The sequence below is a fragment of the Oncorhynchus masou genome, chromosome 10 (assembly GCF_036934945.1).
Source record: "Oncorhynchus masou masou isolate Uvic2021 chromosome 10, UVic_Omas_1.1, whole genome shotgun sequence".
NCBI lineage: Eukaryota > Metazoa > Chordata > Actinopteri > Salmoniformes > Salmonidae > Oncorhynchus > Oncorhynchus masou.
Window position 1 is genome coordinate 36,261,819 of NC_088221.1, and position 72,089 is coordinate 36,333,907.

The window sequence follows — 72,089 nt, forward strand, 5'->3', positions numbered from 1 at the left end:
GCAACTCAGTACCCCGTAACCTACTGTCAAATTACAGGTAATTTTTAACAGTGTGTGCCATAAGTATTCTATAAGTGTAACTGTAGAACCTGTAGAGGTTTCTTCATAAGAGGGTTCTAAATTTAACTTTGAAGGGTTCCCCTACATACACAAATCAAAAGGTTCTACATGGCACCCAAAAGGGTTCCATCATAGGGACAAATGACAGAATATCGATTGGTTCAAGTCTTTTAACAATATTTATCACAGCAACAGATCAGGTGGCGTAGCAGGAATTTCAAGTTGCTGGCAACAGAGGTTGTGAGTTCAAATTCCAAGTAGGACCATATTACCGCCACATCGGAGGTTGTGAGTCATGATGGCGGTTAAGGCTTCTCCATGTTTCTGATGGTAATTAGTAGCCCACAAAATATGCTAACTGCCTGGTACTCAGCACTCTGACATCAATGCAAATGTAATCAAAAATCCAATCAAACACTTCATGAGAGCCCATACAGTAGATGACACATATTTTTCCCCTGCCCCTATTCCGACAAGTGCATGATAATTGTCCATTCCAAATCCAAACAAATTTTCACACATATATTATTAAGTACTATATGTTTTGATAAGGTTTTTATCATAACTAAAGTGCCAAATATTTTCTTAAAATTAAGCACATTAATCAGCTTTATAATGGGTTAAGAGTCGAACTGGCATACAAATCGTATAAAAACTCATTTTATTGCTTACAAACACATGGTTAGTAGATGTTATTGCTCGTGTAGCGAAATGCTCGTGCTTCTAGTTCTGAAAGTGCAGCAACACCTAACAAGTAATCAAGCAATTACACAACAACAAGTAAAGGGATCTAAGAGTATGTACATTTAAATATATGGTCATCGCATTGACTGAGCGGCATAGGCAGGGTAGCCTAGTGGTTAGAGCGTTGGACTAGTAACCGAAAGGTTGCAAGTTCAAATCCCCGAACTGACAAGATACAAATCTGTCCTTCTGCCCCTGAACAGGCAGTTAACCCACTGTTCATAGGCCGTCATTGAAAATAAAAAAAAATTCTAAACTGACTTGCCTAGTAAAATAAAGGTAAAATATAATAAATAAATAAATGCAATAGACGGTATATATGGCAAGATATGTAAACGTCATTATTAAAGTGGCATTAATAAAGTGACTGGTGGTCCTTTTGTTAGAGTGGCCAATAATTTCATGTCTGTATGATGGCAGCAGCCGCTCTGTGTTAGTGATGGCTGTTAAACAGTCTGATGACCTTGATGTATAAGCTATTCTTCAGTCTCTCGGTCCCTGCTTTGATGCACCTGTACTGACCTCGCCTTCTGGATGGTAGCGGGCTGGCTCAGGAGGTTGTTGTCCTTGATGATCTTTTTGGCCTTCCTGTGACATCGGGTGCTGTAGGTGTCCTGGAGGGCAGGTAGTTTGTCCCCAGTGATACATTGTGCAGACCGCACCACCCTCTCGCACGTGAGTTTCAAGTTTGGGATAGATCATGTTCACCATTGTAGCCTGTGAGAAAGACCCGAACATGTGACGGAGAGACATTTGACTAAAGGTGCTTTGGGAGTATGGAATTATAATACTTATATTCAGCCCAAGGGAACAACGGACACAGTCTTTTTTTAGAGGGCATGACGGCCACACAAAGGGGATGCTGCCGGGAAATTTGAGGCATTATTAAGTGCTTCTTGTGAATGAGAGACTGATGAAGTGTGTACAGCCTGTGCAAGAAACAAAGCAGAACGCATGCCTTTCATACGACTTTTATCAAATCATTAGAGTGGCTTCATGCAGACATAGAATGTAATAAAATCAAAACATATAGCCCAACGTTTTGTATCACAACTAAAGTTACATAAATAACTCTAAATTAAGCATATAGGAGTGCCTGTTCTATGTTAACTGCTCAACATAGATTAGCCGCATATGCGCACTCCATTAAATCGTTTGTATAAAATGTCCTTTCTATTTAATTCAGCTACAGTATGTTCAAATGTATTCTTCATTCTATGAAATAATATAATGCCATGGAATTCTAAAAGCAAATTGTGTCTGCTAAATGAACTAGTGTAGACCATAGCCACATAGGGGCTTAACATAAGGACAACTCAGAGTAGGCTATTATGTTCTTCTAAAATAGAATATATTTTCTTCATATCTTATTTCTTTAGACCTGTCTAAAATAAATTATTGTTATGGTGTAGCCTATATTACTTATAGACTTTTTAAAATTCAAAAGGTCTGCATCAGTGGCTTTTAGGCTATGCGTGGAGATGCTAAATATGTGTATGTTAATTAACGGTCAATTTCTGTGAGACCGGCAGTTATTTGCTTGACAATCACCGGGATGGCATAATTTTATGACCGCCGCCACCCTAATCCCACGTGAAGCTAAATAACAATTCATTAGGATTTTGCTGCTGGTCTGCAACACCATGCCCATCATGATCATATTTCCCTGAATGCAGTATCACAATTAGATTTCTTTGAATTGTTTGTTTCAATGTCTGTTTTTGCATGTACACTGATTAATTAATCAATCGATTCATTTATCTTATGCTACACAAAAGGTAAATTACATACATTTTTCTAAACTAATCCAATCTGTTAATTGGATTTATTGCATCCGTTACTGAAATGGTTGTTCCAGTTTAGTTGGCTTAGTTATTCTCATTTATGCAAAGAAATAATGCCAGTAATTCTGAAGGCAGATAAGGAGATTCCACTCCAATTGATTTCCAATAAGAATGAAACATCACTTTGTTGACAAGTGTAATGTGACTTGATGATGGTTCGAGCCCAGTGTCAAAAACACAGTGAAGACTGAGCACTAGCGAAAACTAGTGTTGGGGAACCAAGGTATTTGAAGTCTTTGACCAAATTGTGCTGATTGACAGTTAATTACTTACTCATTAACTGTTCACAATGGAAATTAGTGACATTTGCTTTTTTATTTTTTTTATTTCACCTTTATTTAACCAGGTAGGCAAGTTGAGAACAAGTTCTCATTTACAATTGCGACCTGGCCAAGATAAAGCAAAGCAGTTCGACACATACAACGACACAGTTACACATGAAGTAAAACAAACATACAGTCAATAATACGGTATAAACAAGTCTATATACGATGTGAGCAAATGAGGTGAGATAAGGGAGGTAAAGGCAAAAAAAGGCCATGGTGGCAAAGTAAATACAATATAGCAAGTAAAACACTGGAATGGTAGATTTGCAGTGGAAGAATGTGCAAAGTAGTAATAAAAATAATGGGGTGCAAAAGAGCAAAATAAATAAATTAATTAATTAAATACAGTAGGGAAAGAGGTAGTTCTTTGGGCTAAATTATAGGTGGGCTATGTACAGGTGCAGTAATCTGTGAGCTGCTGTGACAGTTGGTGCTTAAAGCTAGTGAGGCAGATAAGTGTTTCCAGTTTCAGAGATTTTTGTAGTTCATTCCAGTCATTGGCAGCAGAGAACTGGAAGGAGAGGCGGCCAAAGAAAGAATTGGTTTTGGGGGTGACTAGAGAGATATACCTGCTGGAGCGTGTGCTACAGGTGGGAGATGCTATGGTGACCAGCGAGCTGAGATAAGGGGGGACTTTACTTGCTTTGCTGGTCAGCAAAATATTGCAGCATGTGATTATCAGATGCACCTTTCTTTCTCCACTGTTCTCATCAAAACTGTGGTGCAGCGGTAGGTCGCTGGCTATAGTAGGCTATGATAATTTGTAATACCAGGTAAACATAATGCTTCCCTTTTTTGCCTTCAAGTTTACTATTTTTCAAGAACTGAATCTATGGCATTATTTAGGATGCTTAAGACAGAAGCTTGTAATATACTAAATAAAACAAATTATTTGAACAACATTGTAGAAAGTGTGGTTTCACATAAAATATAAATAAACAGGGTTCGACCTCATACCCTCACATCCTTCAATGTTCCATAGTTCCCTGCTCTACCTGCAACACCATTTCACTCAAGTGAAGGTTTTTATACAAAATCCTAACTATATTTCTAAGTATGGTGTCCAGTAGAGGTCTGTGTTTGAAAGCAGCTTGTAATCTCAGAAAGCACCAAAACCATGGCGAAATCAGTGGGATCTCGCATTTTGCAAAACACGGATTGCAAAAACACATGATCAAATGAAGCTTTAGATGTCATTGATAACGTACTTCTGATAAAGTGATACAAGCACCTCCCCACTGCATCAAAGTTAGCTGCCTAGTGATTTCTTTCCGGTTCCGGGTTGGAGCGAGTGGTCGCATCTACACTTCGGTCCGCAGGTAGTATAACTTTTCATTACATTTTCATTACATTTCATTATAGTACAACGGTTTGATTTGTCTAATCTTAGCAATTTCTTCTTAGCTAGCTACATAGCCGTCTTTGTATCAAAGATAATTGCGTAATTATCGTATTTCGTCGTCCTAACGTAGTCTACACTGCTATCTGCCCAGCAGCTAGCTAACGTCTACTAGCACTGTAGAAACTATTACACTCAACTGAACGACTCGATTAGTGTAGTGTTAGCTAGCTACATAGCTGTCTTTGCTGTCTTCGTATCCAAGATAATTGTGTAGTTTAGAGTGTGTAGACTTAGAGTGATTATCTTAATTTACCGAGGTTAGCTAGCCAGCTATTTGTCGTCCTTAACGTAGGAGATACTGCTAGCTAGCTAGCCAACAGCTAGCCAACGTCTACTGAATAGAACTTCAACAACCCGGTCAACATTCCGCTTCGCTCCACAGGTAGTATCACATTTTCATTTCACTTCATTACAGTACAACGGTTTGATTTGTTTGATCGTAGCTAGCTAGCTACATAGCCGTCTTTGTATCTAAGACAATTGTGTAGTCTAGAGCGATTTTCTAGGTTAGCTAGCCAGCTATTGTCGTTCTTTTAACGTAACGTAACGTAATCAACACTGCTAGCTAGCCAGCTAGCCAGCTAGCCCCCGAATAGCAGCACTGTAGAAACTATTACACTCGACGGAACGACTTGATTAGTGTAGTGTCAACAACGCAGCCACTGCCAGCTAGCCTACAAAGTCAACAACGCAGCCACTGCCAGCTAGCCTACTCCAGCAGTACTGTATCATTTCAATCATTTTAGTCAATAAGATTCTTGCTACGTAAGCTTAACTTTCTGAACATTCGAGACGTGTAGTCCACTTGTCATTCCAATCTCCTTTGCATTAGCGTAGCCTCTTCTGTAGCCTGTCAACTATGTGTCTATCTATCCCTGTTCTCTAGTCTCTGCACAGACCATACAAACGCTCCACACCGCGTGGCCGCGGCCACCCTAATCTGGTGGTCCCAGCGCGCACGACCCACGTGGAGTTCCAGGTCTCCGGTAGCCTCTGGAACTGCCGATCTGCGGCCAACAAGGCAGACTTCATCTCAGCCTATGCCTCCCTCCAGTCCCTCGACTTCTTGGCACTGACGGAAACATGGATCACCACAGATAACACTGCTACTCCTACTGCTCTCTCTTCGTCCGCCCACGTGTTCTCGCACACCCCGAGAGCTTCTGGTCAGCGGGGTGGTGGCACCGGGATCCTCATCTCTCCCAAGTGGTCATTCTCTCTTTCTCCCCTTACCCATCTGTCTATCGGCTCCTTTGAATTCCATGCTGTCACAGTTACCAGCCCTTTCAAGCTTAACATCCTTATCATTTATCGCCCTCCAGGTTCCCTCGGAGAGTTCATCAATGAGCTTGATGCCTTGATAAGCTCCTTTCCTGAGGACGGCTCACCTCTCACAGTCCTGGGTGACTTTAACCTCCCCACGTCTACCTTTGACTCATTCCTCTCTGCCTCCTTCTTTCCACTCCTCTCCTCTTTTGACCTCACCCTCTCACCTTCCCCCTACTCACAAGGCAGGCAATACGCTCGACCTCATCTTTACTAGATGCTGTTCTTCCACTAACCTCATTGCAACTCCCCTCCAAGTCTCCGTCCACTACCTTGTATCCTTTTCCCTCTCGCTCTCATCCAACACTTCCCACACTGCCCCTACTCGGATGGTATCGCGCCGTCCCAACCTTCGCTCTCTCTCCCCGCTACTCTCTCCTCTTCCATCCTATCATCTCTTCCCTCTGCTCATACCTTCTCCAACCTATCTCCTGATTCTGCCTCCTCAACCCTCCTCTCTTCCCTTTCTGCATCCTTTGACTCTCTATGTCCCCTATCCTCCAGGCCGGCTCGGTCCTCCCCTCCCGCTCCGTGGCTCGACGACTCATTGCGAGCTCACAGAACAGTGCTCCGGGCAGCCGAGCGGAAATGGAGGAAAACTCGCCTCCCTGCGGACCTGGCATCCTTTCACTCCCTCCTCTCTACATTTTCCTCCTCTGTCTCTGCTGCTAAAGCCACTTTCTACCACTCTAAATTCCAAGCATCTGCCTCTAACCCTAGGAAGCTCTTTGCCACCTTCTCCTCCCTCCTGAATCCTCCTCCTCCCCCCTCCTCCCTCTCTGCAGATGACTTCGTCAACCATTTTGAAAAGAAGGTCGACGACATCCGATCCTCGTTTGCTAAGTCAAACGACACCGCTGGTTCTGCTCACACTGCCCTACCCTGTGCTCTGACCTCTTTCTCCCCTCTCTCTCCAGATGAAATCTCGCTTCTTGTGATGGCCGGCCGCCCAACAACCTGCCCGCTTGACCCTATCCCCTCCTCTCTTCTCCAGACCATTTCCGGAGACCTTCTCCCTTACCTCACCTCGCTCATCAACTCATCCCTGACCGCTGGCTACGTCCCTTCCGTCTTCAAGAGAGCGAGAGTTGCACCCCTTCTGAAAAAACCTACACTCGATCCCTCCGATGTCAACAACTACAGACCAGTATCCCTTCTTTCTTTTCTCTCCAAAACTCTTGAACGTGCCGTCCTTGGCCAGCTCTCCCGCTATCTCTCTCAGAATGACCTTCTTGATCCAAATCAGTCAGGTTTCAAGACTAGTCATTCAACTGAGACTGCTCTTCTCTGTATCACGGAGGCGCTCCACACTGCTAAAGCTAACTCTCTCTCCTCTGCTCTCATCCTTCTAGACCTATCGGCTGCCTTCGATACTGTGAACCATCAGATCCTCCTCTCCACCCTCTCCGAGTTGGGCATCTCCGGCGCGGCCCACGCTTGGATTGCGTCCTACCTGACAGGTCGCTCCTACCAGGTGGCGTGGCGAGAATCTGTCTCCTCGCCACGCGCTCTCACCACTGGGGTCCCCCAGGGCTCTGTTCTAGGCCCTCTCCTATTCTCGCTATACACCAAGTCACTTGGCTCTGTCATAACCTCACATGGTCTCTCCTATCATTGCTATGCAGACGACACACAATTAACCTTCTCCTTTCCCCCTTCTGATGACCAGGTGGCGAATCGCATCTCTGCATGTCTGGCAGACATATCAGTGTGGATGACGGATCACCACCTCAAGCTGAACCTCGACAAGACGGAGCTGCTCCTCCTCCCGGGGAAGGACTGCCCGTTCCATGATCTCGCCATCACGGTTGACAACTCCATTGTGTCCTCCTCCCAGAGCGCTAAAAACCTTGGCGTGATCCTGGACAACACCCTGTCGTTCTCAACTAACATCAAGGCGGTGGCCCGTTCCTGTAGGTTCATGCTCTACAACATCCGCAGAGTACGACCCTGCCTCACACAAGAAGAGGCGCAGGTCCTAATCCAGGCACTTGTCATCTCCCGTCTGGATTACTGCAACTCGCTGTTGGCTGGGCTCCCTGCCTGTGCCATTAAACCCCTACAACTCATCCAGAACGCCGCAGCCCGTCTGGTGTTCAACCTTCCCAAGTTCTCTCACGTCACCCCGCTCCTCCGCTCTCTCCACTCTCTCCACTGGCTTCCAGTTGAAGCTCGCATCCGCTACAAGACCATGGTGCATGCCTACGGAGCTGTGAGGGGAACGGCACCCCAGTACCTCCAGGCTCTGATCAGGCCCTACACCCAAACAAGGGCACTGCGTTCATCCACCTCTGGCCTGCTCGCCTCCCTACCACTGAGGAAGTACAGTTCCCGCTCAGCCCAGTCAAAACTGTTCGCTGCTCTGGCCCCCCAATGGTGGAACAAACTCCCTCACGATGCCAGGACAGCGGAGTCAATCACCACCTTCCGGGGACACCTGAAACCCCACCTCTTCAAGGAATACCTAGGATAGGATAAAGCAATCCTTCTCACCCCCCCTTAAATGATTTAGATGCACTATTGTAAAGTGGCTGTTCCACTGGATGTCAGAAGGTGAATTCACCAATTTGTAAGTCGCTCTGGATAAGAGCTTCTGCTAAATGACTTAAATGTAAATGTATTTCGATGCAGGCCTCGGAGCTCCGTTATCAAACTTGCAAAAACTTGTGATGGGGAAACACAGCTTCTTGAAGTATTGAGGCTTTCCAGAAAATTGTGTCAAAAATAGGTTCATTCCTCGAGGCTTTGATCAACACAGTATATACTAGTGCCTCCTGCTGGTCAAAATAATTTAGAGCAACCAAATTATTGTATACTGTATGAAGTACCACATGCCCTAGCAAGTGCCTTTATGTCTTCGACCATGTCTTCTACCTGCTTAGCCATTTTGATGCATGGCTCAGAGCACCGGTATAAAATTGAACATCACTAGCGAAAACACAACGAAGGCTGGTCACCAGTAACAACACAACAAAGGCTGGCCTGCCAGCAGAACCATCTAGACCATAGACCATGCTGGTCTGCTGGCAATACCAGCTAGACCATGCTGGTTAGTAAGCAGAACCATCTAGACCATGCTGGGTAGACCAGTTCGACCATCATCTTACCAGCATTGACCAGCATAGATGAGAATGGACCAGCTTGAAATGTATTCTGGTCTATACTGTTTTTTTCAGTAGAGTAATCAAATACTTCAGAGATCAGGAGGGCTAGATTGTTGTCTTCATGAACCATCGGCATGTATCCATTTGGTAGTTCTGTACAGCAAATTGGCCAGTATTACCTAGTGTTGATTCAGTTGTTACATTCACTCTAATTGTTAAATTAACACTCACTTGATTAAAATATCCCCAGTGTTAGTGTTAATAACCAGTGTTAAACCAAAACCACGCCAATCATTATCATATTTCCTAGCATGCTGTATCGCAGGTTCGTGTTTAGAATTGTTTGTTTAGAATAGTAAATAATCTTATGCATCTCAATGATAAATGACATACATTTTTCTAAACTATTCCAATCTGTTACTTATATTCTCATATTCTCACATCTTATTCTTTCCAACCTGGCAGTCATTCTGAATGCAGGTTGCAGGTTAATAAAAATTCAAAATGTTGGATGTCCCCACTCTGGCCAGATTTCAATAGGAATTACACATCACTTTGCAAGCCAGCATAAAATAAACCATGAGTTTCAGGCCACTGTATAGGGAAAAGCCGTCAAAATAAGGCTTTATGAAATAAATGTTGTAGTCATTTTATTTAGTTGTACATAAGTCAATCCAAACTCAAATTTTAATAAAAAATATAAATCATTCAAAATGTTAAACAAGTAATACACAATAAAAGTAATAAGTCATCAAAGCAAAACTAGGCAGATCAAATCAAATAGTCGTCAAAATAAACAGAAAAGTACTTACAGTTTTTATTTTTATTTGTTTGCCCTTGAGCAAGGCACATAACCTGAATTGCCCCTATAAATCACTCTGGATAAGAGTGTCTGCTAAATTACTAAGATATAAATGTAAAATTGCCTCTTGTGTTTGATATCGGAGCTCAGAGACATGATTCAAAATTGCTAAGCAGTGAGCTTAAAAGCAGTGTGCCAATGCATGTATCACTTTGCCAGCAGAATATGATCAATGACATCCGAAGGTTTTGTTTCATCGAACGACAACCTGATTGGTTTGGTAGAAGACAAAAAGGATACGCTGCGCACGTGCTAAGGAGTGTGGGATGTCATCTGTAATAATTTGGCTGGTCTAAATTATTTTGACCAGCAGGCGCCACTAGTGTACACTGAGTTAACCTCTCTAGGGTATGTGGGGTGCTAGCGTCCCACCTGGCCAACATCCAGTGAGATTGCAGAGCGCCAAATTAAAATACAGAAGTACTCATTATAAAAATTCAGGAAACAAAATATATTTTACATAGGTTTAAAGATTAACTTCTGGTGAATCCAACCACGGTGTCAGATTTAAAAAATGCTTTACGGCGAAAGCATACCTTACGATTATTTGAGACCATAGGCCAGCAGACAAATCATTAAACAGTAACCAGACAAGTAGAAGAGTTACATAAGTCAGAAATAGAGATAAAATTAATCACTTACCTATGATGATCTTCATATGGTGGCACTCAGAAGACTCCCATTTACTCAATAAATGTTTCTTTTGTACGATAAAGTCTCTTCATATCCAAAAACCTCAGTTTTGTTTGCGTGTTTTCTTCAGTAATCCACAGGCTCAACGCAGTCAAAACAGGCAGACAAAAAAATCCAGATTGTATCCGTAAAGTTCATAGAAATATGTCAAACGATGTTTATATTCAATCTTCAGGTTGTTTTTAGCCTAAATTATCTATTATTTTTCAACTGGACAATAATGTCATCAATATAAAAGGTCAACAAGAAAGGCACTCTCTCGGGATTGCGCATGAAAAAGCTCTGTGACACGGTAGGGTCCACTCATTCAGACTGGTCTTAGTCTCTCATTTATCAGAATACAAGCCTGAAACAATTTCTAAAGACTGTTGACATCTAGTGGAAGGCACAGGAACTTTTGAGTCCTTTTGAGTCCTAAGTCAATGGATACTGTGATGGCATTGAATAGAAAACTACAAAAACAAAACGAAACTTCCTGAATGGATTTCTCTAATCTTTTTGCCTGCCAAATCAGTTCTGTTATACTCACAGACACTATTTTAACAGTTTTGGAAACTTTAGAGTGTTTACCATCCATATCAACCAGTTATATGCATATCATATATTCTGGGCCCGAGTAACAGGCCGTTTAATTTGGGCATGCTTATTATCCAAATTTCCGAATGCTGCCCCCTACCCTAGAGAAGTTAATCAAAGACTCGAGTAAGGGACCTACTGGAGACAATTGGATGGAAAACCTCAATGCCTCAGGAAGCATAATTTCCCCATCACTACTGCTCGCTGGGCTTGGGCGATATGCAGATTGTCATACCTTCATAATAATAATGTGCCATACCGGGATACTTGGTAATATTGGAAATTAAGTAATTTTTTCAAACCCCACAGCCTCTGTAATCCGAAGGTTAGCAATGCTAACAAGTATATGTTAAATCCCATAGAGAATGCTAACAAAATGCTAAGGAGCGCATTGCCTTATATTTAAGTCTATGAACTAAACTATTTTCAAGACAGACATCCCCACTCATAAAATTATACAATTATCTCAAAATTGCTAATCACAGTTTGCTGCACGCGAAAAATAAATATTAGATACAGGAGGGGATTAACTAACCATTTAGCAAGATAAATTAGTACACCAAATGCAGAGCGTTTAGCACATTTTAGACAGTTAACATAATAGCTATAAAATATCTAGCTGACAAACATTTTGTTTTGTATTTCAGACCATTACATGTGCTGTACTGGAACCTGGATTTCCTGATGGATCGCCCCCAGGTGGTGAGGGTAGGTAGCAAAACATCTGCCACGCTTTTCCTGAACACTGGAGCCCCCCAGAGGTGCATGCTCAGTCCCCTCCTGTACTCCCTGTTTACCCACGACTGCATGGCCAGGCACGACTCCAACACCATCATTAAGTTTGCAGACGACACAATGGTGGTAGGCCTGGATAACAACCTCTCCCACAATGTAACCAAGACTAAGGAGATGATTGTGGACTACAGGAAAAGGAGAACCGAGCATGCCCCAGTCTCATCGACGGGGCTGTAGTGGAGCAGGTTGAGAGCTTGAAGTTCCTTGATGTCCACATCTTCAACAAACTATCATGGTCCAAACACACCAAGACAGTTCTGAAGAAGGCACGACAAAGACTATTGCCCCTCAGGAAACTAAAAAGATTTGGCATGGGGTCCTGAGATCCTCAAAAGGTTCTACAGCTGCAACATCGAGAGCAACTGGTTGTACCACTGCCTGGTATGGCAATTGCTCGGCCTCTGACCGCAAGGCACTAGAGAGGGTAGTGGGTACGACCCAGTACATCACTGGGGCTAAGCTGCCTGCCATCCAGGACCTCTACACCAGGCGGTGTCAGAGGAAGGCCCTTAAAATTGTGTTATTTCTTACATTAGTACCCCAGGTCATCTTAGGTTTCATTACATACAGTCGAGAAGAACTACTGAATATAAGAGCAGCGTCAACTCACCATCAGTATGACCAAGAATATGACTTTCGCGAAGCGGATCCTGTGTTCTGCCTTTCACCCAGGACAACGGAATGGATCCCAGCCGGCAAACCAAAAAAACGAAGTCGAGGGAAACGAGGCGTTCTTCTGGTCAGACTCCGGAGATGGGCACATCGTGCACCACTCCCTAGCATTCTTCTCGCCAATGTCCAGTCTCTTGACAACAAGGTTGATGAAATCCGAGCAAGGGTAGCATTCCAGAGGGATATCAGAGACTGTAACGTTCTTTGCTTCACGGAAACATGGCTCACTGGAGAGATGCTATCGGAGTCGGTGCAGCCAGCTGGTTTCTCCACACATCGCGTCGACAGAAACAAACATCTTTCTGGGAAGAAGAGGGGCGGGGGCGTATGCCTTATGGCTAACGAGACGTGGTGTGATCACAGAAACATACAGAAACTCAAATCCTTCTGTTCACCTGATTTAGAATTCCTCACAATCAAATGTCGACCGCATTATCTACCAAGAGAATTCTCTTCGATTATAATCACAGCCGTATATATTCCCCCCCAAGCAGACACATCGATGGCTCTGAACGAACTTTATTTGACTCTTTGCAAACTGGAATCCATACATCCTGAGGCTGCATTCATTGTAGCTGGGGATTTTAACAAGGCTAATCTGAAAACAAGACTCCCTAAATTGTATCAGCATATCGATTGCGCAACCAGGGCTGGCAAAACCTTGGATCATTGTTATTCTAACTTCCGCGACGCATATAATGCCCTGCCCCGCCCTCCTTTCGGAAAAGCTGACCACGACTCCATTTTGTTGATCCCTGCCTACAGACAGAAACTAAAACAAGAAGCTCCCACGCTGAGGTCTGTCCAACGCTGGTCCGACCAATCTGATTCCACACTCCAAGACTGCTTCCATCACGTGGACTGGGATATGTTTCGTATTGCGTCAGACAGCAACATTGACGACTACGCTGATTTGGTGTGCGAGTTCATTAGAACGTGCGTTGAAGATGTCGTTCCCATAGCAACGATTAAAACATTCCCAAACCAGAAACCGTGGATTGATGGCAGCATTCGCGTGAAACTGAAAGCGCGAACCACTGCTTTTAATCAGGGCAAGGTGACTGGAAACATGACCGAAAACAAAAAGTGCAGCTATTCCCTCCGCAAGGCAATCAAACAAGCTAAGCGTCAGTATAGAGACAATGTAGAATCTCAATTCAACGGCTCAGACACAAGAGGTATGTGGCAGGGTCTACAGTCAATCACGGATTACAAAAAGAAAACCAGCCAAGTCACGGACCAGGATGTCTTGCTCCCAGGCAGACTAATTAACTTTTTTGACCGCCTTGAGGACAATACAGTGCCACTGACACGGCCTGCAACGAAAACATGCGGACTCTCCTTCACTGCAGCCGAGGTGAGTAAAACATTTAAACGTATTAACCCTCGCAAGGCTGCAGGTCCAGACGGCATCCCCAGCCGTGCCCTCAGAGCATGCGCAGACCAACTGGCTGGTGTGTTTATGGACATATTCAATCAATCCCTATCTCAGTCTGCTGTTCCCACATGCTTCAAGAGGGCCACCATTGTTCCTGTTCCCAAGAAAGCTAAGCCGCCCCGTAGCACTCACTTCCATCATCATGAAGTGCTTTGAGAGACTAGTCAAGGACCATATCACCTCCACCCTACCTGACACCCTAGACCCACTCCAATTTGCTTACCGCCCAAATAGGTCCACAGACGATGCAATCTCAACCACACTGTACACTGCCCTAACCCATCTGGACAAGAGGAATACCTATGTGAGAATGCTGTTCATCGACTACAGCTCGGCATTTAACACCATAGTACCCTCCAAGCTCGTCATCAACCTCGAGACCCTGGGTCTCGACCCCGCCCTGTGCAACTGGGTACTGGACTTCCTGACGGTCCGCCCCCAGGTGGTGAGGGTAGGCAACAACATCTCCACCCCGCTGATCCTCAACACTGGGGCCCCACAAGGGTGCGTTCTGAGCCCTCTCCTGTACTCCCTGTTCACCCACGACTGCATGGCCACGCACGCCTCCAACTCAATCATCAAGTTTGCGGATAACACAACAGTGGTAAGCTTGATTACCAACAACGACGAGACGGCCTACAGGGAGGAGGTGAGGGCCCTCGGAGTGTGGTGTCAGGAAAATAACCTCACACTCAACGTCAACAAAACTAATGAGATGATTGTGGACTTCAGGAAACAGCAGAGGGAACACCCCCCTATCCACATCGATGGAACAGTAGTGGAGAGGGTAGTAAGTTTTAAGTTCCTCGGCATAAACATCACAGACAAACTGAATTGGTCCACCCACACAGACAGCATCGTGAAGAAGGCGCAGCAGCAGGAGATTGAAGAAATTTGGCTTATCACCAAAAGCACTCACAAACTTCTACAGATGCACAATGGAGAGCATCCTGGCAGGCTCTATCACCGCCTGGTACGGCAACTGCTCCGCCCACAACCGTAAGTCTCTTGAGGGTAGTGAGGTCTGCACAACGCATCACCGGGGGCAAACTACCTGCCCTCCAGGACACCAACACCACCCGATGTTACAGGAAGGCCATAAAGATCATCAAGGACAACAACCACCCGAGCCACTGCCTGTTCACCCCGCTACCATCCAGAAGGCGAGGTCAGTACAGGTGCATCAAAGCTGGGACCGAGAGACTGAAAAACAGCTTCTATCTCAAGGCCATCAGACTGTTGAACAGCCACCACTAACATTGAGTGGCTGCTGCCAACACACTGACACTGCCTCAACTCCAGCCACTTTAATATTGGGAATTGATGGGAAATTATGTAAATATATCACTAGCCACTTTAAACAATGCTACCTTATATAATGTTACTTACCCTACATTATTCATCTCATATGCATACGTATATACTGTACTCTATATCATCGACTGCATCCTTATGTAATACATGTATCACTATCCACTTTAACTATGCCACTTTGTTTACATACTCATCTCATATGTATATACTGTACTCGATACCATCTACTCTTTCTTGCCTATGCTGCTCTGTACCATCACTCATTCATATATCCTTATGTACATATTCTTTATCCCCTTACACTGTGTATAAGACAGTAGTTTAGGAATTGTTAGTTAGATTACTTGTTGGTTATTACTGCATTGTCGGAACTAGAACCACAAGCATTTTGCTACACTCGTATTAACATCTGCTAACCATGTGTATGTGACAAATAAAATTTGATTTGATTTGATTTAATAATACAATACTTTACTGTAAAATTGTATTGACAATTTGTTTGTTTGCACACATTTTGTTAATGTATGTTATAAACTTCAAGAATCAATGGCTATATATAATTAATTTAAAAAATCCAAATTGATGTATCAATCCCAGATTACCCCATTAAATTCCATCACTGCATCCCTTCAGTAACTAGATGCCTTCAGTATCTTCCCTGATAGTAGGTTGGTCCACCTGGAACTGCAGTATGCTTAGACTCTGAGGCAGCATCAAAATGTTTATCTTTTCAACTACTTTTGGGGTATTTCGTCTATGGAGTCACTAAGCATGTGGATCCTGGGGGTCTTCAGTACTTTGACCCTATATGGGTGATCCATCTTTTTACTGTGGATATTGTCGGTCAGAGCAGACGGTCAGAAAGCAAAGGCAGGAGTATTACCCTTCCTGCTTCCATCATTTCTCATCTCTGCTTCTGAAATCATGCTGCAACTCCTGTGTGCTTGAAGCAGAATAAATAATTAACAGAGTCAATAGACAGCCAGTGTCTGACCTTGAAGTGACTTTGATTAGGTATGGAATCTAAAAGGATATTTATTTGCTGTCATTGCTATATAAATATATATTCAACCTGTGTGTGTGTGTGTGTGTGTGTGTGTTTGAGGGAGTGAGTGAGAGTGTGCGTGGGGGTGTGCACACCCAAGCACACACACACGTATATGTGTTGTAGTTACAGTTCTGAATTTTCCTCTCTTAGCTGTGTATTTCTGAGTGATGTCTTTGCCATGGAGAGCCCCGGGGAAATTGTAGTGCGGACTTCCATGTTCAGGACATACAGTTCTTTCAGAAAGTATTCACACCCTTTTTCCACATTTTGTTGTGTTACAGCCTGATTTTAAAATTCTTTAAATTAAGATATTTTTTGGGTCACTGGCCTTCACACAATGCCCCATAATGTCAAAGTGGAATTATGTTTTTTACAAATTGATTATCAATGAAAAACTAAAATGCCTTGTGTTACGGATACAGTTATCCTGTGTGTGTGTGTATCCTGTGTGTGTGTTTCTTTTCTCTCCTTCTCCCCTCACAGGTGAAAATCATCACTCCCCAATCAGTTAACAATCAATCATCAATCAGAAGACACACCTCCTCCTATTTCCTAACCTATCACAGTTCCTTCTCCATGGTTTAAAAACCCCATCATTTGTTTGTTCTAGAGCTCAATCTCTCTGTAAATGCCATGTCTGTAGGTCTCTGTGTTTCACTCTCGCTTTGTGTCTTAACCTCTTTTGTTTAAGCACTTCATAGCACTCATACCCTTATTGTACTCCTCCTCTGTTCCTCTGGTGATGTAGAGGTGAATCCAGGCAGTGCAGTGCCTGGCTCTACTCCTATTACCCAGGAGCTATCTTTTGATGACTTCTGTAACCATAATAGCCTTGGTTTCATGCATGTTAACATTAGAAGCCTCCTCCCTAAGTTTGTTTTATTCCCTGCTTTAGCACACTCTGCCAACCCGGATGTTCTAGCCGTGTCTGAATCCTGGCTTAGGAAGACCACCAAAAATTCTGAAATCTACAAACTACAAGATAGAACGGCCAAAAGGGGCGCTGTTGCAATCTACTGCAAAGATAGCCTGCAGAGTTCTGTCCTACTATCCAGGTCTGTACCCAAACAATTTGAACTTCTACTTTTAAAAATCCACCTCTCTAAAAACAAGTCTCCCACCGTTGCCGCCTGCTATAGACCACCCTCTGCCCCCAGCTGTGCTCTGGACACCATTTGTGAACTGATTGCCCCCCATCTATCTTCAGAGCTCGTGCTGCTAGGCGACCTAAACTGGAACATGCTTAACATCCCAGCCATCCTACAATTTAAGATTGATGCCCTCAATCTCACACAAATTATCAATGAACCTACCAGCTACCACCCCAAAGCCGTAAACACGGGCACCCTCATAGATATCATCCTAACCAACTTGCCCTCAAAATATACCTCTGCTGTTTTCAACCACGATCTCAGTGATCACTGCCTCATTGCCTGCATCCGTAATGGGTCAGCGGTCAAAACACCCCCACTCATCACTGTCAAACGCTCCGTGAAACACTTCAGCGAGCAGGCATTTCTAATTAACCTGGCCGGGGCATCCTGGAAGGATATTGATCTCATCCCATCAGTAGAGGATGCCTGGTTATTTTTTTTTAAATGCCATCCTCACCAGCTTAAATAAGCATGCCCCATTCAAGAAATTTAGAACCAGGAACAGATATAGCCCTTGGTTCTCTCCAGACCTGACTGCCCTTAACCAACACAAAAACATCCTATGGAGTTCTGCATTAGCATCAAACAGCCCCCGTGATATGCAACTTTTCAGGGATGTTAGAAACCAATATACACAGGCAGTTAGAAAAATCAAGGCTAGCTTTTTCAAGCAGAAATTTTCTCCCTGCAACACAAACTCAAAAACGTTCTGGGACTCTGTAAAGTCCATGGAGAATAAGAACACCTCCTCCCAGCTGCCCATTGCACTGAGCATAGGAAACACTGTCACCACCGATAAATCCACAATAATTGAGAATTTCAACATGCATTTTTCTACGGCTACCCCTACCCCGGTCAATAGCACTTCACCCCCCACAGCAACTCGCCCAAGCCTTCCCCATTTCTCCTCCCAAATCCAGTCAGCTGTTGTTCTGAAAGAGCTGCAAAATCGGGACCCCTACAAATCAGCCGGACAAGACAATCTGGACCATTTCTTTCTAAAATTATCTGCCGAAATTGTTGCAACCCCTATTACTAGCCTGTTCAACCTCTCTTTTGTGTCGTCTGAGATTCCCATAGATTGGAAAGCAGCTGCGGTCATCCCTCTCTTCAAAGGGGGGGGGGCACTCTTGACCCAAACTGCTACAGACCTATATATATCCTACCCTGCCTTTCTAAGGTCTTCGAAAGCCATGTCAACAAACAGATTAACAACCATTTCGAATCCCATCATACCTTCTCCGCTATGCAATCTGGTTTCAGAGCTGGTCATGTGCAGCCGTATTCATTGACCTGGCCAAGGCTTTTGAATCTGTCAATCACCACATCCTCATGGTGTCACGAATTACTAAGGTGGGTGGAATCAGATGCAGAGAGCAGGTTTCAGTTATTACACAGTGTGAATAATCCAACGCAGGACCAAAATAGTCCGGAGAATAAAACACATGAACACCACCAAATAACAGGAATACAAAACAATCCCTCACAAAACAAGGGCGGGACAACCTACTAAATATAAGGACGCTAATTAAACTAAAATACACACAGGTGAAACTAATAAGACAAAACCAACAGACAAACAAAAAAAGGGATCGGTAGTGGCTAGTAGGACGGTGACGACGACCGCCGAGCACCGCCCGAACAGGCAGGGGAGCCAACTTCGGCGGAAGTCGGGACACATGGGCAGACTCGATAACCTTGGTTTCTCAAATGATTGCCTCGCCTGGTTCACCAACTACTCCTCTGATAGAGTACAGTGTGTTAAATCGGAGGACCTGTTGTCCGGGCCTCTGTCAGTCTATATGGGGGTGCCACAGGGTTAAATTCTTGGACCAACTCTCTTCTCTGTATACATCAATGATGTCGCTCTTGCTGCTGGTGAGTCTCTGATCCACCTCTACGTAGACGACACCATTCTGTATACTTCTGGCCCTTCTTTGGACACTGTGTTAATAACCCTCCAGACCAGCTTCAATGCCATACAACTTTCCTTCCATGGCCTCCAATTGCTCTTAAATACAAGTAAAACTAAATGCATGCTATTCAACTGATTGCTGCCTGCACCTGCCCGGCCGTCCATCATCACTACTCTGGACGGTTCTGACTTAGAATATGTGGACAACTACAAATACCTAGGTGTCTGGTTAGACTGTAAACTCTCCTTCCAGACTCATATCAAACATCTCCAATTCAAAGTTACTTCTAGAATTGGCTTCCAATTTCGCAACAAGGCATCCTTCACTCATGCTGCCAAAATACCCTTGTAATACTGACCATCCTACCGATCCTCTACTTCGGCGATGTCATTTACAAAATAGGCTCCAATACTCTAAAAAATCCAAATTGTATCCATAAAGTTCATAGAAACATGTCAAACGATGTTAATATTCAATCCTTAGGTTGTTTTGTTAGCCTAAATGATCTATAATATTTCAACCGGACAATAACGTTGTCAATATAAAAGGTAAACAAGAAATGCACATGCGCCTGAAAAAGCGCTGCGACACGTTATGGTCCACTCATTCAGACTGGTCTTACTCCCTCATTCATAAGAATACAAGCCTGAAACTATTTCTAAAGACTGTTGACATCTAGTGGAATGCATAGGAACTCCAAATGGAGTCCTAAGTCAATGGATGCTGTAACGGCATTGAATAGAAAACTGCAAAACAAACAACAACAAAAAATCTTCCTGAATGGATTTTTCTCTGGATTTCGCCTGCTAAATCAGTTCTGTTATACTCACAGACACTATTTTAACCTCTAGCGTTGAGTAATCCCGTATCCGGGTGCATAATCATAGCCTCAAGCTTATTACCATAACGCAACGTTTCCTATTCATGAAAATCGCAAATGAAATGAAATAAATATATTGAAACACAAGCTTAGCCTTTTGTTAACAACACTGTCATCTCAGATTTTCAAAATATGCTTTAACCAAAGCTACACAAGCATTTGTGTAAGAGTATTGATAGCCTAGCATAGCATTAAGCCTAGCATTCAGCAGGCAACATATTCACAAAAACAAGTTAAGCATTCAAATAAAATCATTTACCTTTGAAGAACTTTGGATGTTTTCAATGACGAGACTCTCAGTTAGATAGCAAATGTTCATTTTTTCCAAAAAGATTATTTGTGTAAGAGAAATAGCTCCGTTTTGTTCATTACGTTTGGCTAAGACAAAAAAAACGAAAATGCAGTCACTTACAACGCCAAACTTTTTTCCAAATTAGCTTTATAATATTGACAGAAATGGCAAACTTTGTTTAGAATCAATCCCCAAGGTGTTTTTCACAATTATATTTGATGAAAAATCATTCCTGGCAGTCGGTTTGTCATCAGAGGCAAACGGAAAAATACTGCAGCTGGAGATTACGCAATAATTGCGACGGAGGACACCAAGCGACCACCTGGTAAATGTAGTCTCTTATGGTCAAACTTCCAATGATATGCCTACAAATACGTCACAATGCTGCAGACACCTTGGGGGAAACGTGGAAAAGGTAAGCTGACTCCTCGCTCCTCCACAGCCATATAAGGAGTCAGCGCCATGAGGCGGTTTCAAAAAATGCGGCACTTCCTGATTGTATTTTTATCTGGGTTTTTTCTGTAACATCAGTTCTGTGGCACTCACAGACAATATCTTTGCAGTTTTGGAAACGTCAGAGTGTTTTCTTTCCAAAGCTGTCAATTATATGCATAGTCGATCATCTTTTCGTGACAAAATATCTTGTTTAAAACGGGAACGTTTTTCATCCAAAAATTAAAAGAGCGCCCCCTATATCGAAGAAGTTAACAGTTTTGGAAACTCTAGAGTCTTTCCTATCCAAATGTACCAGTTATATGCATATCATATCTTCTGGGCCCGAGTAGCAGGCCGTTTAATTTGGGCATGCTTTTCATCCAAATTTCCGAATGCTGCCCCCTACCCTAGCGAGGTTAAGCACCAGCTGTCAGAGCAGCTCACAGATTACTGCACCTGTACATAGCCCTTCTATAATTTAGCCCAAACAATTACCTCTCCCCCTACTGTATTTATTTATTTTGCTCCTTTGCAACCCATTATTTCTATCTCTACTTTGCACTTTCTTCCACTGCAAATCTACCATTCCAGTGTTTTACTTGCTATATTGTATTTACTTCGCCAACATGGCCTTTTCTTTTGCCTTATCTCACCTCATTTGCTCACATTGTATATAGACTTATTTTTCTACTGTATTATTGACTGACTGTATGTTTGTTTTACTCCATGTGTAACTCTGTTGATGTATGTGTCGAACTGCTTTGCTTTATCTTGGCCAGGTCGGAATTGTAAATGAGAACTTGTTCTCAACTTGTCTACCTGGTTAAATAAAGGTGAAATAAAAATAAAAATAGCCTGTGGATGTTTAAATTATGTTTAAATGATGTACTGTGGATGTTTAGATTATGTATTCAATATAGACAAGAAAAATACAATAACTTGTGTGTTATTAGTTTAAGCAGACTGTGAGTGTCTGTTGTTGTGACTTAGATGAAGATCAGATCAAATCTTCTGACCAAAAAATGCAGAAATCCAGATAATTCCAACAGGTTCACAAACTTTTTCTTGCCACTGTATATGAACTAGAAAATTCAAAATGCATGAATTCTTATTAACCTGTTACAAAAACATGAATTGTAGTTCAGGTCAGTGAAATAAAAATGACTAAATTGGTATTACAACTATTGAAATACCTACATCAAATACATTAGCTGCCTGTGCTGTAAATCTGCAGCCGTTTACGTATCACTGTGCTTCTAGTAGTGCACTGTAAATTCTAGAAATACACCATGTTGCTGTGGTCAGGTGGTCCAGTAATATATTGTACATTTGTGTTTCAGGAAAGGTCCTGTAAATCTACAGTAATGTACTACTTCTGTGCTGTCAGTAATTTACTGTACATTTACAGTAATCTACTGGCTACTCTACAGCCAGTAATTTACTGTAAAAAATACAACATGTTTTTTACAGTGTATAAAATTCCTCATTATATTACAACTGTACTCCATTGATACCAACCAATTGGTTTTCTCAGAAATAATGCAAGGTACATTTATGTAACAATTACTATTAAATAAACAAAGCAGCATGTTGAAAAAACTATTGGAATTGTTGAATTTAACCCTACGGAAAAAGCTAAGAACATTCTTATGGGTAAAGGTAATATTTATATACACTATATATACAAAGTATGTGGACACCCCTTCAAATTAGTGGATTTGGCTATTTCAACCACACCCGTTGCTGACAGGTGTATAAAATAGAGCACACAGCCACGCATTTTCCTTTTGTCCAGGTGGGAAAGGGTTGTGTGGAGTGCAATAGAGTTTGCATCATCTGTGGATCTGTTGGGGTGGTATGTAAATTGGAGTGGGTCTAGGGTTTCTGGGATAAGGGTGTTGATGTGAGCCATGATCAGCCATTCAAAGCACTTCAAGGCTGCGGACATGAGTGCTACGGGTCGGTAGTCATTTAGGCAGGTTACCTTAGTGTTCTTTGGCACAGAGACTATGGTGGTCTGCTTGAAACATGTTGGTTTTACAGAGTCAAGAATAGGTTGAAAATGTCAGTGAAGACACTTGCCAGTTGGTCAGCACATGCTCGGAGTACACGTCCTGGTAATCCGTCTGGGCCTGCGGCCTTGTGAAAGTTGACCTGTTTAAAGGTCTTACTCACATAAGCTATGGAGAGTGTGATAACACAGTCGTCCAGAACAGCTGATGTTCTCATGCATGCTTCAGTGTTGCTTGCCTTGAAGTGAGCATAGAAGTAATTTAGCTTGTCTGGTAGGCTCGCGTCACTGGGTAGCTCGTGGCTGTGCTTCCCTTCGTAGTCTGTAATAGTTTGCAAGCCCTGCCAGATATATCCGACGAGCATTAGAGCCGGTGTAGTACGATTCAATCTTAGTCCTGTATTGACGCTTTGCCTGTTTGATGGTTCGTCGGAGCCCATAGCGGAATTTCTTATAATCGTCCAGTTTAGAGTCCCTCTCCTTGAAAGTGTCAAAGGAATAAGCGTTACACCGATGCCTGTACTCTGGAGCGGGATTTATTTGGAGGTGGAGGGCCCATCATGGTCTGGGGTGGTGTGTCACAGCATCATCGGACTGAGCTTGTTGTCATTGCAGGCCATCTCAACGCTGTGCATTACAGGGAAGACATCCTCCTCCCTCATGTGGTACCCTTCCTGCAGGCTCATCCTGACAAGACCCTCCAGAATGACACTGCCACCAGCCATACTGCTCGTTCTGTGCGTGATTTCCTCCAAGACAGGAATGTCAGTGTTCTGCCATGGCCAGCGAAGAGCCCGGGTCTCAATCCCATTGATCACGTCTGGAACCTGTTGGGTCAGAGGGTGAGGGCTAGGGCCATTCCCCCCAGAAATGTCAGGGATCTTGCAGGTGCCTTGGTGGAGAGGGGGGTAACGTCTCACAGCAAGAACTGGCAAATCTGATGCAGTCCCAGAGGAGGAGTTGCACTGAAGTACTTAATGCAGCTGGTGGCCACACCAGATGCTGACTGTTACTTTTGATTTTGACCCCCTCCCCTTTGTTCAGGGACACATTATTCAATTTATGTTAGTCACATGTCTGTGGAACTTGTTCAGTTTATGTCTGTTGTTGAATCTTATGTTCAAACAAATATTTACACATGTTAAGTTTTCTGAAAATAAACGCAGTTGAAAGGACGTTTTTTGTTGTTGCTGAGTTTATATGACAACAATGAGCACAAGGCTGAACATGGTTATATGGTCAATAGGCTACAGTAGTTGTGGCTCCGGCTGAAGATCTTGCAGCCCACACTGCAACATCAGAACCTGATGAACAGAAGGTTGGCTTAATATGGTGTAGTTGTGGCTGTAGGTATACATTAATTCATCCTGCCCAGATACAGGCACCAGAAGGTAGACTGAGGCTCCACATGAATCTAGTAGGCTAGTGAGGGAGGGAACAGTCAGTAAACAGCCCAGCCCTGGAGCACAGAGACAAGCCGATACTGAGGTCTGACCAAGTTAGTCAGTGGGAGTCCGGACACATTCTTGGGCACATCTGTTAAAGTACTCCCACCAGGGGAGGGCGCAGGGAGGGCTGCTCCCAGGGAACCACTTCCTCCTCTTCTGGATGCTGCTGGTTGCTGCCTCCACTTCACACACTGTAGGCTAAACAGATGTAAATAAACACAACAATGTTACGGAGTGTGTTCCAAATTTACGAGGTAGTTTGAAACTACCAGTTGTATGTTTGACACATAAATAAGGTTTAAAAATTATTAAGTTTTTAACACATATTTTGCTGTCAGACTGTGTAAGTCACTAATTACATATTTACAGCATAATCACTAAGTGCCTAGCTACAAAAGTGCTTAAGACCAACCCTGTCTCATATTAAGGATGGTGCACAGCAAATTCCCCAGTGTTAAATTAACACGGAAAGTGTGGACCCGTATAGACGCTGAACAGTGTTGAATTAACTTAACACTTCTTAGTGTGAAGCTTTATTTCCACATTTCCCAGAGTGCCTTGCATTTCAAGAATTGTAGAGTTACCACCCATGCCAGAATTTGTTAGTGACAGAGACATGGTTGTTACATTCATCAATATTCAGTCCTACGGACATCAATAACTATGATCCTGAGCTAATACAGTATGTTAACATTAAAGTTACGTTATCTAACACAATACAACATATATTTCGTAAACCCTTAACTTGAGAGCCTACACTCTAACATAACAATTAAAGGTCCCGAACAGTCATTCTGATTTCCATGTAAATAGCCTTTTGAGTGAATAAAATATAATCCATTCCATAATTGTTTGATAGAAATGCTCAAAATGTGAGAAAAGACAGTCTGAGTGTACGGGGAGCTTAAATTCATGAGCTCACCTTGACTGACATCTCTTTTAAACACCTATGTCAAGCGACTTTGACGCAGTGAGCAGCGTTGCAGTAAAATCATTTTAAGCAAATTTGGTGATACACAAACCAACTCAAACAACGTCAATGACGTCAAAAATGTTTTATACATCTCCCCTTTGGCAAGTCTCTCACGATGCAGTTCAGAGCTGCACTGACCTGTGTGTTGACTTGACAACAGCATCAGAGTTTTGAATGACCCTCCCCCCACCCCTTTGTTCCATGTTGGCTGAAGATCTAGCGAGCCAGTAACTAGTTAACACCAGACACAGATGAAGATCTAGCGAGCCAGTAACTAGTTAACACCAGACACAGATGAAGATCTAGCTAGCCAGTAACTAGTTAACACCAGACACAGATGAAGACCTTGCTAGCCAGTAACTAGCTAACACCAGACACAAATGAAAGGGGAAACATATAAGTATCTTTGCCATAGTTGAATATCATCAACTTTAAATTATATTTGCTGACACCCTACAGTCAATTTTTGGCAGGAGTAGAGTACCTATCTAGCTGTATAAACCAAGCCCCTCCGCAAACGCGCCTTCTCTTATCTTGGCTACAATGCAATACTTGTTTAAATTAGGTAGGAGAATATCATGTTACCACTGGTGTATTATCATTGGTGTATTAATAATTCTGCCTTCTGAGTCCAAGTGTTTGACACAGGGAGGGGACCAGTAACTTTATGATCGAACATGATCAATGTAGAACCAACAGTCATTTTTCAAACTTTGATCAGGTTCCATCAAAATATCCTCCAATTTCATGAAAAAAAAGATTTTTTACCGTTCATGACCTTTAACACTTTTCTGTTTCACATACCATAGCTACTTCTCACATATCATAGCTACTTGTTTGGTTGAAGAAAAACATCAGAAACCCACTTATGGTTGACATTTATCCTTGATTAGCAGCGCTGTGACGTGTGAAGTGGCGGCGCCTTGGCGCTTAAATGTAAATCCCTTATGCTAATAATGATGCAATCTGTGTAGAGGGGACTTGTACCTGTCAATAATAATCACACTTAGTTCCAGACCTTGAGGCCCTGCTGCAAAACACTCACGCGACCTGCCGACCTCGCTACAGAACAGATCTGTCAGAGAGAACTTAAACATCCAATGGAACTCTTTTGTGCAGAGCATGGTTTTTGGCTCTTTGCTAAATGGAAAGAATGCTGTCTAATCCGCCACACAAACATCTCATACATACGGAATCAGAACGTGCATGCACTGCAATCAGCTCACACCTATCACACAGACATGAAGATTCTGGTTAGAAGTTATGTCCTGTTATATACTGAACAAAAATGTAAAGTTTTGCTTGCATGTTTCATGAGCGAAAATAAAAGATCCCAGTACTTTTCCATACACACAAACTATTTTTTTAACTATTTTTTTGGCACAAAGTTGTTTACATCCCTGTTAGTGAGGCATTTCTGTTTTGAAAAGATAATCCATCCACCTGACAGGTGTGGCATATCAAGAAACTGAATTAACAGCATGATCATTACCTTGAACTAGGGACAATAAAAGGACACTCTGAAATGTGCAGTTTTATCACACATCACAATGTCACAGATGTCTTAAGTTTTGAGGGAGCGTGCAATTGGCATGCTGACTGCATGAATGTCCACCAGAGCTGTTGCCGGAGATGTTATTTTTCTACCATAGGCCACCTTCAACATCTTTTAAAAAATGTGTCTAACCGGCCTCACAACCGCGTGTAACCACACCAGCCAGGGACCTCCCCTTTCGCCTACTTCAGCTGCTGGATCGTCTGAGACCAGCCACCCGGACAGTTGATGAAACTGTGGGTTTGCACAACAGAAACATTTCTGTAAAAACTGTCAGAAACCACCTCAGGGAAGCTCATCTGCGTGCTGGTCGTCCTCACTAGAGCTTTGACCTGACTGAAGTTCGGCAAATTCAGAGGGCAAATGCTCACCTTTGCTTGTCACTGACAAGCTGGAGATGTGTGCTCTTCATTGATGAATGCCAGTTTCAACTGTACCAGGCAGATTACAGACAGCGTGTACAGCGTCATGTGGGCAAGCGGTTTTCTGATATCAAAGTTGTGTTTCAGCATGATAATGCATGGCCCCATGTTGCAAGGATCTATCTGTACACAATTCCTGGATGATGAAAATTTGCCAGTTCTTCCATGGCCTGCATACTCACCAGACATGTCACCCATTGAGCATGTTTGGGATGCTCTGAAACAACGTTTACAACAGTGGTTTCCAGTTTCTGCCAATATCCATTAACTTCGCACAGTTATTGAAGAGTGGGACAACATTCCACAGACCAAAATCAACAGCCTGATCAACTCTATACAAAGGAGATGTGTCACGCTGAAATCCATAGATTTGGGCCTAATTAATGTATTTCACTTGACTGATTTCCTTTTATGCCTAGTTAAATAAAGGTAAAAGCAATCATTTTATACCAAGGCTATAATTTAACACATTTGCCGCTAGAAATGTGTAAATTTGAAAGTAGGAATGTGTTCAATATCCACTGAATTAGCTAGCAAGTTTACTAGACGGCTACAGTAGTTGCCTTGGTAACCAAACAAATAGACTTGCTAGCTAACCAAACCATCAGTCCTAGCTTGCTATTATGAAAATCAAATTCAACAACGCCAATAATGTTTTCATTTCGACTTGTGCTTTCAGAAGCAGCTCAAACATAGAACATGTAACAATGAACTTAATAGCCATTTAATTATACTGAGCATTATAGGAAAATAATGCACGCCCTACAAAAGCCTTCAAGTTAATCAGGAACAAGTTTTCACAATGCCATGGTATAATAAAGCAATAAGGCACGAGGGGGTGTTGTATATGACCAATATACCACGGCTAAGGGCTGTTCTAATTACGACGCAATGCAGAGTGCCTGGATACAGCCCTTTGCCGTGGTACATTGGCCATATACCACAAACCACCGAGGTGCCTTATTGCTATTATAAACTGTTTACCAACGTAGTTAGAGCAATAAAAATAATTGTTTTGGCATATGCATGGGACACGGTCTGCTATACCACGGCTGTCAGCCAATCAAGATTCAGGGCTTGAACCACCCAGTTTATAATTCCGATTCTAATTATAATTCAGATTATGTGTGTGGTTCGAGCCCTGAGTGTTGATTGGCTGACAGCCGTGCTTAATTGGCATTGTTGAATACTCGTTTCTGATTGGCTTCCTATAATGCACCGTATAATTCCATGGCTATTATTAATGTCATTTTTAAATGTTATATATTTATGCTGCTTCTGAAAGCACATGTCGAATTGAAAACATTACTGGCCATTGTTGAATTTGATTTTCATAATAGCAAGCTAAGACTGATGGTTAGGTTAGCTAGCAAGTCTATTTGTTTGGTTACCAAGGCAAATACTGTAGCTATCTAGTAAACTTGCTAGCTTATTCAGTGGATATTGAACACATTCCTACTGGCAAATGAACACATTTCTAGCAGCAAATGTGTTATATTAAAGCCTTGGTATAAAAAGAATAATCAACTTGGACTATGTATTCTATGGAAAATTATGCAACTCCAGGGAAGGTTAGTTCCACTCCACTAGCACGTCTTGGAACACACCTTCCATGTCATTTATTATTTTCCATAGAATGCATAGCCCCACATTGATTATTACATATACAATGTTAGGTTTTAGAATTTATTCACACATTTAGTTGATGAGACATGATTTTCATTTTGGGTTGGTGGTGGAGAATTCTGTGTTGCTGCGTAGCTCTAGCAGTCCCAGTGTGACTGGCCAAGCTCCAACAACGCTGTTGAGTATTAAGTGTTAAGTATTTCGATGACAGCAATTTGATTTATGAATCACGTCACTCTCTACACCAACTGATAAGTAATTTCAACTGGATGAGTCTGTCCTAAATGCTGTCACTATGATGTGTCATCTATTTGCTGTTATTCATAATGGATAAAGAATTAGGACAACTCCAATGTGGTAAAAGTCGGACAAGTTTTCTCAACGTTATCCCTGCTGGGAAAAAAACTGCATAGATCGGCATAAATGTCATGCTGGTCAATGCTGGTCCATGATGGCCTATGCTGGTCAAGCTGGTCTGACCAGCATGGTCTAGCTTGTTTTGCTCACCGATCAGCATGGTCTAGCTGGTTATGTTGGTCTGATCAGCATTGTCTAGCTGGTTATGCTGGCAGACCAGCCTTTGTTGTGTTTTCTCTGGTGACCAGCCTTCATTGTGTTTTCGCTGGTGACCAGCCTTCATTTTGTTAATGCTGACAGACCAGCATTCGTTGTGTTTTCACTGGTGACCAGTCTTCACTGTGTTTTGGACACTGTTAACCAGCATAAGCTAAAGCAAAACTAGCACCAAATCACATTTTGCTGGCTAGCAAATGGATGTTTAATTCCTATTGGAATCCAGATGGAGTGGACTCCCCTCATCTGCATTCAGGGTTAGAAAGAGGAATGAATGAGAGTACCTAAACCATATACCATATACCAAGTTAAAGTGGTTTTATCATTATATTGGTGAAGGTTGAGGGACTTCTGGGTCAGATTATTGAATGAAGCATGGATAGAAGAGAAGCATGGAGAGGCCATATATAGCTAAGGAACAGAAGTTGGGTTTTGGAGAAAGACCATCAGTGTGTGTGCTCCAGGCAATACAGCGGATGAAGGCATAATAAGAGCGTGGTGAACACAGAGATGTGGTTATGGACACCGAGGAAGGAGAATAACCGAGTGTAGTGGGAAGTTGTGTGTTGAGAAAGAATGGCACCAAGTACAAACCGTATTCTGCTGTCACTGATGACTCAGAAATTGAACCTGACGAGAGTGAGGATGAATTACCTGTGGTGGCAGGTGTGGTGAAGACCTCAGAGACTGAGCCCAATGGGAGTGACATTTTTGGAGTGGATCCATGCCTTTTGGCTGATTCAAATGTAGTCTCAGGCTGGGTAGAAAATAAGTTGGGTACTGTTAAATCGGTGAAGGTAGCTCAAAGTAGACTTGTGATGATTTTTTGTGTTTCTTCCATCCTGAGGGAGTGTGCGCTTTGCGTCACGTGACCAGGGACAAGACCTGTATCTTGGCTTTGAAAGGAGTGATTGATTACGAGTGATTACGTTAAGTGTTGAGGTGGAGCAACTGAAATGTAAAATTCCCTGTGTCTGTCATGCCCGCCGTTTGGTACAAGGCAGACCCGGTGGAGAGCATGGTGAAAATGAGAAGACATTGTCTGTCCTTTTGAGTTTTGAAGCAGAGTCTTCACCTGATAAATTGACATTAGGATGTGTCAGTTATCCAGTGAGTGCTTTTGTGCCGAACCCACTAAGGTGTTTCAGATGCCAAGCTCATGTTGCAGCAGTGTGTAGGAAGGAAATTCCCAGATGTGAGTGTGCATGAGAGCATGGGACAAAGGAATGCGTATGTAACCCTCTCACCAGGCTCGAATTTGACTTTCACGATATTACATTATGTAGAATATCTCTACCGCATGGGATGTTAGGTGAGAAGGACATCTCCAATATGAATCCCTATTGTAAACTATCTAGTGTGATGACAACTAGGTTATTAACATCAGATAGAATGATTATAGATTTTTGTTATTGTTTAACCTCTCTTAACTACCGATCCCGGATACGGGATTGAATTCAACATCATACGGTGTTCGCCACAAATAGTCATATTAAACATTCATGAAAATACAAGTGTCTCACATGCTTCAAAAGCCTACAATCTTGCTAATCCACCTGCGTTGTCATATTTAAAAAATTATTTATTGCAAAAGAATAAGATGCGATTATCTGAGCATAGACCCCTTATCAAACTACTTATTCAACCAGCACTTGCATAACAAAGTCACAGATTGTATTGAAATAAATCGCTTACCTTTGAAAATCTTGCTCTGGTTGCAATCCCAAGGCTCATTGTTACACAATGAATGGTCGTTTGTTCGGTTAAATCCATTTTTTATAGCCTAACACGAAACATTTTGTGACCGCTTATCGCGTTGAATTTCCTGTCATACAATTTTCAAAGTAACGTCCAACGTAAAGAGACTTTCTTTTCCTCGTCTTTTCCCTCTCTATCCAGTCATGTTTGGTTTACTTGCAATCAACTCTTTGTTAGGGAAGACAATGAACCCTGATGGGCCATTTTGCGGGACCTATTGATATGGTAATACCGATTGGAAGACAACACGCGAGGAGCCCATTGCGCAGCAATTATATGACCACTGTCTCGTTGATTCACTCTATTTTAACCCAATGACCACTGATCTTCTTGAAATCTAGCTGGGTAGATAGCCAATGAGCAGATGTAACTGGAAATATCCCATGATTCATTGTTGTAAGACAAACCTATACACTGGAGGCAGGCGTAAAGATTGTTCTTTCGCCATTGCCAATTGAACCGTGAAGGAGTGATTCTAATCACGCACAGACGTTTTTCAGTAATTTGCTACTTCAACTGTTTATTTCGCGAATAAAATGGCAAATAAGTCAAAGAAAGTTACCTCTAAGACTAGATACACGAATGTAGAAATGATTTTGGAAGAGATTGACCGGGATAGTGAGACAGATTTGGCAGAGATTGAAGACTCCATCAGCTCCCATAGCTTCGATTCTGAAACTGAGGACTTTTTTTGGAACGGAGAGGACATCGTTTTGGACTGGTAAGTTGCTCTCATGCTAATGCCGTTGTTTGACTTTTCTATAAAATATTATTAGTGATTGTTTTTACATTTTATTTGCAAAAATGGCTAAAGTACACGTTAGCTAGCCATTGTGAGTGAGGGCCTATTTCTTTGAGAACGCATGGTAGCCTAATAGCCTATTTTGAGGCATGCCCATTTCACTTTTGCAATTGATGTGGAACAGCACTTTTTATACATGTTTATTATAGCTGTTTTTACATTTTATTAGGAATATATAGCGATGTAATAAAATGGCTAAAGTACACGTTAGCTAGCCATTGTGAGTGAGGGCCTGTTTCTTTGGGAAGGCATGGTCTACCCAAATAGCCTATTTTGAGGCAGGCCCATTTCACTTTTGCAATTGATGTGGAACAGCACTTTTTATACATGTTTATTATAGCTGTTTTTACATTTTATTAGGAATATATAGCGATGTAATAAAATGGCTAAAGTACACGTTAGCTAGCCATTGTGAGTGAGGGCCTGTTTCTTTGGGAAGGCATGGTTTACCCAAATAGCCTATTTTGAGTCAGGCCCATTTCACTTTTGCAATTGATGTGGAACAGCACTTTTTATACATGTTTATTATAGCTGTTTTTACATTTTATTAGGAATATATAGCGATGTAATACAATGGCTAAAGTACACGTTAGCTAGCCATTGTGAGTGAGGGCCTGTTTCTTTGGGAACGCATGGTCTACCCAAATAGCCTATTTTGAGGCAGGCCCACGTCAATTGCCAAAGTGATATGGAACAGCACTTTATGTTCCCTGTACTCTATATGTATGTTTATTATAGCTGTTGATACAGGGCTACTCCCTGTACTCTATATGTGTGTTTATTATAGCTGTTGATACAGGGCTCATATGTGAAACTATTCTAACTGAACATTATCTTTCACAGTGGCACTGACTCCGACTGGGAGCCCCCAGTGCCAAGGTGTCCACCCCCCTCTGAAGCTGGTTCATCCTGTACCCCTGCTGTCTCTGGCTCCACACCTCCCGGGTCATCTAGAGGTGTGAAGAGGAAGAGGGGAAGTGTGCCACCCACTAACAGAGGGACAGAAGGGCGTTGGCACACCGTCCTAGAAGATGATGTGGAGCCACCACAACCAACTTTTAGGCCGATAAGGAAGCCAGGGCCTCAGGTGAACCCGACCTCCAATTACACCCCCCTTCAGCTTTTCCAACTGTATTTTACCACATCTGTTGTAGGTTCGCTCGTGTCCAACACTAATAAAAATGGGAAGAAGAAACAAGCGGGCAAAAAGGTAGCATGGAAGCCCATATCCATGTCAGAGTTTTTCTGCTACCTTTCTCTGGTCATCTACATGGGGCTGGTGAAGCTGAAAAGCCTGAAGGACTACTGGACATCAACATCAGCTCTGTACAAATTGCCTTTCCCCATGACTGTTATGTCCTGCAAGAAGTTTCTGATGATTTCACAGGCGCTTCACATCAGTGACCCAAAGGTTGATGACACGCTAATCGGCTACTACAATGTTCTCCACAAGACAATGAAATGGTACAAGACCTTCTTCTATCATTTCATCGACATCGCCGTAGTGAATGCATTCATCCTACACAAGGAAATGGCAACGAGCTGTGGAAAGCCCTACCTCTCACAGAAAGACTTCAGAGAGCAGCTCATCAAGGAGCTTGCTGGCTACAGCACCACTGCAGCAAGCCCTGTCCCTTCTGCTCCTGCCACAAGTGTTCATCTGCCCAAATATATTTGTGCAGGCATGGATGTGCCTAAGGGCCAAAAGGGCACAGCATGGAGGCGTTGCTGTGTTTGCAAGATGAAGTCTCCCATCACATGCAGCACATGCTCAGTGACCCTCTGCTTTACATCAGAGAGAGACTGCTATGGCATCTGGCATCAGCAGCAGAACACTGAGTTTTGGCAATGTTGGTGGGGTTATATGGCAAAGTGGGTCTGCGGTCTAGCTGAGAACACCAGTCTGCGGTCTAGCTGAGAACACCAGTCTGCGGTCTAGCTGAGAACACCAGTCTGCGGTCTAGCTGAGAACACCAGTCTGCGGTCTAGCTGAGAACACCAGTCTGCGGTCTAGCTGAGAACACCAGTCTGCAGTCTAGCTGAGTACACCAGTCTGCATTCTAGCTGAGCTAGGGTCATTATGTTATATTTATTTATTTATATAGTATTTTTCCTGTCTTACCTGGTGTCTTGTGTGAATTTAAGTCTGCTCTCTTTCTCTCCTTCTTTCTCTCGGTGGACTTGAACCCCTGGGACAATGCTTCAGGACTACCTGACATGATGATTCCTTGCTGTCCACAGTCCACCTGGCCTTGCCGCTGTTCCAGTTTCAACTGTTCTGCCTGCTGCTATGGAACCCTAAACTGTACATTTTTTCTCCTGAGGTGCTGTCCTGTTGCACACTACAAAAACACTGTGATCTCCACCCCTCATTGCCTTGTTTCTTCCTAGGTTTTTGCCTTTCTAGGTTGTTTTTCTTAGCCACCGTGCTTCTACACCTGCATTGCATGCTGTTTGGGGTTTTAGGCTGGAGCTATGTAAATAGATTTGATAGAGGACTGAGGGTGTGTAAAAGTGTGTAAATAGTTACCCATGTTTATTTGTAAATGTATGTATATATTTAGTAAAAAAAATAAAAAATTTAGACATTTTTTTCCAATTTTTTTTTTTTTTTTTTTTTTTTTCACCCCCCAATTTTTTTACTTTTTTTGGTGGGGGGTGTTAGAATACCATTTTGGTATTTTGTATATAGTTATTGGTTTCACAATGTGTACTTCACCAATTTGGCCACTTGGGTACATTTGGGTAACTTGTGTGGGACACCTGGGTGACGTCACAATAAATGTTATGTAGCACACTCATTTTGGAAGTTATCATTTTGAAATTTTGCACAGGTACTGTTGCCCTCTTAATTTTTGCACTAAAATTGTCCCCATCGTCGTCTCTGAATTTTTGTTTTATCTTGTTCATTTGAAAGATGATGATACAAAAATAAATAGAAAAAACGAATGTTTTTTATTTTTGTATCATCATCTTTAAAATGAAAAAGTTAAAACAAATATTCAGATGATGATGGGGACAATTTCAGTGAAAAATATAAGAGGGCAACAGTACTTGTGCAAAGTTTCAGAATGATAACTTCCAAAATGAGTGTGCTACATGACATTTATCATTGTCATGCATAGGTGTAATAGGTGGCAGGGAAGTCAGGCGCAGGAGAGTCAAATGGAGTGTAATAATCTTTTAATAAAGTCCACGGAGTATGCTCCATAACACTAAAAGTACATAACAAACAAACATGGGTACAAGGACCCGACGCGCACCTATACAACAAACACACTACAATGACAATAAAACAATCTTTGACAAAGACATGAGGGGAAACAGAGGGTTATATACACAACAGGCAATGAATGGGATAGAAAACAGGTGTGTGGGAAGACAAGACAAAACCAATGGAAAATTTAAAAAAGGATCAATGATGGCTAGAAGACCGGTGACGTCGAACGCCGAGCACCACCCGAACAAGGAGCGACTTCGGCAGAAGTCGTGACAATCATGAAGTCACACAGGTGTCCCTGTCACGCCTTGGTCATTGTATTTTGTGTTTTCGTTATATATTTGTTCAGGCCAGGGTGTGACATGGGTTTATTGTGTTGTCGTATTGGGGTTTTTGTAGGCATTGGGATTGTGGTTGATTAGGGGTGTGTCTAGTTTAGGCTTGGCTGCCTGAGGCGGTTCTCAATCAGAGTCAGGTGATTCTTGTTGTCTCTGATAGGGAACCATATTTAGGTAGCCTGGGTTTCACTGTGTATTTCGTGGGTGATTGTTCCTGTCTCTGTGTAGTGTTCACCAGATAGGCTGTAATTAGTTTTCACGTTCCGTTTGTTGTTTTGTATTTATTTAAGTTATTTCATGTATCGCTATCTTCTACATTAAAGACATGAGTAACCACCATGCTGCATTTCGGTCCGACTATCTTTCAACAAACGAAGAACGCCGTTACAGAATCACACACCACACACGGACCGAGCAGCGTGTTAACAGGCAGCGACAGCAGGAGCAGCGAAGGGATGTCGTTATGGACAGCAGAAGCATGGAGTATACGACGTGGGATGAAATAGACAGGTGGGCGGTCGACCCAGAGAGAGTGCCGGAGCCCGCCTGGGATTCGCTGGAGCAGTGCGAAGAGGGCTATAGGAGAATGGAGTTGGAGAGGCAATCACGACGGCGCAGAGGAAAGCCCGTGAGTCAGCCCCAAAAATTTATTGGGGGGCTCAGAGGGAGAGTGGCTGAGTCAGGAGACAGACCTGAGCCAACTCTCCTTGTTAATCGTGAGGAGCCAAGGAGGAGACCAGAACCAGAGCCGGTGTTAGAGGTGAGCGAAGCAGAGACTGTGAAGGAGTTAATGGTGAAAGTGGAGTGGAGAGTAATGAGGGAGTTGATAGCTTGGTGCTTTAGGTACAAGATTCGTCCGACGGATCGTGTGGGGATTTGATGGCAACTGGGTCACCGCTCCATACTAGTCCTGAGGTGCGTGTTAGTCGGCTGGTGAATAATGTGCCAGCCTCACGCACTAGGCCTCCTGTGTACCTACCTAGCCTTGCACGTCCTGTGTCAGTCCTGCTCTCAGGCTCTCCAGTACACCTTCACGGTCCAGTTCATCCTGTGCCACCTACACACACCAGTCCTCCGGTGGCAGCTCCCCGCACCAGGCTTCCTGTGTGTGTCCTCGATCCAGTACCACCAGTTCCAGTACCACGCACCAGGCCTTCAGTGCGCCTCGCCTGTTCAGCGCAGCCAGCGCTTTCTCCCTCTCCTGCGCTGTCGGAGTTTCCCGCCTGTTCAGCACTTCTAGAGCCTTCCTCCTCTACAGCGCTGCAGGAGCCTCCTGCCTGTTCGGAGCAGCATGAGCTGCCAGTCTGCATGAAGCAGCCAGAGCTGCCAGTCGGCAAGGAGCTGCCAGTCTGCAAGTAGCTGCCAGTCTGCAAGGAGCTGTCAGCCTGCATGGAGCAGTCAGAGCTGTCAGCCTACATGAAGCAGCCAGAGCTGTCAGTCTGCATGGAGCAGCCAGAGCTGCCAGTCTGCATGGAGCAGCCAGAGCTGTCAGTCTGCATGGAGCAGCCAGAGCTGTCAGTCTGCTTGGAGCAGCCAGAGCTGCCAGTCTGCATGGAGCGGCCAGAGCTGCCAGTCTGCATGGAGCGGCCAGAGCTACCAGTCTGCATGGAGCGGCCAGAGCTGCCAGTCTGCATGGTGTTGCCAGTCTGCAAGGAGCTGACAGTCTGCAAGGAGCTGCCAGTCTGCAAGGAGCTGCCAGTCTGCAAGGAGCTGCCAGTCGACAAGGAGCTGCCAGAGCTGTTAGTCTGCATGGAACAGTCAGAGCTGTCAGTCTGCAAGAAGCCGCCAGAGCTGTCAATCTACATGGAGCAGCCAGAGCCGCCAGTGAGAATGGAGCAGCCAGAGCCGTCAGTCAGCATGAAGCAGCCAGAGCCGTCAGTCTGCCAGGATCCGCCAGTCAGCCAGACTCTTCCAGATCTGCCAGTCAGCCAGACTCTTCCAGATCTGCCAGTCAGCCAGACTCTTCCAGATCTGCCAGTCAGCCAGACTCTTCCAGATCTGCCAGTCAGCCAGACTCTTGCAGATCTGCCAGTCAGCCAGACTCTTCCAGATCTGCCAGTCAGCCAGACTCTTGCAGACAGTCAGCCAGACTCTTCCAGATCTGCCAGTCAGCCAGACTCTTCCAGATCTGCCAGTCAACCAGACTCTTCCAGATCTGCCAGTCAACCAGACTCTTCCAGATCTGCCAGTCAACCAGACTCTTCCAGATCTGCCAGTCAGCCAGACTCTTCCAGATCCGCGAGTCAACCAGACTCTTCCAGATCTGCCAGTCAGCCAGGATCTGCCAGAACTGCCAGCCAGCCAGGATCTGCCGGATTCAACTGCCTGGCTGGGCTTCCTCTCAGTGCTGGGCTTCCTCTCAGTGCCGGGCTTCCTCTCAGTGCCGGGCTTCCTCTGTCCCGAGCTGCCTTTCTGTCCCGAGCTGCCCCTCTGTCCCGAGCTGCCCCTCAGTCCAGTGGGGTTCTGGGTGAGGACTACTAGGCCATGGTCGGCGGCGAAGGTGGATTATCCCAGGACGCATAGGGGAGGACGTATGACATTAATGGAGTGGGGTCCACGTCCCGAACCGGAACCGCCACCATGGACAAACACCCACATGGACCCTCCCTATGGTTTTGAGGTGCGTCCGGGAGTCCGCACCTGGGGGGGTTCTGTCACGCTTTGGTCATTGTATTTTGTGTTTTCGTTATATATTTGTTCAGGCCAGGGTGTGACATGGGTTTATTGTGTTGTCGTATTGGGGTTTTTGTAGGCTTTGGGATTGTGGTTGATTAGGGGTGTGTCTAGTTTAGGCTTGGCTGCCTGAGGCGGTTCTCAATCAGAGTCCGGTGATTCTTGTTGTCTCTGATAGGGAACCGTATTTAGGTAGCCTGGGTTTCACTGTGTATTTCGTGGGTGATTGTTCCTGTCTCTGTGTAGTGTTCACCAGATAGGCTGTAATTAGTTTTCACGTTCCGTTTGTTGTTTTGTATTTATTTAAGTTATTTCATGTATTGCTATCTTCTACATTAAAGACATGAGTAACCACCGCTGCATTTCGGTCCGACTCTTTCAACAAACGAAGAACGCCGTTACAGTCCCACACAAGTAGCCAAAATGTACCCAAGTGGCCAAATTGGTGAAGGTATACATTTTGAAACAAATAACTATATACAAAATATCAAAATGGTATTCTAACACCCCAAAAAACAAAAAAAAATTGAGGGAAAAAAATGTATTGATTAAAAAATATATGAAAAAAAAATAATAATATATATATATATATACATTTACAAAATAACATGGGTAACTATTTACATACTTTCAATATTTGGAAGACTCTCAGTCCTCTATCAAATCAGATCTATTTATATAGCCCCAGCCTAAAACCCCAAACAGCAAGCAATGCAGGTGTAGAACCACGGTGGCTAGGAAAAGCTCCCTAGAAAGGCAAAAACCTAGGAAGAAACCTAGAGAGGAACCAGGCTATGAGGGTTAGCCAGTCCTCTTCTGGCTGTGCCGGGTGGAGATCACAGTGGTTGTAGAGGGTGCAACAGGACAGCACCGCAAGAGTAAAAATTAACAGTTTAGGGTTCCATAGCCGCAGGCAGAACCGTTGAAACTGGAACAGCGGCAAGACCAGGTGGACTGGGGACAGCAAGGAGTCCTCATGCCAGGTAGTCCTGACGCATGGTCCTAGGGCTCAGGTCCTCCTCCTCCGAGAGAGATAATTAGAGAGAGCATACTTAAATTCACACAGGACGCCAGATAAGACTCTCAGTGTCACTGTGAAAGAAAATGTTCAGTTTCACATATGAGCCCTGTATCAACAGGTATAATAAACAGATATATATAGAGAGAGTACAGGGAACATAAGGTTGAATACATTATTATGACCTGCTAGATCTACTGTCTCTTTTATATTATGACATTTCAGCTAGATCTACTGTCTCTATTATATTATGACAGACCAGCTAGATCTACTGTCTTGCTTATATTACAACAGTATCTACTGTCTCCATTTCACTTTGGCCATTGTTGTGTGGGCCTGCCCTCTCATCAACAGCCTCAAATAGGCTATTTCATGTGGGTTGGGGTGGGCGGGCAGACACACACATCTCACATTTCATGACATTACATGTTTATATATTGCTTCTAAAATTTACAAAAAACACAAATAATATTTTATATTATTATTTTCAAACAAGGGCATTAGCATGATAAGAACTTACCAGTCCAAAACGATGTCCTCTCCCGTTCAAAAAATATTCCTCCACAATCGCTAAATGAATCATCCTTCAACAATCTCTGTCTCACCTTCCCAATCAATTTATTCTAAAATTGTGTGTACATCTGTGTATCTAGACTTAGATTTAGCTTTCCCTGACTTATTCGCCATAATGATCGATATATAAACAGCTAAATCTGCGCGTTTACCAAACAATGCAATGCGTAATATGTGTTTCTCCTTCCGGTATGAAACTTCAATAGGGAATGACTCACTTTACGCTGGAGCTTCCTACATGGGTTAGTCTTGCAACACATAAACATGGCCTATTGCCATTTAGCTCACCTCATTGGCTATCTACCCAGCTAGATTTCAAGATGATCAGTGGTCATTGGGTTAAAAGACAGTCAATCAACGAAACAGCGGGCAAATCATTGGTGCACAATGATGTCTTGACTTGTTGTCTTCAAATCGGTTTCTTTCAGTCAATACGTCCCGCGGAATGGCCCATCTCTTTTGATTGTGTTACAAACAAACCAGTTGATTGCAGTGAAACCAAACATGACTGGAAAAGTCACGTTCTGTGTGGGTTATTTACCTGGAATGTGTCGTCGAAAATGGAATGAGACGGAATTCACGACACAAGCTGTTCACAAAAAGTTTTGTGTTAGGCTATAAAAATGGATTTTATCAAACAAAAGATCATTCATTATGTAACAATGAGCATTGGAATTGCAAACACACGAAGATCGTCAAAGGTAAACTATTTATTTTAATGCAGTTTGTGAATATGTTACGCCTGCGCTGGTTAAAATATTTGTTTTTTATGGGGCTCTATGCTCAGATAATCGCATCGTATTCTTTCGCAGTAAATCATTTTTTAAATCTGACAACGCAGTTGGATTAGCAAGATTCTAGGCTTTCGATACATGTGAGACACTTGTATTTTCATTCATGTTTAATATGACTATTATGTAGCGATCACCGTATGTCGTGGAATTTCAGCCCGCTAGCGGGTTCCGTGCGCAGAGAGGTTAATCATTTATCATAATCTGATGTCCATCCTTTTCTCAACGTCTCTCTCCATCTCTTTTTTCCCCAGTCCATCCGTTAACCGGTCAACTCCAATTGGACAAAACTTAAACTTAAAAGTATACTAACCTATTCACGAATACGTTAAATAAATGCATTAACAACATTACAATTCGGGAGCAATTCAATCACGTTTTATATCTAATACCAATTAAATATAACTAATAGACTCAATACTTGGTTCTAACAAGAATAAACTCAATACTTAGTTCTAACAAGGGTATTACATGTAATATTGGTGGGAAAAAACTATGCGTGTCAATTGTGGGGGTGCCTATGTTGCTGGGGATCAGAAGTTGCCGGTCTGTGAGAGAGGTTGAGGCTCAAAGTAGAACAGAAGGTGTTGTTTGCTGAGGCTGTGAAGAGCATAGTGGATGATGGGTCGAGGGTGAGTTGGAGACCTAGGCCAATACAGTGTTATACAAATTTGTGCTTCAGAAAAGTTGGCTTCTTAACATTCATTGCCATGGTTATCAACTATACCGCAGAAATGGAACAGTAAGTTACAGAAAATAGATGTTGTGTTGGCAGCTGCAAAGAAGTACTTGGGTGCACGAGGTTTAACTGCAGAATAGTTACAAGGTGTGTTGAATGAAAGACTCATGTGCTCCCAGGCCATCGGTCTGGTGTGAGATCAATTAGGGTCAAAGTCGTGGAATGGGGTGGTGGTTTTATTTTAATGACAAAGTGGTATATATATGTAGGGTTAGTTGGTGGTATATAATAGTGGTATATAGGTAGAAGGTTAGTTGGAGGTACAATTTTTAAAAATGTTTGTATCAAAATATAACGTGATTGACCACATACTCCCGCACAGTAAGGTGGTGGCATGCACAAACAAAATATGCGAACGCCCTGATAACAAAGAAGAAGAAGAAGAACACTACAATTCACTCGAAAAACCTTATTTGAATAAGGTTTTACACTAAGTAGTGTGTTAATTTAACACTAGTTCCTGTGTCCCATTCTTTTATTGTTGATTAAATACTGGATAATTTTCTGTGGTACTCTACACTGCTATTCATAAGCTAGCGGGGCAATGTTTTGACAGGATTGAGCCCCCTGATAACCAAGCATAACGGATCTGCCTGGTCTATTTGTCCTTCTTCAGTGAGTGTATAATCCTACATGTCTGCTTGCCAAACGTGGAGCCTGGGCTGACGCCAAGGGTGATACATGAAACACAATGTGACAGTGGGGGTAATGGAGCTAGGCCTGTTGTCTCTATGCATTCAGGCTGCATAGTGTCACCATGCAGAAGAGAAGTGGTGCTACCAATGCTGCCTCGCCACTGCGCCACAGCATCTTACCCCATAACATGCTGCTCTGGACAAGACCCAAATCACAGCGAGGTCAGGATGATGGAAGTTAATCTTGTGTTTTATCATGTTGACCCAGATATGATGTGACAGAAGTGGGGATGAGGGAAGAGGAGGGGAGGAGGAGAGGAATGGGGGACATAGTGAGGTGAAGGATGACATCATGTGACAGAGGCACGTATTTCACCCAGGGGAATACCATTCATTGAGGCTGATAGAGATCACACCGCCTTTTAAATGAATGTGGAAGAGAAGGTGGACCTGGCTGTGTTGGCTATCCCTGTAACACAAATACACACACCTTTAAATGGATGTGGAAGAATAGGAGGACCAGCTCATGTTGGCTATTCCTCAAACACAACACAACACCATTTCATATCAGTGTCAATGTTTTTTTTGCTTGGCTTTTCCTGCAAAAAAAGGCAACATTCAGCCTTTGTAATAGTGTCACATCTGACACGTGACTCTTTCATTACTAACATATGTAAAATGAAACCACCAAGTAAGAGTGAATAGTAATAGTAAGTAAAAGTGAGTATCAATATTACAATTATATTACAGTTATTAATTATGTACGGTATATATATATATACAGTGCCTTGCGAAAGTATTCGGCCCCCTTGAACTTTGCGACCTTTGCCACATTTCAGGCTTCAAACATAAAGATATAAAACTGTATTTTTTTGTGAAGAATCAACAACAAGTGGGACACAATCATGAAGTGGAACGACATTTTATTGGATATTTCAAACTTTTTTAACAAATCAAAAACTGAAAAATTGGGCGTGCAAAATTATTCAGCCCCTTTACTTTCAGTGCAGCAAACTCTCTCCAGAAGTTCAGTGAGGATCTCTGAATGATCCAATGTTGACCTAAATGACTAATGATGATAAATACAATCCACCTGTGTGTAATCAAGTCTCCGTATAAATGCACCTGCACTGTGATAGTCTCTGAGGTCCGTTAAAAGCGCAGAGAGCATCATGAAGAACAAGGAACACACAAGGCAGGTCCGAGATACTGTTGTGAAGAAGTTTAAAGCCGGATTTGGATACAAAAATATTTCCCAAGCTTTAAACATCCCAAGGAGCACTGTGCAAGTGATAATATTGAACTGGAAGGAGTATCAGACCACTGCAAACCTACCAAGACCTGGCCGTCCCTCTAAACTTTCAGCTCATACAAGGAGAAGACTGATCAGAGATGCAGCCAAGAGGCCCATGATCACTCTGGGATGAACTGCAGAGATCTACAGCTGAGGTGGGAGACTCTGTCCATAGGACAACAATCAGTCGTATATTGCACAAATCTGGCCTTTATGGAAGAGTGGCAAGAAGAAAGCCATTTCTTAAAGATATCCATAAAAAAGTGTTGTTTAAAGTTTGCCACAAGCCACCTGGGAGACAACATGTGGAAGAAGGTGCTCCGGTCAGATGAAACCAAAATGGAAATTTTTGGCAACAATGCAAAACGTTATGTTTGGCGTAAATCACCCTGAACACACCATACCCACTGTCAAACATGGTGGTGGCAGCATCATGGTTTGGGCCTGCTTTTCTTCAGCAGGGACAGGGAAGATGGTTAAAATTGATGGGAAGATGGATGGAGCCAAATGCAGGACCATTATGGAAGAAAACCTGATGGAGTCTGCAAAAGACCTGAGACTGGGACGGAGATTTGTCTTCCAACAAGACAATGATCCAAAACATAAAGCAACATCTACAATGGAATGGTTCAAAAATAAACATATCCAGGTGTTAGAATGGCCAAGTCAAAGTCCAGACCTGAATCCAATCGAGAATCTGTGGAAAGAACTGAAAACTGCTGTTCACAAATGCTCTGCATCCAACCTCACTGAGCTCGAGCTGTTTTGCAAGGAGGAATGGGAAAAAATTTCAGTCTCTCGATGTGCAAAACGGATAGAGACATATGTCGTTCCCCATGAAGTGACTTACAGCTGTAATCGCAGCAAAAGGTGGCGCTACAAATTATTAACTTAAGGGGGCTGAATAATTTTGCACGCCCAATTTTTTAGTTTTTGATTTGTTAAAAAAGTTTGAAATATCCAATAAATGTCGTTCCACTTCATGATTGTGTCCCACTTGTTGTTGATTCTTCACAAAAAATACAGTTTTATATCTTTATGTTTGAAGCCTGAAATGTGGCAAAAGGTCGCAAAGTTCAAGGGGGCCAAATAGTTTCGCAAGGCACTGTATGTATATATATTTTTTTATATAAATATACTTATTTATATATATATATATATATATATATATATATGTCTTTGAAATGTAAACTGTTTACAACGCCTCACTGACTACACATCCACTACTGGGAAGGATGATGAGGCTCCATATAGCCCAGCCTATCACCTCTCAACTATTCTGCTACAGATCTCAGGGCTGGATTACTAGCCTCAGATATTTAATCTCAGCTCTGAATATATCCACACTCCGCATTCAAAAGCTTTTGGGCTGTCACTCAGGCCCTACACCCACAGAAATGTCCTTGTTTTTGAAAGAAAAGCAACACACTTTTTTGTGAAACCCCATTAAAATGACCTTCTGATCCACGACAAGACAAATTGAACAGAAATACAGTGTAGACATTGTTAATGTTGTAAATGACTATTGTAGCTGGAAACGGCTGTTTAATGACATATCTACATAGGCGTACAGAGGCCCATTATCAGCAACTATCACTCCTGTGTTCCAATGGCATGTTGTGTTAGCTTATCCAAGTTGATCATTTTAAAAGGATATCCCTCGAGTGGTTTGGGGGCTGTGCTTTGGCAAAGTGGGTGGGGTTATATCCTGCCTGTTTGACCCTGTCCGGAGGTATCGTCGGACAGGGCCACAGTGTCTCCCGACCCTTCCCGTCTCAACCTCCAGTATATATTTATGCTGCAGTAGTTTGTGTCGGGGGGTTAGGGTCAGTCTGTTATATCTGGAGTATTTGTCCTGCCTTATCCAGTGTCCGGTGTGAATTGAAGTATGCTCTCTCTAATTCTCTCTCTTCCTCTCTCTTTCACTTGCTCATTCTCTCTCTATTTCTCTCTTCTCCCGGAGGACCTGAGCCCTAGGACCATGCCTCAGGATTCCCTGGCCTGATGACTCCTTGCTGTCCCCAGTCCACCTGGTCATGCTGCTGCTCCAGTTTCAACTGTTCTGCCTGCGGTTATGGAACCCTGACCTGTTCACTGGACTTGCTACATTGTCCCGCACCTGCTGTCTCTAACTCTGAATGATCGGCTATGAAAAGCCAACTGACATTTACTCCTGAGGTGGTGACCTGTTGCACCCTCCACAACCACTGTGAATATTATTATCTGACCCTGCTGGTAATCTATGAATGTTTGAACATCTTGGCCAAGTTCTGTTATAATCTCTACCCAGCACAGCCAGAAGAGGACTGGCCACCCCTCAGAGCCTGGTTCCTCCCTAGGTTTCTACCTAGGTTCTGGCCTTTCTATGGAGTTTTTCCTAGCCACCGTGCTTCTACATCTGCAATGCTTGCTGTTTGGGGTTTTATGCTGGGTTTCTGTACAGCACTTTGTGACATTGGCTGATGTAAAAAGGGCTTTATGAATAAATGTGATTGATTGATTGATAATTGATCATTAGAAAACCCTTTTGCAATTACGTTAGCACAGCTCAAAACTGTTGTTCTGATTAAAGAAGCAATACAACTGGCCTTCTTAGTCTAGTTGAGTATCTGGGGCATCAGCATTTGTGCGTTCGATTACAGGCTCAAAACTTCCAAAACGGTCTGAATCTCGTCAGTCTATTCTTGTTCTGAGAAATGAAGGCTATTCCATGTGAGAAATTGCCAAGAAACTGAAGATCTCGTACAACGCTGTGTACTACTCAGTTCACAGAACAGCCCATACTGGCTCTAACCAGAATAGTAAGTGGGAGGCCTAATGCACAACTGAGCAAGAGGACAAGTACATTATAGTGTCTAGTTTGAGGAACAGACGCATCACAAGTCATCAACTAGCAGCTTCATTTAATAGTACCCGCAAAACACCAGTCTCAACGTCAACAGTGAAGAGGTGACTCCGGGATGCTTGCCTTCTAGGCAGAGTTCCTCTGTCCAGTGTCTGTGTTCTTTTGCCCATCTTAATCTTTTATTTTTATTTGCCAGTCTGAGATGTGGCTTTTTTTGCAACAAACAAAAGATGTGCTTCTACACTACCATTCAAAAGTTTGGGGTCACTTAGAAATGTCCTAGTTTTTGAAAGAAAAGCAATTGTTTGTCCATTAAATTAACATCAAATTGATCAGAAGTACAGAGTAGACATTGTTAATGTTGTAAATGACTATTGTAGCTGGAAACGGCTGAATTTTTTAATTAATGGAATATCTACATAGGGGCCCAGATAACGTTAGCTAGCGAGTAGTGACCATAGCATATTTGCCAGCTTTCGATAGCTAGTTAGCTAGTCAATGTTAGAAAACTAGCAAGCTAGCTAATCCAAAAAACTCAACAGATTTCATGGAAAGTCTATTCTGTAGATGGTAACTAGCTAGCTAGTTCGCATAGTTTGTAGGCCCAAACTTTTGCAGGAATCTTTCATGTCTGTATTTTGCACACTGACCATCCATCTACTTGACCCCGTTATTTTCACACTGTTACATGACGTCAGTGTCAACATGTGGGCACTTTCGAAGTTGTCATTATTTCGAGCATGTAGATGGACAGATCTTGAAATGATGCCTTCATTCCTGGTATAAATAAATAATTGCACCAATACATCCCATCCAAAAGTGAGAATGTTCCCCTACCCTTGGAAGGTTACATGGTGGAATAAGAGTTTGTCTTCTGACCAAGTGCATTTATAAATAATTTTTCAACCAAGCGTAATAGGTTTACAAGTTAAACCATAGCTGTTTATTAATGTGTAAAACAAAAAAAAGATTGTTAAGTTAATTGACCCATTGTCAAATGTACCGTTAATTGATAGGAAATGTTTGTTTTTGTTTTTTTTATATTTGGCCTGGGCATCAGACTTCATATCGTCACATATATTGTACAGTTGGGTTAATGACGTGAGCGATTTTCAACTGGCTTACATTTATCACGTAATTTGTGCAGGATGAAATATGGTGCATTGGGATGCTATCAGAAACTTTAACATTTGTTGTTACACCCCTGTAATTACAGAATGCAATTACCACCAGTTACCTGTTGTTATTACAGTGTAATTAATTAAAATAGTTAATTACAATACTTGATCCAGTGCAATTCCATATGTAATTACACTGTAATAAGGACAACATTACCAGAAATTGTTACCTACTTCACTCATATTTTACTTATTTCTGCAAAAGGGTGTAATTCTAGTATATATCTATACCGCTTCATGGCAACAAAAAAAAGTAATAAATTACTGAAAACAAAAACAAGATTTGAATTTAGTTCAACTACCACCAAGCTACTGCAAAACGCAAAATGTAGTTAAATTACTAGTTGAACTACATGTAGTTCACTACTCCCCAACACTGTCTCCACAGCAGAGAAAGACATGGTTGAAACCAAACACTAACAAATGACTCTGAGGCCCCAGCAGTGGTGGTTACACGGAGAGCTAAGGCTCCTGGGGATTGATAGGTGGGAATGAATGCCTAGCCAAGCCTACGGTACCCCGCCAGCCCGCTATCCCTCCCTCAGGAGAGAAGGGTTCGAGAGGTTGTATCCACACTCCCATCCAGCACCTACCCAGGAGATCTCCGTGCTGTGGGTGAGACCACACATGCAATTTATTATCCTCTGAGGGCAGGCTTTGTGAACATGGCACTGCTTCATGCATGATATGAAACATTGCCCTGAGACGCATGAGGTGCCCTGCTTGCTGGTGTCCTGTGATGGCAAAATAATGTATATGTTTCAGAATACTTATTGTGTCATCAATTGGTGTTACAAATATCAAAAAAGATATAGGCCTAGTATTAGTGTCTTAATGTATCATATCATCTCTAGGTGTCTTGTTATAGATCATGTAACTTAAGCTTAATTAACAGAGACTGGTGTAATTGTTGAGTGGGCTGTAGCAACATTGGCCAACATTTCAATGCAATTGATTTTTATTTTATGAATCACCCTTATACAACAGCACACTCTCTTATATGATATTATTTACCTCAGGTGCACTCAGAGAGCAATTTTCTCCGACTATGGCCCTCCTACTCTGCTTGCCTCTCCTACTCACATCTACATGAAACTGCCTCAAAATACCACTCCAGAGAACATTATGGACCAGCTTGGACCAGGAGCCAAAATTATTGAATCAAATTAACGCAATGGATGAGAAATTCACCAAGGGAACCAATTTAGGGTGCCTTGAGGGTCCAGCTACTGTTCAACAACAGGAAACGAGTATGGAGGGTTGACTGCTCAACGCCCATCCACTTGATGTCAGCAAATAATGGTTTCATGCTGGTTCCTCATATTTGTCCTATTATATTTTCCAGATCAAAAGTTACTCCAGTATGGATTAAAAATTAAATATATTAAAGTTTATCCAATTACACAAAGTAATTGAGGGAGGCAAGGGATCTCAAAATAGAGCATAGTGCCAAAATGTGTGTATCCACATTTCATTATCCTCTGCGGTGAGTAGAAATTAATCCACTTGCAAAATTAAATTAAGTTGGCCTTGTGATCTTGTGCTATTTATTTAGTTGCTGTAGTAGTGCATGTGTTTGCACTGCACTACGTGCAAATGCAAACACAGCATATTCCACTGATAAGGAAGAGATACAGTGAAAGGAACCCACTTAATTAATCCATGCAAGTCCAGTCAGGGGAGAGATAGGATGGCCTTTGAACCCTTAGCACAGCTTGGGTTGGAAAAATGTTTTCATCAGCAAGAAACTCAACTCCCACACGGCTGCACCTCCACGTGGAGGTTACAGTATAATGACTGATCTGCAGACAACAACAACCATGGAATAGTCCAGTGTTGTACCGCCTACAGACAACACCACCTAGAGATAACATGCTGACCAACCCGGCTCCACGCGTGCGTCCACATGTTCCATTGTGTGCATGTTGATTTTGTCTATCCCCATCATAACACTCAGGTTAACATACCAAATCCAACTTTGAAATCAACTATACTTAACAAAAATATGAACACAACATGTAAAGTGTTGCTCCCCATGTTTCATTAGGTGAAATAAAGTTCCCAGAAATTATACATACTCACAAAAAGCTTATTTCTCTCAAATGTTGTGCACAAAATGGTTTACATCCCTGTTAGTGATCATTTCTCTTTTGCCAAGATAATCCGTCCACTTGACCGATGTGGCGAATCACCCCCTTCTGATGACCAGGTGGCGAATCGCATCTCTGCATGTCTGGCAGACATATCAGTGTGGATGACGGATCACCACCTCAAGCTGAACCTCGGCAAGACGGAGCTGCTCTTCCTCCCGGGGAAGGACTGCCCGTTCCATGATCTCGCCATCACGGTTGACAACTCCATTGTGTCCTCCTCCCAGAGCGCTAAGAACCTTGGCGTGATCCTGGACAACACCCTGTCGTTCTCAACCAACATCATGGCGGTGGCCCGGTCCTGTAGGTTCATGCTCTACAACATCCGCAGAGTACGACCCTGCCTCACACAGGAAGCGGCGCAGGTCCTAATCCAGGCACTTGTCATCTCCCGTCTGGATTACTGCAACTTGCTGTTGGCTGGGCTCCCTGCCTGTGCCATTAAACCCCTACAACTCATCCAGAACGCCGCAGCCCGTCTGGTGTTCAACCTTCCCAAGTTCTCTCACGTCACCCCGCTCCTCCGCTCTCTCCACTGGCTTCCAGTTGAAGCTCGCATCCGCTACAAGACCATGGTGCTTGCCTACGGAGCTGTGAGGGGAACGGCACCGCAGTACCTCCAGGCTCTGATCAGGCCCTACACCCAAGCAAGGGCACTGCGTTCATCCACCTCTGGCCTGCTCGCCTCCCTAAAACTGAGGAAGTACAGTTCCCGCTCAGCCCAGTCAAAACTGTTCGCTGCTCTGGCCCCCCAATGGTGGAACAAACTCCCTCACGACGCCAGGACAGCGGAGTCAATCACCACCTTCCGAAGACTCCTGAAACCCCACCTCTTCAAGGAATACCTAGGATAGGATAAGTAATCCTTCTCACCCCCCTCCCCTTAATGATTTAGATGCACTATTGTAAAGTGGCTGTTCCACTGGATGTCAGAAGGTGAATTCACCAATTTGTAAGTCGCTCTGGATAAGAGCGTCTGCTAAATGACTTAAATGTTATGTAAATGTAACACAATACCACAGATGTGAATGAATATTCACCGAACAAATATATAAATGCAACATGCAACACCTTAAGGTGTATTACTGCTTCCAACTGGACTGGAGTGTAAAAATTGTTAGTCTTTCAATCTCCCATGTGGTTTAGGCACGACTCCAACACCATCATTAAGTTTGCCGATGACACACCAGTTGTGCCAAGCTTCCTGCAATCCAGGACCTCTATACCAGGCGTTGTCAGTGGAAGGCCCTGAAATCTATTAAAGACGATAGCCACCCTAGTCGTAGACTGTTCTCTCTGCTACCGCATGGCAAGCAGTACCGGAGTGCCAAGTCTAGGTCCAAGAGGCTTCTAAACAGCTTCTACCCCAAGGCATAATACTCCTGCACATCTAATCAAATAGCTACCCAGACTATTTGCATTGTCCCCCCTCTCCCCCTCTTTTACAACACTGCTACTCTCTGTTGTTACCTTCTATGCATAGTCACTTTAATAACACACTCCAGTCCAGTTTGTGGCAGTAATACACCTTAAGGTTGATTGTTAACCGTCATAAAATCCACAGAAGAAGAAGAACGATTAAACAAGGAGAGATTATGTCAGGACCCGGTTACGAACCTGGGTCTCCGGAGTGAAAAACAGCCACTTAACCAACTGAGCCACGAATAGTCAGCAGAACCCAGAAGATGAGGCAGACACAGCAGTACTTAAGACGGTGTATTTAATAAAGTAAAAAGGAGAAGTCCTTAAATACAAAAATGGCAAATCCAAAAGGTGGTAGGAATAGCACAAAAAAGCCTCAAGAGACACTCAAAAACAAAAACAGAATTCCACAAGAGCATCCACCGGAATCGACAGGAAAACACAGAACACTAGGGCTGGGTGCTAACATACAGACACAGAGCACAGAACTGAGGGAAACTAAGGGTTTAAATACAATCAGGGAAAACGAGGCACAGGTGCAAATAATAATGGGGAACAAGGGAAAAACATAAGGTCAAAAAGCACAATGGGGGCATCTAGTGACCAAAACCCGGAACAACCCTGGCCAAATCCTGACAGATTAATCAAAGAAAACTAAAAACTAAATACAAATGAATTGACCATTTTTAGGGCCTTCCTCTGACACCGCCTGGTATAGAGGTCCTGGATGGCAGGAAGCTTGGCCCCAGTGATGTACTGGGCAGTACGTACTACCCTCTGTTATAGCAACGAGCAGTTGCAGTGATGCAGTGATGCAACCAGTCAGGATGCTCTTGACGGTGCAGCTGTAGAACCTTTTGAGGATCTGAGGACGCATGACAAATCTTTTCAGTCTCCTGATGGGGAATAGGTTTTGTCGTGCCCTCTTCACGACTGTCTTGGACCATGTTAGTTTGTTGGTGATGTGGACACCAAGGAACAGAAACTCTACACCTGCTCCACTACAGCCCCGTCAATGAGAATGGGGGCGTGCTCGATCCTCCTTTTCCTGTCATCCACAATCATCTCCTTTGTCTTGATCACGTTGAGGGAGAGGTTGTTGTCCTGGCACCACACGGCCAGGTCTCTGACCTCCTCCCTACAGGCTGCCTCGTCGTTGTCTGTAATCAGGCCCACCATTGTTGTGTCATCGTCAAACTGAATGACGGTGTTGGAGTCGTGCCTGGCCGTGCAGTCAAGAGTGAGCAGGGAGTACAGGAGGGGACTGAGCACGTGCCCCTGAGGAGCCTCCGTGTTGAGGATCAGTGTGGCAGATGTGCTGTTACTTACCCTTCCCACCTGGGGGCAATACGTCAGGAAGTCCAGGATTCAGTTGCAGAGGGAGGTGTTTAGTCCCAGGGTCCTTAGCTTATTGATGAGTTTTGAAGGGACTACTGTGTTGAATGCTGATCTGTAGTCAATGAGTAGCATTCTCACATAGCTGTTCCTTTTGTCCAGGTGGCAAGGGCAGTGTGGAGTGCAATAGAGATTGCATCATATGTGGATCTGTTAGGTTGGTATGCAAATTGGAGTGAGTGTAGGGCTTCTGGGATAATGGTGTTGATGTGATCCATGACCATCCTTTTAATGCACTTCATGGCTACGAACATGAGTGCTACTGGTCGGTAGTCATTTAGGCAGGTTACCTTACTTTTCTTGAGCACAGGGACTATGATGTTCTGCTTAAAACATGTTTGTATTACAGACTCGGACAGAGAGAGGTTGAAAATGTCAGTGAAGACACTTGCCAGTTGGTCAGCGCATTCTCGCAGTAATACAGGAGTTTCAGGGTGGATCACCATGACTGTAATAATGTACACAAGCAGGGAGAAGTTTTTAATATATAGTTTTCATTTGCCGCATTGGTTACTCAGGCTATATGTAGTTTTTCAAAATAAGGCACAAATATACATGTACACTGTTTGCCCTAAAAAATATTGTAGCTGAGAGCAACTTGAAGAACACAAAATATATGGAGGGAGGTGTCAGAACATAACATTGCTCTTCATGCTATGCTGCTATCACCAAACTCCCCAATTAATTTTTGTTTTCACCCCACTGCCCAAGGCTGACAGACCCCATGTTCTCTCTCTCACTAGAAACAGCTGTAGCCATGTCTCACCAATAAGGTAGAAAAGAGCCTAGAAAAAATGCTTGTTATTGATAACATATCTAACACTCTCATGCACTGTATTTCCGTGTTACAGTTGTTACAGTCTTCTAGTTAACTTTGCAAAAAACAATACTTGTACAAGGCTGGAAATGTAAGACTAGAAATGTCCCTGGACTGTTTACAATTTAAACACATTGACATTCAAACATGATGCCATGACTGTGAATGATCAGCTTGCTTCTCATGGTAAGGAACTGTGGTGTGAGAGACATAAATATTTTGTCCATTATCAGAAGTCATGGATTCCAGTAATTCTCCCTGAGAAGACATTTAGCACAGAAAGGTAATTATTTTTATTTAGCAACATAAGTGTGTGTGACATAATATCCATATTCCATATAGATCCCTGACTGAGGATGTGCCTACTGCATGTTGTGGAAGAGACAGGTTAAGCATGCATCGCAATGATTTCTTCTTACAGCAGATATCAATGTTTCCCATCTTCTTCTCTGTGCCCTACGATAAAGTTTCCAACAAGTTTCGGCATCAATCCATTCTCAGTGATCTTGTTTAGTTCTTCCTGATAGATCCATTCATGTCTGAAATGGAGAGAGATACTTATTGTGAAAATACAAAGGTCATAGTTATTGCTTGAATAACTTTATCCACTATTATGTATTGATATTCTTTATTATTTATATGCGATGTGCACTGCACAGAACACTAGAATAATTATCACTGTGAATCATTGTAATGTAGCATCATGCAATGTTGTTTATGTGTTAACATTTCATCAGGCTAGGGTCCTTATCTCTCAATTTCCGCCAGACCGACGTGCCCAAAGTAAACTGCCTGTTACTCAGGCCCTGAAGCCAGGATATGCATATAATTTGTACCATTGGAAAGAAAACACCTTGACGTTTGTATAAATGTTTTAAAAAATGTAGAAGACTATAACACAATAGATATGGTAGGAGAAAATCAAAAGAAAAACCAACCAGAATTTTTTTTTTGAGCGCCCATGCTCTTACAATGGAAAGTATAAGGAAATAATGAAATCTAGCTCCCAGTATGCAATTCCCATGGCTTCCAGGGGGTGTCAGCACTCTATGTTAAATGTTTCAGGCTTATTACTTCCAAAACAAGTAAGAAATATCAGTTTTACTACTGGGGCACACTATTGGAAATTCGAAATTTGGCGCTTGATGAAGACAGGATGCACCTGCTAATATCGGTTTCCTGTTGAACATACTTCTTTCTGTATGAAATATTATAGTTCGATTACATTGTAGGGTATCTGAGGAGTCAATAGAAATGCATTTTGACTTGCTTTAACAAAGTTTAGCGGTAGATTTTTGGATTCTTTCTCTGCATGTTGAACGAGTGGATTACTCAAATTGATGGCACCAACTAAACTGACTTTTTGGGATATAAAGAAGGATTTTAATCTAACAAAATGACAGATGTTATAGCTGGGATCCTTTGGATGACAAATCAGAGGAAGATGTTTTAATAGTAAGTGAATATTTAATTGCTATTTGTTATTTTATGAAACCTGTGCCGGTGGGAAAATATTTTGATGTGGGGCGCCATCCTCAAACAATCGCATGGCATGCTTTCGCTGTAATGGCTACTGTAAACCAGACAGTGCTGTTAGCTTAACAATAATTTAAGCTTTCAACTGATATAAGACACTTGTATGTACCTACATGTTTAATATCCATAATTTTTATGATTATTTATTTGAATTGCGCACCCTCCAGTTTCACCGGAAGTTGTCCGGCTAGTGGGATGCCTAGCCCTATTAACTGACGACTGATGTAAGGGCATGTACGTCATAGGCCTATCTGGCTAATATAATTAAAATGGTCATAATGCTTCCTGTCATAAAGTGAATTTTCTTAGTCCAAGTAAAGTGACACAGGATGGTCATAATGCATCTTGACAGTGTCATAAAGTGTATTTTCGAAAAGTTATTTAAAATATGATGAAAAAAACCATGACTCTAAAGAATGAATTACAACAACAACAAGGGTTTTAATAACAACAACAAACGGAAGGAAACTTTGTGGCAGGCAAAAACCACATTTGAGTAAATGTGGGGTTTGACACTCTCTTATACAGTAGGTGCCATAACCAGCTTTTAAATAACGTAGTATAGACTTATGCTTATGTATGGTTATGACCATGTCATAATGTGTAATGTTATTTTATTCATTTAAACTTTATTTAACTAGAAAAGTTAGTTAAAAACTAATTCATATTTACAATGATGGCCTACCAAAAGGCAAAGGACCTCCTGCGGGGACAGGGGCTAGGATAAATATAGGACAAAACACACATCACAACATGAGACACAACACAACACTACATAAAGAGAGACCTAAGACAACAACATAGCAAGACAGCAACACATAACACAGCATGGTAGCAACACAACACAACATGACAACAACACAACATGGTAGCAGCACAAAACATGGTCCAAACATTATTGGGCACAGACAACAGCACAAAGGGCAAGAAGGTAGAGGCAACAATACATCAAATAAAGCAGCCACAACTGTCAGCAAGAGTGTCCATGATTGAGTCTTTGAATGAAGAGATTGAGATAAAACTGCCCAGTTTGAGTGTTTGTTGCAGCTTGTTCCAGTCGCTAGATACAGTGAACTGAAAAGACGAGCAACCCGGGGATGTGTGTGCTTTGGGGACCTTTAACAGAATGGACTGGCAGAATGGGTGTTGTATGTGGAGGATGAGGGCTGCAGTAGATATCTCAGATAGGAGTGGGTGAGGCCTAAGAGGGTTTCATAAATAAGCATCAACCAGTGGTTCTTGCGATGGGTATACAGAGATTACCAGTTTCCAGAGGAGTATAGAGTGCAGTGAGATGTGTCCTATAAGGAGCATTGGTGGCAAATCAAATGGCCGAATGGTAAAGAACATCTAGCCGCTCGAGAGCACCCTTACCTGCTGATCTCTAAATTATGTCTCTGTATTCTAGCATGGTACGATGGTAATCTGAATCAGGGTTAGTTTGGCAGCTGGGGTGAAAGAGGAGCGATTACGATAGAGGAAACCAGGTCTAGATTTAACTTTAGCCTGCAGGTTTGATATGTGCTGAGAGAAGGACAGTGTACTGTGTAGCCATACTCCCAAGTACTTGTATGAGGTGACCACCTCAAGCTCTAAACCCTCAGAGGTAGTAATCACACTTGTGGGGAGAGGGGTATTCTTCTTACAAACCACATGACCTTTGTTTTGGAGGTGTTCAGAGTCAAGTCTTGTTGGACACTAAGAAAGCTTTGTTGTAGAGCATTTAACACAAAATCCAGGGAGGGCCAGCTGAGCATAAGACTGTATTGTCTGCATATAAATGGATGAGATAGCTTCCTACAGCCTGAGCTATGTTGTTGATGTAAATTGAGAAGAGCGTGGGGCCTAGGATTGAGCCTTGTGGTACTCCCTTGGTGACAGGCAGTGGCTGAGACAGCAGATTTTCTGACTTTATACACTGCTCTCTTTGAGAGATGTAGTTAGCAAACCAGGCCAAAGACCCCTCAGAGACACCAATACTACTTAGCTGGCCCACAAGAATGGAATGGTCTACCGTATCAAAAGCTTCGGGCAAGTCAATAAAAATACAGCACAACATTGCTTTGAAAAAAGGGCAATGGTGACATCATTGAGGAACTTTAATAACTTTTTATGGCTGCAGGGGCAGTATTGAGTAGCTTGGATGAAAAGGTGCCCATTGTAAATGGCCAGTTCCTCAGTCTCAGTTGCTGATATATGCATATTATTATTAGTATTGGACAGAAAACACTGAAGTTTCTAAAACTGTTTGAAGTATGTCTGTGAGTGTAACAGAACTCAAATTGCAGGCAAAGAAAAAAAAAAGAAATTCCACTTCCTGTTTGTATTTTTTCTGGGGGTGGCAGATTTTCAACCAAGCTCTCATTGAAATTACAGCGAGATATGGATGAGTTTTCACTTCTAACGCCTTCCACTAGATATCAACAGTCAATAGAACTTTGTCTGATGACTCTAATGTGAAGGGGGTCGAATGAGACAGGAAATAGTCACCACTACCACGAGTTGACCATGCATTCACTATGCGCGTTCACAGGGGACAGACCTGCGTTCCACCGGTCATCTGAAGTCATTCTAATTCTCCGGTTGGAACGTTATTCAAGATACTGTGGGGAGAACAAGTATTTGATACGCTGCCGTTTTTGCAGGTTTTCCTATTTACAAAGCATGTAGAGGTCTGTAATTTTTTTTCATAGGTACACGGAATCTAAAACAAAAATCCAGATAATCACATTGTATGATTTTTAAGAAATTAATTTGCATTTTATTGCATGACATAAGCATTTGATACATTAGAAAAGCAGAACTTAATATTTCGAACAGAAACCTTTGTTTGCAATTACAGAGATCATACGTTTCCTGTAATTCTTGACCAGGTTTGCACACACTACAGCAGGGATTTTGGCCCACTCCTCCATACAGACCTTCTCCAGATCCTTCAGGTTTCGGGGCTGTCGCGGGGCAATACGGACTTTCTGCTACCTCCAAAGAGTTTCTATTGGGTTCAGGTCTGGAGACTGACTAGAACACTCTAGGACCTTGAGATGCTTCTTACGGAGCCACTCCTGGCTGTGTTTGTCGGGTCATTGTCATGCTGGAAGACCCAGCCACGACCCATCTTCAATGCTCTTACTGAGGGAAGGAGGTTGTTGGCCAATATCTTGCGATACATGGCCCCATCCATCCTCCCCTCAATACGGTGCAGTCGTCCTGTCCCCTTTGCAGAAAAGCAACTCCAAAGAATGATGTTTCCACCTCCATGCTTCACGGTTGGGATAGTGTTCTTGGGGTTGTACTCATCCTTCTTCTACCTCCAAACACGGCGAGTGGAGTTTAGACCAATAAGCTAGATGTTCATTGGCAAACTTCAGATGGGCCTGGACATGCGCTGGCTTGAGCAGGGGGACCTTGTGTGCGCTGCAGGATATTAATCCATGACGGCGTAGTGTGTTACAAATGGTTTTCTTCGAGACTGTGGTCCCAGCTCTTTTCAGGTCATTGACCAGGTCCTGCCGTGTAGTTCTGGGCTGATCCCTCACCTTCCTCATGATCGTTGATGCCCCACGAGGTGAGATCTTGCATGGAGCCCCAGACCGAGTTTGATTGACCGTCATCTTGAACTTCTTCCATTTTCTAATAATTGCGCCAACAGTTGTTGCCTTCTCACCAAGCTGCTTGCCTATTGTCCTGTAGCCCATCCCAGCCTTGTGCAGGTCTACAATATCCCTGATGTCCTTACACAGCTCTCTGTTCTTGGCCATTGTGAAGAGGTTGAAGTCTCTTTGATTGAGTGTGTGGACATGTGTCTTTTATACAGGTAATGAGTTCAAACAGGTGCAGTTAATACAGGTAATGAGTGGAGAACAGGAGGGCTCCTTAAAGAAAAACTATCAGGTCTGTGAGAGCCGGAATTCTTACTGGTTGGTAGGTGACCAAATACTTATGTCATGCAATAAAATGCTAAATAATTACTTAAAAATCATACAATGTGATTTTCTGGATTTTGTTTTCGGTGTATTTTATACAGGTAACGAGTTCAAACAGGTGCAGTTAACTTCTTGCGTCGAGCAATCCTGGATCCGGGATTCTATTTATAGCCTCAAGCTCATTAGCATAACGCAACGTTAACTATTCATGAAAATCGCAAATGAAATGAAATGAATGTGCTTGCTCTCAAGCTTAGCCTTTTCTTAACAACACTGTCATCTCAGATTTTCAAAATATGCTTTTGAACCATAGCAAAACAAGCATTTGTGATAGCTAGCGTAGCATTTAGCGTAGCATTTAGCGCAAAACCAGAAAAGGATTCAAATAAAATCATTTACCTTTGAAGAACTTCGGATGTTTTCAATAAGGAGACTCTCAGTTACATATCAAATGTTCAGTTTTTCCTGAAAGATTCTTTGTGTAGGAGAAATCGCTCCGTTTTGTACATCACGTTTGGGTACAAAAAAAAATAAATTCAGTCATCAAAACGGCAAACTGTTTTCCAAATTAACTCCATAATATCGACTGAAACACGGCAAACGCTGTTTAGAATCAATCCTCAATGTGTTTTTCACATATTTCTTCATTGATATATGTTCGTAGTAGTCTCCATTCTCCGTTGAATTGCTTGGAAAAAGACGTGCAGTTGAAGATGATGCACCAATTTCGACGGAGTACACCTGGCGGACACCTGGCAAATGTAGTCTCTTAAGGTCAATCTTCCAATGATATGCCTACAAATACGTCACAATGCTGCAGGCTCATTCCTTGCGCATTCACAGCCATATAAGGAGACAATGAAAAACAGAGCCTCAAAAATCCTACTCATTTCCGGGTTGAAGTTTCATCTTGGTTTTGCCTGTAGCATCTGTTCTGGGGCACTCACAGACAATATCTTTGCAGTTCTGGAAACGTCAGAGTGTTTTCTTTCCAAAGTTATCAATTCTATGCATAGTCGAGCATCTTTTTGTGACAAAATATTGCGCTTAAAATGGGCACGTCTTTTTATCCAAAAATGAAATAGCGCCCCCATAGATGTAACAGGTTAACGACTTGGGGCTAGCCATTGTAAGTTCAGAGTCACTCGATCCAACAGTGCATGTGTCCTCAGGAGGGAGAGGGGGGAGTGGGGACAGGCCAGGGCAGATGGTGAATAGATCACCAGGTGGAATCCAAGCAGCAGTGCAGCTGCTTGGATGATGCTAGGTGTCAAGTAAATTGTTACCATATATTTAAATTGAGGTTTATAGTATAACATCTAAACTCTCTATTTCTCAACTTGTTAAAACTGAGTAGATATTGATTGATAACTCACGTTATGGAAGCCACAGAGGTCATTTAAAGGGTATTACACTGCAAAATAATTGCATTAGATGGCATCAAAACACAATTTCCTTGTCAAAATCTGGTGTTGTTTGCACTGTGAATGGTCTTTTCTCTGCTAAGAGCCCTGCTGCTAAGATACAGCATATCTCAGAAAAAGGCTTCTCATTAAAAATCTGCTCTGAATCCACGGCCACTGTCTATACCCTCAGGAATATAATGGGTCTCTCTCTCTCTCTCTCTCTCTCTCTCTCTCTCTCTCTCTCTCTCTCTCTCTCTCTCTCTCTCTCTCTCTCTCTCTCTCTCGGGTTCCTTCTCCCTGGGAATCTTACAACAGAAAATAAATCCTTTTAGCTGCTGATAACTGGAATAATCAGACCTCCATTCCCTCCTTGGAGGACTCTTTCAGGATGTTAGTCATTTTTATGTATGTGCTGAACGGGATGGTAATTTACTGAATAAATACATGTTTAAACCACAACCCTGATCAGCAACACGGGTACTAAAAGGGGGCTTTAAAAAACATACAATTTCTATGGGGACTGATCATTCTGTGGTAGACGTAGAGACTATGTCTAAAAGTAGTATTTGCGTGCAAAGGAAGATCCCTTTAGCATCCTAAACAGCTAGGGTTCCTCTAAGGTTAAACAACCAGGACCAAAAACATCCATAGTGATTCAAATACAACCAACCAGATGAAAGAAAATTCAAGTTGAATTTTGTCATTCATTGGCATCAGTTATAAAAGTACAATAAAATCAAATGTATTATATATAAATAAATTAAATTAATAATTTAAAAAGTCCTTATTGCAGCTATAACTATGTATTTTCTAAACACACATTTCTACATTTTAGATGATGATCCAATGAGTTTATGTTGCATTAATGATCTTCTTATACAATTGGAGTAAAGGATGTTATGAAATTGTATGTTTCCACAATGTAGATACTGTAGTATTTTGTCATTGACAGGATCTTGCTGGGAGAAAGATATGCTTATCCTTCTGTCTTTCTGTTGTAAACAAGCTTGGAGATAACTCATCATGCAATTAAATGTGATTTAGATCACACACACTCTTCCCACCTTCATCACTCTCTAAATCACTCTCCAAGTCCCTCATCCCTACAAGGGTCACGCAAGGGTCAGACAAAAACTCCCAACTGACCTGTGGTCAGACAAACACTCCCAACAACACCAGGAAAAATCCATATCAAAACACCGGTACTGGCCTTTCAGGTAGAGTGAGGTTAGCCTCTTGAAACTCCCCATCCCGGATCCGGGATTGTGACTAAGCCTCAGGCTCATTAGCATAACGCAACGTTAACGATTTCTGAAAATCGCAAATAAAATTAAAATAATGCGTTTGCTCTCAAGCTTAGCCTTTTCTTAACAACACTGTCATCTCAGATTTTCAAAATATGCTTTTGAACCATAGAAATTGACTAATTTGTGTAAGAGTATGCTAAGCTAGCATAGCATTTTGTGTAGCATGTAGCACGCAACATTTTCACAAAAGCCAGATAACCAAATAAATAAAATCATTTACCTTTGAAGAGCTTCTGATGTTTTCAATGAGGAGACTCCCAGCCACATACCAGATGCGCAGTGTTTCCTGAAAGCGTCTGTGTGTAGGAGAAATCATTCCGTTTTCTACATTGCGCCTGGCTACCGAAACGAACCGAAAATGCAGTCACCTACAACGTGAAACTTTTTCCGGATTAAACTCTTGAAACTCCCCATCCCGGATCCGGGATTGTGACTAAGCCTCAGGCTCATTAGCATAACGCAACGTTAACGATTTCTGAAAATCGCAAATAAAATTAAAATAATGCGTTTGCTCTCAAGCTTAGCCTTTTCTTAACAACACTGTCATCTCAGAATTTCAAAATATGCTTTTGAACTATAGAAATTGACTAATTTGTGTAAGAGTATGCAAAGCTAGCATAGCATTTTGTGTAGCATGTAGCACGCAACATTTTCACAAAAGCCAGATAACCAAATAAATAAAATCATTTACCTTTGAAGAGCTTCTGATGTTTTCAATGAGGAGACTCCCAGCCACATACCAAATGCGCAGTGTTTCCTGAAAGCGTCTGTGTGTAGGAGAAATCGTTCCGTTTTCTACATTGCGCCTGGCTACCGAAACGAACCGAAAATGCAGTCACCTACAACGTGAAACTTTTTCCGGATTAACTACATAATATCGACCGAAACATGGCAAACGTTGTTTGGAATCAATCCTCAAGGTGTTTTTTCACATATCTCTTCATTGACATGCAGTTCGTGGAAGCTTGCTTCTCTCTCTGTGCCCCATGGAAAAATACTGGCAGGTGACTTTTGCGCACCAATTTCGGCGCAGGACACCGGGCGGACACGTGGTAAATGTGGTCTCTTATGGTCAATCTTCCAACGATCTGCCTACAAATACGTCACAATGCTGCAGACACCTTGGGGAAACGACAGAAAGGGCAGACTCATTCCTCTTGCGTTCACAGCCATATAAGGAGATCATGAAAGACAGAGCCTCAAAAATCCTTGTCATTTCCTGGATGCCAAGTCATCTTGGTTTTGCCTGAAGCTCACGTTAAAGGGCACGCACAGAGAAGATATTTGTATTTCTGGACACGTCAGAGTGTTTTCTTTCGAACAGTAGCAATTATATGCATAGTCGAGCATCTTTTTGTGACAAAATATCTTGTTTAAAACGGGAACGTTTTTCTTCCAAAAATGAAATAGCGCCACCATAAGTGTAAGAGGTTAACTACATAATATCGACCGAAACATGGCAAACGTTGTTTGGAATCAATCCTCAAGGTGTTTTTTCACATATCTCTTCATTGACATGCAGTTCGTGGAAGCTTGCTTCTCTCTCTGTGCCCCATGGAAAAATACTGGCAGGTGACTTTTGCGCACCAAGTTCGGCGCAGGACACCGGGCGGACACGTGGTAAATGTGGTCTCTTATGGTCAATCTTCCAATGATCTGCCTACAAATACGTCACAATGCTGCAGACACCTTGGGGAAACGACAGAAAGGGCAGACTCATTCCTCTTGCGTTCACAGCCATATAAGGAGATCATGAAAGACAGAGCCTCAAAAATCCTTGTCATTTCCTGGATGCCAAGTCATCTTGGTTTTGCCTGAAGCTCACGTTAAAGGGCACGCACAGAGAAGATATTTGTATTTCTGGACACGTCAGAGTGTTTTCTTTCGAACAGTAGCAATTATATGCATAGTCGAGCATCTTTTTGTGACAAAATATCTTGTTTAAAACGGGAACGTTTTTCTTCCAAAAATGAAATAGCGCCACCATAGGTGTAAGAGGTTAGAAGATAAACACAGCTTTTGGTCTAATAGATGAAACGACTGCTGCAAAATCTAAGGTGAACATTTCATTTATTATAGCAAAGCCACATTTGTAACATCCACTTCAAAAGGAAATGCCAATTACAAAATTAGTTCAAAGTCATGATGATATCTCTGTTAATATGATAAATGATTGTCTGTTTCATGGTGACAGTTCCATCACTATGTTGAAGCATCATGGAAACATGCGTACATTATACACTATCTTTGATCGTTGGAGATCAAAGGGGAATGTCAAACGCTGCTGTATTTGGACCTTGGTCCATCTCACAGTGGGGAAAATTATTTGATAAACAAAAGCTGCATAATCACGATTAATCACATTGACACAAAGCAACTTGACATTGCATTGGTTGGTAATTGACAACGGTCCATGCTGTGAGAATCCTAAACAGACTAATCAGACTGGATCATTTCAAAGCAAGTCCATAGCTACAGCAATGAAAAACATACTGTACACTCATTATGTAACGTATAATACAACTCCAAAGGTCTCAGAGGGCACAATTCTCACAGAGGTCTGAATCTTAAGTGCAACTTCACTGGTGCAAGTTCCCCATTGGGCCCAAACTGAAAAGGAGCAAAGCAAACAATTGCATGATATTCTTATGGATTTGATACATAAGGAACTTGTATGTGGGAGGTCAACTGCATTATTTTTTTCACTTTTAAGATTCCCACACAGTGTCCAAGCAGATCAGGTGAGTGTACAGTACTGTACACACAGTCAGCTAGCTACGCCTGCACCTTACCTCCCCTTTGGGCAGAGAGCTAAATATTTACTACTAGAAGTGGATCAAGGCTAACAGAGCTGACTTTAGGGGCCAAATGGACTGTAATATTTCAGGCTAGGGGTTGACCAGGATCCGTGGTAGATTTATTATTCTCTCCTACCATGGTTGAACTCAGGGGGCTGCATTCTAAACCCAGTCATAAATCCAACAAGTCCCACCTGTGGAAAAAACGTTGTTTTGTTTCTGTTTGGTGTTTTCAAAGAACCCAATGTTAATATATTTCAGAAGGTGCATGCTGCATCACTTAAATGGCTAACACAGGGAGGTTTGGTTATGCTACATTGGGATTTAAAAAAAGACAATATCTTAGCAATGTTTCAAATATTTTATTTTTCTCTTTGCTGACCCTCAAATGGGTTTAATGAACTATCCAACATTAGCGGTAAGATATCCCATATTAGCACATCAGAACATATCTAATGGGATGGGAAAAGTTGAACATGGAAGATAATGTTTTCGTGATCCAAGTGATCCAAGTACCTGTGGACTGCTAAAGCTTGTAAAAAGATGAACACATGGTGTGGATAGTTAAAAACTTCTTATGGCTGCAATCCCATAACGGGATCGATATGACAACAGCCAGTGAAAGTGCAGGGCGCCAAATTCAAAACATCCAAAATGTCATAATTAAAATTCCTCAAACATTCATGTATTTTATTCCATTTTAAATGTTATCTTGTTGTTAATCGCACCAAAGTGTCTGATTTCAAATATGCTTTACAGCAAAAGAACCACAAACGATTATGTTAGATCACTAGCAAACGACAACAATCACAGCCATTTTATCCAGCCAAAGATAGCAGTCACAAAAAGCACAAATAGAGATAAAATTAATCACTAACCTTTTATGATCTTCATCAGATGACACTCATAGGACTTCATGTTACACAATGCATGTATGTTTTGTTTAATAAAGTTAATATTTATCAAAATATGAGTTTACGTTGGCATTACATTACATTCACTAGTTCTAAAACCATCCAGTGATTTTGCATAGCCACATCATTCAACAGAAATACTCATCAATGTAGATGATAAAAAAGTTATTCACATGGAATTATAGATATACCTCTCCTTAACTTCTTCGATATAGGGGGTGCTCTTTTAATTTTTGGATAAAAAAACGTTCCCGTTTTAAACAAGATATTTTGTCACGAAGACGCTCGACTATGCAAATAATTGACAGCTTTGGAAAGACAACACTCTGACGTTTCCAGAACTGCAAGGATATTATCTGTGAGTGCCACAGAATTGATGCGACAGGCGAAACCAAGATGAAATTTCATACAGGAAATGGCCCAGATTTTGAGGGCGCTGTGTTCCAATGTCTCCTTATATGGGTGTGAATGTGCCAGGAATGAGCCTACACTTTCTGTCGTTTCCCCAAGGTGTCTGCAGCATTGTGACATATTTGTAGGCATATCATTGGAAGATTGACCATAAGAGACTACATTTACCAGGTGCCCGCTTGGTGTCCTCCGTCGAAATTATTGCGTAATCTCCAGCTGCATGCATTTTGCCATTTGCTTCAGAGGAGAAAGTCAACTGCCACGAATGATTTATCATCGAATAGATATGTGAAAAACACCTTGAGGATTGATTCTAAACAATGTTTGCCATGTTTCTGTCGATAAGTTAATTTGGAAAAAAGTTTGGCGTTGTAATGACTGAATTTTCATTTTTTTTTCTTAGCCAAACGTGATGAACAAAACGGACCGATTTCTCCTACACAAATAATATTTTTGGAAAAACTGAACATTTGTCTCCTCATTGAAAACATCAAAAGTTCTTCAAAGGTAAATGATTTTATTTGAATGCTTTTCTTGTTTTTGTGAAAATGTTGCCTGCTGAATGCTAGGCTTAATGCTATGCTAGCTAGCAATACTCTTACACAAATGCTTGTGTAGCAATGGTTGAAAAGCATATTTTGAAAATCTGAGATGACAGTGTTGTTAACAAAACACTAAGCTTGTGAGTGAATATATCTCTTTCATTTCATTTGCGATTTTCATGAATAGTTAACGTTGCATTATGCTACTGAGCTTGAGGCTATGATTACGCTCCCGGATATGGGATTGCTCGGCGCAAGAAGTTAATGCAACCGCTGTGTCTGATTTCAATAAAACGGAATAAGCAAACCATGCAATAATCTGAGATGGCACTCAGAAGAAATAGTCACAATATCCTCCATGTTGGCGTCAACATAAACAAGAAATTACATGATAAATATTCCCTTGATGATCTTCATCAGAAAGCACTCCAGGAATCCCAGGTCCACAATTAATGTTTCGTTTGTTCGATAATGTCCATTATTTATGTCCAAATACCTCCGTTTGTTAGCGCGTTTGGTATACAAACGCTCATTCTTGTCAGCGTTACGTCGGACAAAAACTTTAAAATGTTTTTGAGAATCAATCATTAGGATGTTTTTAACATATAGCTTCAATAAAGTTCCAACCGCAGTATTCCTTTGTGTCTTGATGAGCAATGGAACGCAAGTGGAAAGGCGCTTGATCAGAAAATGGCTGACTGCCAGTCACCTGATAGATTCTGCTCTCATTCAGTCCCACAACAGAGTAGAAGTCTCATTCACATTTCTATAGATGGTTGACATCTAGTGGAACCCCTAGGAAGTGCAACATCATTAACCTTTTACGACTAGGGGGCAGTATTTAAATTGTTGTATAAAAAAACGTTCCCGTTTTAAACAAGATATTATGTCAGGAAAAGATGCTCGACTATGCATATAATTGACAGCTTTGGATAGAAAACACTCTGACGTTTCCAAAACTGCAAAGTTAATGTCTGTGAGTGCAACAGAACTGATGTTTCAGGCGAAACCCAGATAAAAATCCAATCAGGAAGTGCTGCATTTTTTGAAACTGCCTCATGCCAATGACTTCTTATATGGCTGTGAATGAGTTACGAATGAGCTTACGTTTTCTACGTATTCCCCAAGGTGTCTACAGCATTGTGACGTCTTTTTACGCATATATGTTGAAGAATAACCGTAAGGGACCACATTTAGCAAGTGGTCACATGATGTCTCCCGCAGAAAATCTTGCGTAAAGTACTGAGTTAGCCATTTTTCCAATCGCTTCTTATGAGAAACCAATTGTCTCGACGGATATATTATCGAATAGATATGTTAAAAACACCTTGAGGATTAATTCTAAACAACGTTTGCCATGTTTCTGTCGATATTATGGAGCTAATTTGGAAAAAGTTTTGCCGTTGTGGTGACTGCATTTTCCGGTCGATTTCTCAGCCAAATGTGAGGAACGAACGGGAGCTATTTCGCCTCCAAAAATACTTTTTTATGGAAAAAAGGAACATTTGCTATCTAACTGGGAGTCTCCTGAGTGAAAACATCCGAAGTACTTCAAAGGTAAATTATTTAATTTGATTGCTTTTCTTATTTTCGTGAAAATGTTGCCTGCTGCCAGCAGAGCCTAGCATAGCATTATGCCATGACAAACTTACACAAATCTTGTCTAGTGTTGGCTGTAAAGCATATTTTGAAAATCTGAGATGACAGTTTGATTAACAAAAGGCTAAGCTGTGTTTAAATATACTTAATTTGTGATTTTCATGAATAGGAACATTTTCTAGGGGTATTTATGTCCGCTGCGTTATGCTAATTCGTTTGAGGCTATGATTACGCTCCGGGGTCCGGGGATTTCATTGGGAACTGTGGTATTATTCCAGCCCAGATGATGAACACAAATGATGAACACTGTCAATCACAGGCATGCAGAGAGACAAGTCCCAACATGTCTCTGTCTGTCAGACCACAGATATCCCAGAAAACAACTTATAGCTTTACAAAACTTACACACAATTCAGTATAATTTAGAGTTTGTGGATGCAAATATATTTTTGTGAAAATGCATCATGGAACATAGTCTGATGTCATCTCTATCACTCCTCTATGTGTGTCACATGGACCTTAGATCCTGTTTATGTCTCTATTTTGGTTTGGTCAGGGTGTGAGTTGGGGTGGGTATTTTACAGTGGGGAGAACAGTATTTGATAACCTGCAAAATCGGCAGTGTTTCCCACTAAAAAGCATGTAGATGTCTGTAATTTTTATCATAGGTACACTTCAACTGTGAAAGACGGAATCGAAAACAAAAATCCAGAAAATCACATTGTATGATTTTTAAGTAATTAATTAGCATTTTATTGCATGACATAAGTATTTGATACATTAGAAAAGCAGAACTTAATATTTCGTACATAAACCTTTGTTTGCAATTACAAAGATAATACGTTTCCTGTAGTTCTTCACCAGGTTAGCACACACTGCAGTAGGGATTTTGGCCCACTCCTCCATACAGACCTTCTCCAGATCCTTCAGGTTTCGGGGTTGTCGCTGGGCAATACGGACGTTCAGCTCTCTCCAAAGATTTTCTATTGGGTTCAGGTCTGGAGACTGGCTAGGCCACTCCAGGACCTTGAGATACTTCTTACAGAGCCACTCCTTAGTTGCCCTGGCTGTGTTTGTCGGGTCATTGTCATGTTGGAAGACCCAGCCACGACTCATCTTCAATGCTCTTACTGAGGGAAGGAGGTTGTTGGCCAAGATCTCATGATACATGGCCCCATCCTCCTCCCCTCAATACAGTGCAGTCGTCCTGTCCCCTTTGCAGAAAAGCAACCCCAAAGAATGATGTTTCCACCTACATGCTTCACGGTTGGGATGGTGTTCTTGGGGTTGTACTCCTCCTTCTTCTTCCTCCAAACACGGCGAGTGGAGTTTAGACCAAAAAGCTCTATTTTTGTCTCATCAGACCACATGACCTTCTCCCATTCCTCCTCTGGATCATCCAGATGGTCATTGGCAAACTTCAGATTGGCCTGGACATGCGCTGGCTTGAGCAGGGGGACCTTGTGTGCGCTGCAGGATTTTAATCCATGACGGCGTAGTGTGTTACTAAAGGTTTTCTTTGAGACTGTGGTCCCAGCTCTCTTCAGGTCATTGGCCCTGCCGTGTAGTTCTGGGCTGATCTCTCACCTTCCTCATGATCATTGATGCCCCACGAGGTGAGATCTTGCATGGAGCCCCAGACCGAGTTTGATTGACGGTCATCTTGAACTTCTTCCATTTTCTAATAATTGCGCCAACAGTTGTTGCCTTCTCACCAAGCTGCTTGCTTATGTTCCTGTAGCCCATCCCAGCCTTGTGCAGGTCTACAATATCCCTGATGTCCTTACACAGCTCTCTGTTCTTGGCCAATGTGGAGAGGTTGAAGTCTCTTTGATTGAGTGTGTGGACATGTGTCTTTTATACAGGTAATGAGTTCAAACAGGTGCAGTTAATACAGGTAATGAGTGGAGAACAGGAGGGCTTCTTAAAGAAAAACTAACAGGTCTGTGAGAGCCGGAATTCTTACTGGTTGGTAGGTGACCAAATACTTATGTCATGCAATAAAATGCTAAATAATTACTTAAAAATCATACAATGTGATTTTCTGGATTTTGTTTTCGATTCCGTCTCTTACAGTTGAAGTGTACCTATGATAAAAAAATACAGTCCGCTACATGCTTTGGAGGAAAACCTTCAAAATCGGCAGTGTATCAAATACTTGTTCTCCCCACTGTATATTCTATTATTTGTATTTCTATGTTTTGGCCAGGTAGGTTTCTCAATCAGGGACAGCTGTCTATCGTTGTCTCTGATTGAGAACCATACTTAGCTAGCCCTTTTTTCCACCTGTCTTTGTGGGAAGTTTACTTTTGTTTATGGCACATAGCCTGTAGCTTCACGGTTGTTTTCTCTTTTGTTGGTGTCATTTTTTATAATAAAAGAAAAGGTACGGTCACCACGCTGCACCTTGGTCCACTTACTTCAACAGCTGCGACAATGTGCGTTTTTCCCCTCTCCCAGTCCTGATTGAATCCCTCTTTTTAAATTATCCTAAACAAGACCACCAGCTGGTTCTGACATGAAATAACACAAGACATAAAAATCATGCGCTGCTAAGGGATGTTGGGGGCATTATTAGAGTCAGTATTAGATTCCTACAACCACCCAGATAGCATTTATATTGCATCTGACATTTATCAAACATGCCACTTCATCTTAATATGTCAGCAGGCTAAACAAAAAGACATGTCATGAAAAATGAAACAGGGAAGAACCTATAAATCATTCCTCACAATACTTGCTGGATTTGGACCCAATACCGAACGACAAGTGACAGATAACATCCTTCTACCTTATGTCATAAGGCATTATTTTGAGGGGCCTAGTTTTAACATAATACAGGGGCATGAAACTCATACGCATCACTCTGACCCCAAACCACACCCATCATTGTCATATTTCCCAGCATTCTCTACTGCAGTTTGGTATTTATTTATTTTTTCAGTTAATGTTTTTGTGTGCACAATCATTGATTGATTAATCTTATGCTACATGAAGATGAATAACATACCTTTTTCTAAAATAATTAAAATCAGACAGCATAATGTGACAAGCAGATAGGGTTGCAAATTCTGGTAAAATTCCCAGTTGTTGCAGAAATCCTGGATGGAGATTTCTTAAAACGGGAGGGAGTTATGAGGAAATCTGGAAACTGATTAACAAAGTTTGTCAGCCAATGGTATTAGGATTTCACCAAACATACAAATAATGCATTCTAATATATGCAAATTTATGACACACTTTACACTTGTATTATAATATCCATCTAACAACTCACTTGATGAACACCACAGGATTGAAAATAAAATGCAGTCATGGATGGTAACTCTACAATTCATTCAAAAAGGCAATGCACACTGGGAATTTATATTGGAGGCATGGCTTAGTGGGGGTGTGGCTTTCAGTTAGTTCATGTTGGAGTAGAAGTTTATTGGAGTAGAAGTTTTGGTATCTGTAGAAAAGGCCCATGGAGTTGGTGGAATAATCCTTTAATTCATTGCCATTTACTCAGCTGGGCCAGGGGCGCTTTAATTAGGTCAGGTGGAAATGTCCGACAGATCTCAACTCCATAAAAGGAGGAAATTGCCATCGCCTGATCTCGCTGCTTTCTCTTCCTTAACTCCATCTGATCCAGAAGTTCTGTGCGTCCATGAATCCACCACAGACTACTCAGTAAATATACCACTTTATGGTTAAAGGAATTCCTGCCTCAGTCTCATCCATTCCTGTCACCTGACACGTGACCACCTGTTCACCTTCACTGTCAGTCATCCTACCTGTCCAGCTACCCACACAGATTCCACTAATCTTTCAGTATCAGTTGAAGCAGTCCATACTTGAGGCATATTTATATCACTTACAAGCAATAAATGAGCTTTTTCACTGTGTTGGTACTGAAGGTATTACGTACCTGTACCAACTCGGTTTATCTTTGTTATGTACAGCTCTGTGTGGTGGAGATTTCTGGGGATGTTTGGCTTGAGTCAAATACGGATTTTCATATTGTCATACTGTTCTTCTCTCATCCAGGAATTTATGGTATTTCTGGCATAGCACACAAGGGGGTGCTAGGAATGCAAGAAAAGCCCATTGGGCCTCTATTACCCGATTGCTAACAAAATTTGGACAAACTAATAGCGCAGTTAGCTAAATGCTAAAGAGCGAAAGCGAATATAAACTAATTGCAAATACAGGCAAATCCATCTCATAAAGTTCTAAAAGCATAGCTAGTAGCTATCAAATGTAATTTTCTGTGAGTGTGGACATTTAAAGGTGAAAGTTACGAGAGAAATAGTGCAAATGAACAAAGTTGTAATGCATGCTTTTCTGAAGGAAGAGCAGCGTGCGTATACTGAGCAGATGGGAAAATAACAGAGAAGAAATAAAACACTAGTCAGAACCACAGAGAAAAATGGCATTTGTACAGATAACTCATCCACAGCTCTTTGACTTCTGGCAGAAAGCCATTCTAAGTTATTTGATGGCAAACATTTAGTAATGAATTGCATACGAGTGT

At 42.2% G+C, this 72,089-nt stretch overlaps 1 protein-coding gene across 1 annotated transcript; it reads left to right on the forward strand.

Annotated features, from left to right (window-relative positions):
- Positions 1–31,728: 31,728 nt before the first annotated feature.
- LOC135546848 (uncharacterized) lies at positions 31,729–33,967 on the forward strand. The gene is made up of 2 exons (XM_064975420.1): positions 31,729–31,968; positions 32,893–33,967. Exons 1-2 carry the CDS (start codon positions 31,784–31,786, stop codon positions 33,965–33,967), a joined length of 1,260 nt encoding a protein of 419 aa, XP_064831492.1. The 5' UTR covers positions 31,729–31,783.
- Positions 33,968–72,089: the final 38,122 nt, after the last annotated feature.

Coding starts and splice junctions, on each gene's coding strand:
- LOC135546848 (XM_064975420.1), top strand. CDS start 31,784: ATGGCAAATAAGTCAAAGAAAGTTACCTCTAAGACTAGATACACGAAT. Junction 31,969..32,892: donor GAGGACATCGTTTTGGACTG/GTAAGTTGCTCT, acceptor TATCTTTCACAG/TGGCACTGACTCCGACTGGG.